The sequence below is a fragment of the Hordeum vulgare genome, chromosome 1H (assembly GCF_904849725.1).
Source record: "Hordeum vulgare subsp. vulgare chromosome 1H, MorexV3_pseudomolecules_assembly, whole genome shotgun sequence".
NCBI classification, from domain to species: Eukaryota; Viridiplantae; Streptophyta; class Magnoliopsida; order Poales; family Poaceae; genus Hordeum; species Hordeum vulgare.
The window spans coordinates 221,966,464-222,038,552 of record NC_058518.1 but is presented as its reverse complement, the minus strand read 5'-3'; positions in this window follow the sequence as shown (position 1 = coordinate 222,038,552).

Genomic DNA, 72,089 nt, shown 5'->3' with positions numbered 1-72,089 from the left:
GATGTAGAGGTAGCGTGCCGACGGCGATCACATCGACCTTGGAGCCATTCCCGACGCGCATGGTCACCTCGTCCTTGGCCAGTCTCGGCTTATTCTGCAGTTCCTGCTTTGAGTTGCAAATGTGAGCAACAACACCGGTATAAAATACCAAGGAGCTACTACGAGTGCTGGTAAGGGACACATCAATAACATGTATATCACATATACCTTTAACATTGCCGGCCTTCTTGTCCGCTAAGTATTTGGGGCAGTTCCGCTTCCAGTGACCCTTTCCCTTGCAATAGAAGCACTCAGTCTCAGGCTTGGGTCCATTCTTTTTCTTCTTCCCGGCATCTGGCTTACCGGGCACGGCAACGGCTTTGCCGTCTTTCTTGAAGTTCTTCTTACACTTGCCCTTCTTGAAACTAGTGGTCTTGTTGACCATCAACACTTGATGCTCTTTCTTGATTTCTACTTCTGCAGACTTGAGCATCGAGTACAACTCGGGAATGGTCTTCTCCATCCCTTGCATGTTGTAGTTCAACACAAAACCTTTGTAGCTTGGTGGGAGAGACTGGAGGATTCTGTCAATTATACCATCATCCGGAAGTTCGACTCCAAGTGAAGTCAGATGACCGTGTAACCCAAACATTTTGAGTATGTGCTCACTGACAGAATTGTTCTCCTCCATCTTACAGCTAAAGAACTTGTCGGAGACTTCATATCTCTCGACACGGGCATGATCTTGAAAAACTAGGTTCAGCTCTTGGAACATCTCATATGCATCGTGTTGCTCAAAACTCCTTTGGAGCAACGTTTCTAAACTGTATAGCATGCCACACCTAACCAGAGAGTAGTCATCACTCCATGTTTGCCAGACGTTCAGAATGTCCTGGGCTACTGAGGGAGCGGGAGGGTCACCTAGCGGTGCGTCAAGGACATAAGCCTTTTTAGCTGCTTCAAGGATGAGCTTCAAGTTGCGAACCCAGTCCGCATAGTTGCTACCATCATCTTTCAGCTTGTTTTTCTCTAGGAATGCGTTGAAATTGAGGTTGACGTTGGCCATCTACAATATTTATAAATACAACTTTTAGACTAAGTTCATGACAATTAAGTTCATTTAATAAAATTAAGTATGAACTCCCACTTAAATCGACATCCCTCTAGTCATCTAAGTGATACATGATCCATGTTGACTAACCCGTGTCCGATCATCACGTGAGACGGCCTAGTCACCATGGTGAGCAACTTCATGCTGATCGTATTCAACCATACGACTCATGTTCGACCTTTCGGTCTCTTGTATTCGAGGTGATGTCTGTACATGCTAAGCTCGTCGAGTCAACCTAGGTGTTTCGCGTGTGTAAATCTGGCTTACACCCGTTGTATGCGAACGTTAGAATCTATCACACCCGATCATCACGTGGTGCTTCGAGACAACGATCCTTCCCAACGGTGCACACTTAGGGGAATACATTCTCGAAATTTTAAGAGGGATCATCTTATTATGCTACCGTCGTTCTAAGCAATAAGATGAAACACATGATAAACATCACAATGCAATCATATAGTGACATGATATGGCCATTATCATCTTTGCTCTTTCGATCTGCATCTTCAGGCATCGCATGATCATCATCGTCACCGGCGTGACACCATGATCTCCATCATCATGATCTCCATCATCGTGTCTCCGTTAAGTCTTCACGCCAACTACTACTATCACTACTACTATAGCTAACTGTTAGCAATGAAGTAAAAGTAGTAAGCACATGGCGTTGCATCTCATACAATAAATTAAGACAACTCCTATGGCTCCTGCCGGTTGTCATACTCATCGACATGCAAGTCGTGAAACCTATTACAATAACATGATCATCTCATACATCATACATGCAACATCACAACTTTGGCCATATCACATCACATGTCAAACCCTGCAAAAACAAGTTAGACGTCCTCTAATTGTTGTTGCAAGTTTTACGTGGCTGATTTGGGTTTCTAGCAAGAATGCCTTCTTACCTACGTGACATCCACAATGATGACATGCCAAAGCTATTTACCCTTCGTAAGGACCCTTTTCATCAAATCCAATCCGAGTAGTGTGGGAGAGACAAACACCCGCTAGCCACCTTTATGCACGGTGTGCATGTCTGTCGGTGGAACCAGTCTCACGTAAGCGTACGTGTAATGTCGTTCCGGGCCGCTTCATCCCACAATACCGCCGGAAAATAATAAGACTAGTAGCAGCAAGCAATTGACAAATCATCGCCCACAACCTTTTGTGTTCTACTCGTGCATAGAATCTACGCATACAAAACCTGGCTCGGATGCCACTGTTGGGTAACGTAGCATAAATTCAAAAAATTTCCTACGCATATTCAGATCTTCCTATGGAGAGACAAGCAACGACAGAGGGGGTGAGTGCATCTTCATACCTTTGAAGATCGCTAAGCGGAAGCGTTGCAAGAACGCGGTTGTTGGAGTCGTACTCGCGGCGATTCAGATCGCGATGTGATTCCGATCTAGTGCCGAACCACGGCACCTCCACGTTCAACACACGTGCAACCCGGTGACGTCTCCCGCACCTTGATCCAACAAGGAGGAGGGAGAGTTTGGGGAAGATCTTCGGCAGCACGACGGTGTGGTGTCCATGGACAGACAAGGTCTCCCGGCAGGGCTTCGCCAAGCACCGGCAGAGAGGAGGAGAAAGAAGAGCAGGGTTGCGCCGAGGGAGATGGAAAACTATGTCTCCAAAAGGCCAAAAGTGCCCACTATATATAGGAGGAGGGGAGGGGGGTTCCACCCCTAGGGTTCCCACCCTAGGTGGTGCGGAAGCCCCCCCAGATGGGAGGTGCGGCGGCCAGGGCAAGGGGGAGGGGTGGCACACCCCTAGGTGGGCCTTAGGCCCACCTGCGCCTAGGGTTTCCCCCCCTCTCCACCTCCTGCACCTTGCGCTGAGTGTGGCGGGCGGACCAGCCCACCTAGGGGCTGGTTCCCTCCCGCACATGGCCCATCTAGCCTCCCGGGGTCGTTGCCACCTTCCGGTGGACCCCCGGGGCCACCTCCGGTGGTCCCGGTGGTCCCGGTACCTTACCAGTGACGCCCGAAACACTTCCGGTGTACGAAACCATCCATCCTATATATCAATCTTTACCTCCGGACCATTCCAGAGCTCCTCGTGACGTCCGGGATCTCATCCGGGACTCCGAACAACTTTCTATAACCTCGTATAACAATTCCCTATAACCCTAGCATCATCGAACCTTAAGTGTGTAGACCCTACGGGTTCGGGAGACACGCAGACATGAACGAGACACCTCTCCGGCCAATAACTATCAGCGGGGTCTGGATACCCATGGTGGCTCCCACTAGCTCCAAGATGATCTCATCGGATGAACCACGATGTCAAGGATTCAATCAATACCGTATACAATTCCCTTTGTCTGTCGGTATAGAACTTGCCCGATATTCGATTGTCGGTATACCTATACCTTTTTCAATCTCGTTACCGGTAAGTCTCTTTACTCGTTCCGTAGCACGTCATCGTGTGACTAACTCCTTTAGTCACATTGAGCTCATGATGATGTTCTACCCAGTGGGCCAAGAGATACCTCTCTGTCACACGGAGTGACAAATCCCGATCTCGGTTCGTACCAACCCAACAGACACTTTCAGAGGTAACCGTAGTGCACCTTTATAGTCACCTAGTTACGTTGTGACGTTTGATACACCCAAAGCACTCCTATGGTATCCGGGAGTTGCACAATCTCACGGTCGAAGGAAAAGACACTTGACATTAGAAAAGCTTTAGCATACGAACAATACGATCTAGTGCTACGCTTAGGATTGGGTCTTGTCCATCACATCATTCTCCCAATGACCTGATCCCGTTATCAATGACATCTAATGCCCATGACCAGGAAACCATGATCATCTATTGACTAACGAGCTAGCCAACTAGAGGCTTGCTAGGGACATATTGTGATCTATTTATTCACACATGTATTACTGTTTCCTATTAACACAATTATAGCATGAACAATAGACGATTATCATGAACAAGGAAATATGATAATAACCATTTTATTATTGCCTCTAGGGCATATTTCCAACATGATCCACACCTGAAGCAGTCCTGAGGCCTCTGCACCCCCTTTCCCGGCTTCTCCAGCTCAGCAGGAGTGGGGGGATGATGGTCCTTCTTCTTGCCCTTGCGGCCCCTCTTCTTCTGGAGAGGTTTGCGGACATTGAGGGTGTTCTCCTCCTGACGAGAACTCCTCCCAAGTGGTTGCGCGACAAAGATATTTTTCAGAAACTCGTCATGTGCCTCTGCCACGTGGAGGACGTCGATCAGCTCCGAATACCTCGTGTAGTTCCCCTGGCGGTAGTTCCGTGGGGACTGGACCGCGTCAGGATGGAAAGTGGATAGGGTTTTCTCAATCTTCGACTGCCGGTAACCTCAATACCACACAACTGAAGAGTTGTACAAATCCGGTGTAGCGCCGAATTGTACTCCCAAACCGTCTTGAAGTCCGCGAACCTCAGACGAATCCACTCCGCCTCTGCACGTGGCTTGATAGTGTACTTCAACCTCTCAAACCGCTGTTTAAGAGTGGTCCAAAGGCCAGAAGCACTCCATTCAGCCATATACTCGTCTTTCAGAGTAGGGCAGAGGTGGTGACGGAGGAAATGTAGAGCCTCGGCATTTTCTGGTGCGAACTTGGGGTCAGTGGGGGGCCAACAGGGTCCCCTTACCAATCACTCTCAGAAGGCCCTTGCCCTCGAACCAGATCTCGCAGTCGGAAGACCAACTCAGGTAGTCCAACCCTGTCTGGGCCAACTCAGGAAACTCCGTGTTGACGATTTCGTCCATCTGCAATTTATGCTAAAATAATAAGATTACAAAAGGTAATCTTTTGCATAAATGCGATGTAGAAAAACTTATTCAATAAGAAATGACGTTTCATTATTTAATAGATTTTTTATTATATGATTTACCTAATGATTAAAAGTGAGAAACAATTAATCTATACCAGTAAAAACATATAATAAAATCATGTTAAATAAGATAGTATATTACGCGTATTTAATACATAAAAAATAGCCCAAAAAACAAATTACCGAGCTCTTGTAAAGCTCGAATATACGTTATGTTACGAAAAACTAGGCAGTCGGCCCAATTGCTATTCTGCTAGCCGGCCCATGCACATTTTTTTTCGTGGGCAGCTGGCCCAATGAATCTTCTACCGGCCCGAGTCTGGTCGTGCTTTCTCTGTATTTTTTTGCAAACCTGACAGCTGACAGCAACGGCCCAGCTCATGATGGACCATCAGGCCGGCCTGGCCAGCCACCCACCGGGACGCTAGGTTTTCCTAGCACCCGAGTGCGGTAACGACGGCGGTAGCTGGCCTCATGGCTGGCATAGCCGATGGAGGCGCGAGCGTGGTAGGAACGGCGTTGGCGGCGGCGAGCGCGGCCATGGCGGGAACGACCAAGGTGAGCGGAGGGTGCAGCGGGCGCGGCCGGCGCGTCGGTCTGCAAGGAGCACGAGGCTCGCGGCCGACGACTGGGGCAAAAACCGGCCGGAGGCAAGGGCAAACAGCGGCTGCCGAGGAACTGCAGCCACAGTCTCGGCCTCCTCGACGACTGAAGCCAAAGCTAGCGGCCACGAAGCGCGGCGCGGCCGTGCAGGCACGGGGCGCGGATAGCAGGGCCCGATGCCAGTAGGGGGTAGCGCGGCCGGGGCCAGCCGACGGCCGAGGCCAGCAAGGCGCGGAGCGGCGAGCGTGGCCGGTGCAGCTGCGGATGTACGACGATGGCTACTGTAGCGTTCGAAGGAAAAAAGAAAAACCTAAATGTGCGTGAGACGGACATCACGGTGCGCGTACATCCGGTACATCGCGGCGGTGTCGTGCTCATCTGGAGTACTTTTCATCACCGTGTCCCAAATTGTAGTCAACAAATCTCTCATAATTCATGAACAGCAACATTGGTCGGCGACGTGTTCATCAACCAGTTTATGGGAGAGAAATCCACACTCTAGGTAGATTAAATCCGAAAAAGTAAACTAATCGCAAAAACGGAACCGTGATAACGATGGGAATCCATTTTTGCAAAGAGGGGGATCAGATTTATACCTCTGTGCGATCGATGATATCCTGCTTGGTGCAGGCTTGATGCAGGATCGGTGGAGAATTGGTGGAGCGAAGCATGCTGATAACGTGTTTTGCAACTCCCGCCGATGAGTCTGTACTAAGGTTGGGGAGCTAGAGCGGGCGTCGTAGATGAAATAGTCGAAGTAGTCGAACACACAGAGTCACAGAACACCGGAAAGTAGAGAGGGGAACAAAGCTTTATTAATCATGAAGTCTATGTTACAATGATGGCCTCTCCTCTGTTTATATAGGGGTATGGGGGGTCAGGGGATAAGAACTCACTTAACGGAAAGAGGGGAAGCGATAGGGACTGGCTTCGTGCCTCGCACGTAAGCCAGCCGTCGCTAGCGCAACCGAGGCCCAGGGCCCATCGGTGTCCCAACACGGACCACCTAGCGATCTGAATCCTGATGCATGCTTCAATGGTTCTGTTAACTACTTATATAGTAAGTTATGATAGAAAATCCTCCTCCTCTTCAAATACAACCACCATTATACATACCCGAATCTATTCCTCATCCACTAACACCTAAACCTGAGAATGGTTTCATACTTGAACCATACTTGAAATATACCCGTTAATTTATCCCTCAAAACCATACTTGAACCATACCCATTTAATGCCATTTTTAGTCCAATCAAAACCGAACCCACTATTTTTTTCACCCAAATCAATTTAAACCCGATACATAACCATGTGTTTAAACCCAGTACATAACTGTGGGTGTGATTTAATGTACAATAGATTGCACAAATTGACATGTTAAGAAGCAAATGAGATAGAAAAGGCATAAGTGCATCTACAACAATTTGGAAACAAAGTTATCGCTGAGATACAATCAGCACACAGCAAGAGGCAAAAAGAACATGCCCATGGCTGAAAACCTCACTAACAAGTGTATTAAAACCAAATTTCTTAGGGAAAGCACGAACAAACACTTCCGATTTTCATGTGGTGTTTCCCCATAATACATAATTACATAGTGCATTACAACATGCACGCGGATCAAAGATACTCGTTCTCGTACATCGTTGATTATTGCATGTAACCATTGCCTAGAAACCACTTTGTGCCCATTGTTTATAACCGCTACTAACCAAACCGTTTAAACCCATAACCAACTATACCCAAATTGGTTTCTTCACATACCCAAATCAAAACCAAACTAAAAAAATCTCAGCCCAATAAAACATGAACCAATCAAACCCAAAGTAAGAAACAAACTGTTACACTCGGTTTTTTAATAACCATTCTCAGGTTTACCAACACCCCTAAATCAGTTCCCAACCCGATGCCGACGCCAATGACCAAGCCCCTGGCATCATCGCCATCTCCAACTCCACACCGCCACCGTCTCCACCGCCGTTGTCTCCCTTTCGACCTCCACACCATCAGTCGTTGTCTCTGTGCCTCCACCTCCACTGTTAAGCACCCGTCAGCCCTGTCGCCTCCATCGTCGTCGTCATCTACGTTTCCATAATTTCTGCCACCTCCCCCTCGTCGTGGTCTTCGCCTCCACTTCAGTGCCTTTGCTGTGATCTCCGCCTCCATCGCCACCATCAAGGACCCACTAGCCTCGTCGTCTTCATCGTCGGTGAGTAATTGTAGTGTAGAATTTGTTAGTGTAAATATAGCATAAAATTATAGTGTAAATGTAGTGAGATTATTGTATATAAGATGTTATTCTAGTTGAAGTGTAGAATTTAGTGTACTTGTAATGTAAGATTGTAGTGTAGTTGTGTAGTGCAAGATCGTAGTTTGAATTTGTAGGGTAAATGTAGTGTGATATTTTAGTGTAGTTGTGTAGTGTTGATTTTTTTGGGTAATTATTGTTTAAGATTTTAGTGAGATTTATAGAGCATAATTTCTATTGTAATTCTAGATTCAGATCTTATTGATATTTGTAGTGTAATTGTAGTTACAAATAGTGTAGAAACTTTTATTCTAGTTGTAGTGTATATTTTCTAATATGATTTGTAGTGTAGTTGTAATGTGATATTTAATTAGTTTAGTTTGTAATGTAGTTGCAATGTAAGAATGTAGTGTAGTTGTAGTGCGAGATGCTAGCGTAAGTTTAATTAGATTGTCTAGATTGTATATGTGTGTGTGTGTGTGTTCTAGGTATAGATGGCTCCGAAGTTTTGTGCTATGCGACAGAAGGGGACTAAGTACTGTGCAACCATCAGGAAGGAGAATGTCGTCCACGAGCTTGCCCACTAGGACACCCTAGGGTTGGCTGTGCACGCCTACGATGCAAAGGCGATTGAGTATCATAAGAAAAAAAGTGATTCTATACTTCCGTGATTGCTGTGAGTACGCGTAGTTCCTTGGGGCGGAAAACATAAGGATATGCACTAGGGCTGAGGATAAGGAGAACCTCGAGGCTGAGCAAGTGTGGTTTGACCCATTAGTGATGGAGCTTGCATGAAATGACAATCTCTAAGAGACCAACAAGATAATGCTCCTTTGGTATGCAGCGAGGATGGGTGCTGAGGAGGATCCCGTAGATTGGGATAAGCTCGCAGCATAGGAGGTGGAGAAGGAGGAGGAGGAGGTTCATCCGCTGCAACATCGTCGTATGTCCTCCAGGTACGACCACTAGGCCGGCCACTCTCCCTAGTAGCTTGCGAGATGGACATAGCACTAGCTATTTCATATATGAATGACTGCTTAACTTTATGCATGTTATTATATGTTTGAATCATGCACCACTTGTAGAATTCACTAATTACTAGTATATGTTATATTTTTATGTGTTATTTATTTAGTTTAATAATATATGCTTACTTTGGTCAACGATATTGACAGGAGTAAATGGATGCCCCGTGTGAGAACTGTGGTAATTTGAGATGCTAGCAGAATATGAAGTTCTTCATCGATCTTCCAAAAGTCTTCATCACCAAGACGGTATATATATATGATTTACTTCAACATGATGTGATCGAGTTTCATATGGTACGGTTGTGGTTGAACTTTCTAACTACTTTTTTCTTCAATTTTGCTCAGGTCATCCCTTCCGGGGCAAGGCGTGACTTCTTAGAGAAATATCGAGTTCTTCTTGATGCAACCATCACATTCCAATCCAAACCTCATGAAGATGCTGATGGCCCAACGCTTCAATTTTCTTGTCACCAATGAGTCAAACCACACCTATTTTGGTTGCCCTAGTTCGATAGCTCTTGCAACTGCTTAGGAGATCATAGCTGGAGAGAGAGAGCCATATTCTACATTGACTATGATCGTGACGAGATCATGGTCTACTAGAGGCCTGCTAGCAGCGATGATGATGGTCCACTTACTCCAGACAATGATCCTAACGTCGCCCGCCGAAATGTCGAATTAGCTAGCTAGTAGGCATGCATGCATGGCATGTCTCATGTTGTTACCACCTTCTATTTAGTTGAACTTGTGTAGTTGTGTGATTTGCATATTTTTGGTTCTTTTTTGAATAAATAGATATTGTTGAACTTAGATTCTGGTATTTTCATTGTACTATTTAATTATTGTTCTAAAATTTGATTATGCTATCATTTTGGTTGGATCGCAATGCTGTAGATATTTGGTTTAAATGTGAAATGAAATTGCTGGCATTGCACTAACATGCAATGCCAATACTAAGGTATATTACTGCTCGCGTTGGCCACGTGGCCCGCCATAAACATGTCAAATACTTCTGGCGTCGTCTCCAACACCAACAATATTTTTTTAACAGTGTTCCCATATTGGTGGCATCGTGTGTCTATGCCAACAAGGCAATTTTTGACACACCATAGCTAGGCTTTTCTGTACTAGTGATCGTCACGCGGACTATTAGTTTTTGTTTAGAGCAATGCATGGTCTTTTGTTAGAGTAATGTTTTAGGTCAACCAGCTATGTTTAATAGCTCGACTAAGTAGGTGTTGGTTGTGCTATATGCTCTTTTGTATAGTACCCAAATTAGCAATTGATGGTAAATTATACAATGATGTCGATGACCACTATAACCAGGGGAATTTGGAGCTAAATTTGCCTCCGTATCCCCATTCCGTCTTCCAAATGAAAATTGAAATTGAAGTACATCACACACAATTAGTTGGCACAAACCTTGTGGAATGTAGAATCCAATATCTTACGTCGGAAGCTTGGAGACCAAAATTTGCACATTCAGCTCAACAAAGACAGTTCTGAATAAGGAACTGTATCCGATGACACTTTCCCCGCTAGTTTTTCGCTGCACCAAAAGAAAATTTTGGGATACCACGGAATATCTACCTCCCTCACCCATGATACCAACCAAAAGCCACATTTTCTTTGTTCCCTCGTTCTTTCCTAGTTCAAACCTTGACTACTTTCTTGCAGCGCCGCCTCCTTACCAACGACGCTCCTTCCGGCTACTGGGCCTCGTCCATCTAGTTAGGTAATCCGTAACTCCCCCATGCCCCCTCTCCCCACCCCCTCCTCATCCATTCCACATGCCCCAACCACCAACATGATACCTTATACCAAACTCTCCGCTCCATCCTCCAAATAGCCTGGCGCGAAAGCCATGGTGCATGCATTATAGCTAGGATCCCATGGAGCATTTGGCAGCGGATTAACAAATCACGACTCCACGTGCGGATGAGGATTGATGGCTTCCATGCATATCGACCCCCAGATCTTGGAGGGGCACCTCACCATCGAGGTCACTGCCAGAGCCTTGCGCGCGGTCGTCGCCACACAGTTGGCTGCTTTATATGACAACTCGTGGTCTTTTCTCGAGTTCACATCCGATGCCTTCAAGAAAGACTACGAGGTGTTTTCTCAACTTGCCCATGCTTACCTCAGCTCTAGTGTCGGCGGGTGATGATGTGTTGATGGATATACTTCTCGTACCTCGTTGGTTACCCCAAGTGGAAGGTGGAGATGTAGTCAGTAGCAGATTTCCCTTACACGGGGACGGTAAGGATTATCGAACCAGGAGGACTCCGAGGATCAATAAGTAGGTGTGTGCTGCTCTGGCACTAGCAGAAGACGTGGACATGCACACACAACAAATAACTTTGCTCCCAATGAGTACAGAGAGATTGTCAATCTCTCCGGCCTTGTAGTTTGCAAAGGATCAAAACACAAGCGGGAATAGTGATAGTGATTGCAATGGGAAAGTAAATGAAAGCAGTAAATGCTGGAGGTGTAAGCAATGGTGGTAATATGGACCTGAGTCACATGATGTTCACTAGTGATGTATCTCTCCCAAAAGACGATAAACGACTATGCATGGGTAAACAAATTATAGCTGGGCAATTAACATAATTATAAACACACTGCAATGCTAATTATGCTGCTTGAAAGTTAGAGGCTCAATAAGAATGGGCAGTACGCCAAGACAAGTAAACCGTTTATTCATTAGCATCTACTTACTAATCATCCACCTTGAGATATCTATCCAGAACATCTTGCTGGTATTAAGTTGCGAGCCCCACCCAAAGTTTAAACTCCAAGCAACAGACAACTGCATTAATGAACTTTGCATAAGGTAAACAATACTTGCAACCGTGGTCACAAGCATCGTTGTTTTCTCCCTGGTGGCAACAGCACATCCCCTAGTCTCATGTTTCTGTCAGTCAAGCTAGACATCAGGGGGCATGAACCCACAATCATGCATAACGCTCCCTCTTGGAGTTACAATCTACTACTCGGCCAAAGCAATAAAGAGCAACGGAGAACATGCATGAATCACTAAAGAAAATAATATAAAAGGATAATAAAATATATAACTCATCACAATCTGAACATAATCTCATAATCCATCAGATCCCAACAAACCAAGCATATTAATGGCAGGAAAATTACATAGGTGCCTTGATCATGTAGGGCAGCTCACAAGGGCAAATCATTGAAGCACAAGATTGGAGAGAAGACATCACATAGCTACTGGTCATGGACTCATGATCCAAGGAGGACTACTCACGGCACATTCGGGAAGAGTCCATGGCGGTGGAGAAGCTCCCGGAGGTCAATCCTCCCTCTGGCAGGGTGCCTAGAAGAGGTCTCTTGACGCTCCCGATCTCGGAAGCGCTGCGGCGGCGGAACGATGGGGAAATTTGCGATTCTGGATATGCTGGAAGGGTTTCCGATCAGAGGGGTAAATATAGGCCAAAGGAGGGCGTCAGAGGATGTGGGGCCCAACCAGGCGACCTGTGGGCGCGACCAGGGGCTAGGCCGCGCAGGGAGGCCGCCTAGGCAACGCATGGCTCCCCTCTGGCCAATCTTCGGTGTTCCGGAAGCTTCCGTCATGCTGATTTTTATATATTTTTCTCGGGATTTTTTGGGCTCTGGAAATTTGGGTAAAAGTCCCTGCAAAAAAGACATCAGCAGACATAAACTGGCACTGCGTGCACTGAGTTAGTAGGTTAGTCGAAATATGTGTAAAAAGATATGAAAGTGTATCCAAACATATAACAATATCACCCAAAAGATCATGGAACAAGCAGAAATTATAGATACGTTTAGGACGTATCAGCGGGTCGGTGCCAAGACAGGTTCAGGCCACTCACCACTACGAGGAGGTCACCCACAATGTAGAGGCCTTGCGCCCTTCCAATTTAAGAAGCCCATCATCATGATATCTCCGACAATGTGGAATAGCTTGTGTTTGTTAGCATTATTACTAACGACCTATGTTCAACTAGCTATGTCGGTTAAGCATGTTTGGTTTACCTGTTGCATGTACTGCTCCTGCCTTTCAAATAAAATTGTAGTGAAATGTCCAATGGAATGCTACTATGCAATCTTACCTTCTAGTATGTTCTATTGTGCAATGTGGTGCTTAGTTAACTGTTTGGTCCATTTGTGGTGGTAATCATTTTGGTTCAGTTCTGCAATGTGATATTCGATTGTTGTTGGTACAATTATATATTGTTATGCATGCAAGAAATAAATAAAATTTTGATGTAGAAAATACATTTTAAACATATACAATTGATATATTTCCTAGTTCTTAGCATGCTTGGTTTCGATAGCTGGCTTTTCCATTTGGCTAGAATTAATTTGTTGGATCTACAATGTGTTTGTTGTCCATTAACATATTTTACTAACAGTATGCCAAATCTCACTTATAAAATGATAAATATCTATCTTATATATGTTGCAGGTGGAAACAATAGGAAACACTAAAGTTTACCATTGAGGTTTGCACATCCATAGTCCTTTGGCTAATAGCACATTATTGTGCAATTGCAGGAACCATTCTAATATTTAGGTTTCTAATAATCTGTTCTTCCACATGTAGATCCTGCTGTAAGAGGTTTAGACCCACAGTTCGACCCATTTTGCACGTGGGGAAATAAGGTGTCCATGAATATCACTCAAATCAAGAAACTCAGAAATATTGTTAATATATAGAAACTAGTACCGAAAAACAACAAGATGTTTGAGTGCAAAGTGAAGAAGACATCTATCAACTATAGGATGATACTATATCTTTTACCCTGTCTTTTTCCCTTTGCGCCATTTCATTTTTTAGAAACAAAATTTATGCATATCTTTGTTCCAGTCCTTTCCGAAGTAGTTCATCAATAACTATGTCTCAAACCACCTGCATGGTTAATAGGCGAGGAAGGTGTTCATACAACATCCATAGTATAATCTTGAAGTCTTCCTCAAGAGGATGAAGGATGGGCAGGCAACCATCCACACGCACTGACCTAAAGTTGCAAGGGCCTTCAACATCAATGAAGGCTCAATATTTGCCTTCTCCTTCAACAGTTTTCTAGACAAGATTCATCTATGGTGCTACTTTCCAAAGGTTTTTTATGTTGCATGTGAAACTTGGTCCAGCTGTGTAATTGGGTAGTTAGATAGCATATGCCTATATGATGTTGTACCCTAATGTATTTCAATTATCAAGTCTTGCTTGCCTTCATACATATATGAAATATATTGTGTGTTTGATATGGAAATGTCATTTTGATTACGAAATAGATTATGAATAATAGGATAATTACGTTGCTTATTCTTGGGGTTTCCTATTGCAAACAGTTTCTTAGACAACACCATGGGAGATGACCTCAACAAACTAACAAAGTTTCTAGAGAGTTGGTGTGATGGATCAATGAACAATCACACACGACTTGCGGCTGACAACTGTGTGCGTTATTCCACCAATCACAAACATTTCGACATAAAAGTGTGTGTCATGGATAACCGTACACCAAAGAGTTTATTGTATGCACTATGCATGATGTATTTAAGAATGCAATGGAATTACAACTGTCGTGTGTGATGGCCACCCCTATCACACACGATGACATGCAGAAAATTATGTGTGATGTACAATATGAACGAAAATGTATCTTTGGGATTCATTGTGTGGGATGCCAAGAACATATCACACGAGTCGTACAATATTTGTGTTCATGATGGTCGTTCCAATCGCACATGATCAATTTTTGTGTGGCGTGTGTGATCATATGAGGAATCACGAACGGTTTATCTATGTCGAGTGGGATATATCCCCCATCTCCCACACGAGCAAGGTGATGGTTTTTAACTAGGTCGCTGAAAGGGGGTAACAACCGTTTTTATAAGGTCCGCCTGCACTAGTGTGCGCTCACACAATGCAGGTGTCATGAATCCACTAAGGTACGCTTGAGGATAGCCACCGAACCCGTAACTTGGGAGACCCTTGAGGGTGGTCACCAAACCCATAAAATTTCCTGAGGCAATTTCCACAACTTACTTGGAGGCTCGAGATCTTTCCTCATGTTTACACCACCATTATTGAGCTTGGCAACAACACCAATCGTCTAGAACACCAAAGCACCCATGAGGAACAAGCTATAGGGTATCAAGCACCCAAGAGTAATAAGCTTCTCAATTTTCACTTCCATGGATCCACGAAAAAACTCAAAAATGTGCACCAAATGCAATGGAAAGAGCACATGGAGTACTCAGGTCCTTCTCTCCAAAATCCCACCACAAGAACTAATGTCATGGATGATATTAAGAGGAATGTAAAAAGAGGGGAACACTAAGAGGCTTAGAGACCGAGATCCAAAATGTTCCCTAACTTAGAAGAGAGACAGTAGACATAGATCTCCTTTATATTGTTGTTTAAATAGAGGCAAGAATCATCGATTGAATAGAGACAAATCAAGCTTGAAAAGGTGAGCAATGGTAGGGGTAAACTTGCTCAATAGCCATGTCGACCATTGGGGAAGAAGACCCCCTTAAATAGGACTAGCAAATCTAAATACTATTGTGTAGGAAAAAACTCGAGCGGTACAACTGATACAATAGTAAACTATGAGTATTGTAGCCTGGCTACAGGTGGCCACAACATACAAAGAAGTAGAGTCGCTCTGTTACCCAATTGTACCCGTTATTATGATAATTACTGGAATAACCGCTAGGACACCACTCAAGCACTTCTGACAAACCCAAGGGAATCAACCCTTAGGCGATAGTTCGACAAGTACTTGGTCTGCTAGTACCGCTCGATGATGGAGCCTTAAAACCACCAAAGTAAGAGCTATGGCCGCCTGTTCATAGAAAGCTTGGTCACTCAACAAAGGAGCAATATAGATGATAACATGTGTGGTACATTTGATGACGGGGCCCTATACGAGGAGTTGCTAAGGACAAGGAACCCGACCTCATGAATAGAAAGGGGCCTGCCAGACCCAAGACAAAGGAACAAACTCTAGGGGCGGGCGACGACCTTCATGGACTCGAAGACTGGAGGGAGACAACACCCAGATCGCATCCGCTGCAATATAAAACCCTATACCTCCTCTACCTATATAAAGGGATTTCTAGGGTTGTGATGATGATCGACACACAAATAGGAAATTCTCGGTAGCAATCTCATACACCATTGAAACCCCTCATGCAAGGTGTCCCCCATCGTGAATAACAAAAACCAGCTGGACATAGGGTATTACTCTCTGGAGCATGAATCTCGATAAACCCCTCATGTGACCTCCGATTTAAGACTTCTATCTACGCTTTGAATCCTACTACAAGATCGGACCATATTTTGCATGACCAGTTGGCGTGCCATGTACGGGCAAAGCCAGCTGGAGACCCACCTTGGATCAGATGTTTTGCTAGTCCCAGCGGCCTCCCACGAGGAGAAAGGCTAACTTTGGCTCCATCATGTTGGTCGCTAACAAGGAAAACTGGATCGACATCCAACCACCATCTCGCCTTGCATGAACCATCTACGTTAGCAATGTAAGTTTTGTCACCAATGATTGTAGTGATCTCCAGTTGTGCTTACCATAGGTTAGGCACGAAGAGAAGAATGAGGCTCGCTCCACAACGACCTCCTTGTCCAGCCTAAATGGCCTCCTTCCATGCATATCAAGGAACATGAGGGCTATGTACCAACATGCGATTCATCAAACAAATATAGAAAAACTTACAATGGTATGGTCTTCAACAACTACCATGTTGACCATGCACCAGAGGACTGTTTCCTTGATAAAAGAGTCTTGGGCCACAACGTGGGCATGGGGAACTGCTGTCGCTATCTGACCACGAGGACATTGACAGATGACTGAACTCACTAAGAAAGTCCAAATCCGACACTGACTTCATCAAATCATTTAACGGCGAGTTCTCGAAATGCAAAGCGACGACAAATGATAGACGAATAATACAGAGCCCCACACCTCATGAAGGATAGAGGGTGCGATCGAAGAATATGTCTGATTAACAATCTCACTACACAAGGTAATGTTCACGAAAGAAGAATCCACGACTAGGAACAGAGTGCCACGCTCCACCACAACAACAATGGCCCGAGAAAAGGACGAGAACTTTTGACCCCATCCGCCCCTAGGAACTGCCCGCCCGCACCACATACTTAAGAGGGCAAGCCCAACAAAATTTTCATAATGGGGTGATACGTCTCCAACGTATCTACTTTTCCAAATGCTTATGCTCTTTTTTGGACTCTAATTTGCATGATTCTAGTGAAACTAATCCGGCGTGACGTTATTTAGAGCAGAACTACCATGGTGTTGCTTTTGTGCATAAACAGAAGTTCTTGGAATTGGATGAAACTATTTGGAGTTTTTTCTGGAATATATACAAAATACTGGAGTGAAGATCCATCAGAGGGAGGTCAATAGATACTGCCAAGGGAATAGGGCGCTCCCACCCCCCTAGGGCGCGCCCTGTTACCTTGGAAAGCCCATGTGGCTCCGCCGACCCTAATTCCAGGCCTATAAATTCCTATTTCTGTAGAAAAATTAGGAGAGATGATATCATCATGTTCTACGACTCGAAGCTGCCCCACCTCATGTTCTTCCTCAGGAAGGCTGATCTGGAGTCCATTTGGGACTGTAGAGAGCGGGATTCGTCGTTGTCGTTATCACCAACCCTTCTCCGTCATCACCCCCATGATGCTCACCACCGGGAGTGAGTAATTCCTTTGTAGTCCTGGTGGGCGGTGATGGAATTTGATGAGATTTATAATGTAATCGAGTTTTTTGATAGGGCTTGATCCCTAGTATCCATTATGTTCTGAGATGATGTTGCTATCACCTTGCTATACTTAATACTTGTCACTAGGGCCCAAGTGCCATGATTTCAGATCTGAACCTATTATGTTTTCATTAATCAGAGAGTGTTTTGGATCCTACCTTGCAAGGTATGTGCACCTATTATGTGTCACGATCCACATACCTCAAGGTGACAATAATTGGGATTTTTTCCGGTGATTACCGTAGTTTGAGGAGTTCATGTATTCATTATGTGTCAATGCGTTGTTCTGGTTCTCGATTTAAAGGATGCCCTTGTATACCTTAGTTTCCATATGGACTCCACTTCCATGGGAGGGTAGGAAAAAGGATGTCATGCAAGTTCTTATTATAAGCACGTATGACTATATACGAATACATGCCTACATTACATTGATGAATCGGAACTAGTTCTGTGTCTCTCTAGTGTGTAATTGTTACATGATGAATGTTATCCAATATACTTATCCATCACCGATCCACATGCCTATGCTTTTCACATACTGATTCTTGCTAAGTTACTATTGTTGCTACTACTATTACAATCCCAACAAACTACTATTACTGTTACTACTACAATCTTGTCGTGCTACTAAAAATTTTACTGCAAAAGGAAATCCCAGGTGTGGTTGAATTGACAACTCAACAGGTAAGACCATTAAATATTATTTGGCTCCCCTTGTGTCGAATCAACAAATTAGCGTGTAATACTACTCGTGAAGACTGTTCGATCCTCTGCACTTGTGGGTTATCAAGACTATTTTCTCGCACCGTTGCTAGGGAGCATAGCTCTATTTATTGTGTTCACTTGAGAATATTCAGTTGTCATTATGAAGAATGTGAAAGATAGTAGAACCATGATCATACCCTCTAAGATGTGGGGATGTAAGGAACTGCCATCTAGCTCTGCTTTCAATTCACCTACTGTTTTGAATCGGGTTATGCATGACACCTCCACCTGTTATTCAATTTGATAATGCTTCCACTATAGAGGATGTTAATGATGATGCTACTACTATGCTTGATAAAAATGAAACTATGCCACTTAGCGAATTGATTGATACTCATGTTGCTAGATCTATATAAATTCAAAATGTTGAAACTAATGAAAACTATGATTCACCTATTATACCTAGATGTCTTATTAGATCTGATATGCCTGATGTACCTAAGAGGTATGTTATGTATGCGGATATAGCTAGATAATTTCTTGCTTTTAATTCTAGAGACGATTTAATTAAATTGCTATGCGAACTAACAGAAAAATATATGATGAATAAAATGAAACATGATCCTCAATTTGCTACTTTTCTCATATATGTTACTGATAAGGATTGAATTTTGTGCTGATACTGAATTGTTTACCATGGTACAATCTGATCCTTTTCATGGTTATGAAACTGAAGACTTGTAGCAGACCTTACTAAGTTGCATGATATTTCTACCATGTTTTCTCATTAGGAAAATATGCACTATTACTATATACTAAAGCCTTTTTTGCTTTCTCACTAAAAGATGGTGCTAATAAATAGTTTCGTACTCTTGCTCGCGGTTGTGTGCGTAGCCCACAGGATATGATTCGTTACTTCTCTGAAAAATATTTTCCTTCTCATAAGTAGCAAGCTGCTTTATAGGAAATATTTAACATTGTCCAAATTGAAGAACAGAATCTCCCTCAAGCTTGGGGGAGGCTTCTCCAGCTACTTAAAGCTTTACGTGATCATCCTCTTAAGAAAAATGAAATACTTGGTATCTTTTATAATGGACTAACAGATGCTTCTAGGGACCACCTAGATAGTTGTGTTGGTTTTATTCTCATGGCACAAATTGCTGGACAAGCTAAAGAATAATTGAATAATATATTAAGAAATGCTAATGATTGGACACGTCGTGAACCACCACCATAACCTATTCAAAAGAAGAGAGGTATTCTATTTCCTAGTATAGAAGATATGAAAGAAGCCAAGAGATCTGTGAAAGAAAAAGGTATTAAATCTAAAAATGTTAAGAATTTACCACCTACACTACAAGAAATATGTCAACTAACGACCTTCTCTCAGTGACACTCGCAGAATTGGTCGTAAATCTACGACCATTTGAGATCAATTGGTCGTAAGCTATCCGGAGGGGTCCTAACCCCAAAAATTAACGACTATTTTCATCAGAAAGGTCGTAACTTCCTTACTAAAAATGGTCGTAAAGCAGATAGCATGTTCCTCTGCCTAATTTGTAGTTAATTACGACCAATATAGATGGTCATAGCGACGACTAGTTGCCACATGACCAGTTTTGCCTACGTGTCATGTCCATGTGTGTATTGTTGCCTAGTTTGTGAAGCAACCTACTTTCCTTTCATTCCAAGAATTCTTGAATTTTTTTCATAAATACTTTGGATCATACATTCCTCAAATATGTGAAAACCCTTCCTTCCATAGTTCGAAAATAATTCAGCAATATTCATTTTCCTATTCTGTTCAGAATAGCAATTTGTGAAGTAAGTGTTATTTCTGTTTATTTGATTACTCTCAAATTTTTTGGGCACTCTTTCCTATCCAAATCATTGCCTCATGAAAACTTTCGTAACCATTTGCCTAGTAAATCTTTCTCAGCAAACTTCCAAAGTTTGTGTTCAGCTAACAACTTTGTGAAGGAAGTACCAGATAGGAATATCCTGATGAGTTGAATTTTTTCCACATCTTCTATGTGCCCAAAACAGAGCTCTGCACAAAATTTTAGCCCCATCTAACAATCCATGTTAGATCATCATCCAATCTTTGTTTCTGGTAATATTTTCAGTTTGTGAAGCAACTACATTTTATATTGCTTTATAGTTGATGCAAATTTACCATGTAATAAAACTGGCCATATAACCTCACTCCACCAAATTTTAGCTCATTTAGTTCAGCTAGTTTCCCTCAATATTTTCCCAATATTCTGTTCACTAGAGAGCATTGTGAAGGAAGTACAATTTTTGCTTATCCAAATTTTATGAAATTTTTACAGTGCCTTAATGTGCCCAAATTATCATCCTCCTCCAAATTTCATCTCAATCCAATCATCTATGTGAGCCCAGTTTCAATTACCATTTTCCTGTCCAGATTGACACATTGTGAAGGAAGTGTCACTTTGGCATGTCCAAATGGTATAAATTTTTTACACTGCCTTCATATGCTCAAATTAACTTCATACACCAAATTTCAGCTCAATCCATTTATTCATTTGATCCCAGCTTCAACATCCATATTTCTGCACAGTATGGTACTTTGCAAAGCAAGTGTCACCTAGGTTCATACATTTGAGCTAAAATTTTGGCAAGAGAGTCTCCTTAGTAGATTATCATCCTCAACCAAAATTTAGGCCCGTTTTCTATGTGCATTACCCGCACCGCTAATCAAACACTTGGTTGCTAATTCATGTTCAAGCTTAGTTCGGTCTCCTCATGAGATTCTTCTATTGTATTCTTCTTCCTGACACCTACCGAGGGAGTGTCCAACCCACTAGACATGCCTATTCCACCCAGAATGCGTGGCAACGCAACGGTAGCACGGTGACCACGCGGCTTGCATGCAAGTTCACGCGCTCTGGAGTTAGGGCCGTCGACCACCATCCAAACCTCGGCGTCAAGCCACCACACCATTAAATTCTTATTAAATAGATACTTATGTACCTATAAATGATTTTTGGGAAAAACAAAGAGCAAAGTATAATGCAGCTGCAATTCAAATATAACCCGCTTCCAGCTGAATTGACATAAATTGGTCTTTTTCACGAGAGGTGGATAAAAGCTTTTAACACCCAACCATTTTGTCAATTATACATTAAATATGGCCTAGTATTTTAGAAAAATGATTTGGTCCAATTTTGAAACAAATATATGGTAGGTCCTTCACAAAAAAACTCATTTTGGGCACTTGAAAAATAGAAAATGAATTTTTCATACAAGAAAAATGAAAACTGCCTTAATAAACATTGTTTGCCATTCCAATATGAACCCTTGGCACAATATGGGATCATTTGAAAAAACTATGCCATGGATGTGGCCATAAGATTGATCATTTGTCTTGAAAACCATGAATCTTCACACATGATAGCCCATTTCTAAGAACACTTCTTAAAAACAATTGCCGTATTACAAGTTTATTATTTTTCCTGGTAACTTTGTCAAATATAATGACACAATGCAAAGGTTTTCCATTTTTTTGAATTTTTCATGGCCATTTCAAAATGCGGTCAAAACAACGGGTATGATCGTTCCTACCTAATGGTTGAATCTTGGAAAACTTTTGGTGTTTCTATGATTAAATGGATACCTATCTACCTATAAATAGTTTTTGAGAAAAACAAAGAGCAAATTATGAGGGAGCTGCAGTTCAAATTTAACCCGCTTCGAGCTGAATCGGTAGAAATTTGTCTTTTTCACGAGAGGTGGATAACAGCTTTTAACACCCAAACATTTTGTCAATTGTACATTAAATATGGCCTAGTGTTTTAGAAAAAATGATTTGGTCCAATTTTGAAACAAATATATGGTAGGTCCTTCACAATAAACTCATTTTGGGCACTTGAAAAATGGAAAATGATTTTTTTCATACAAGGAAAATGAAACCTTCCTTAATCAACATTGTCTGCCATTCCAATATGAACCCTTGTTCACAATATGGGATCATTTGAAAAAACTATGCCATGGATGTGGCCATAAGATTGATCATTTGGCTGGAAAACCATAAATCTTCACACATGATAGCCAATTTCTAAGAACACTTTTTAAAATAATTGCCGTATTAGAAGTTTATTATTTTTCCTCATAACTTTGTCACATATAATGGCACAATGCAAAGGTTTCCATTTTTTGTTTTTTTTGAATTTTTCATGGCCATTTCAAAATGCGGTTAAAACACTGGGTATGACCGTTCCTACCTAGAGGTTCAATCTTGGAAAACTTTTGGTGTTTTCTGATTAAATAGATACCTATCTACCTATAAATATTTTTTGAGAAAAATAAAGAGAAAACTATGAGGGAGCTGCAGTTCAAATTTAACCCGCTTCCAACTGAATCAGTAGAAATTTGTCTTTTTCACGAGTGGTGGATAAAAGCATTTAACACCCAACCATTTTTTCTATTGTACATTAAACATGGCCTAGTATTTTAGAAAAAATATTTGGTCCAATTTGGCAACAAATATATGGTAGGTCCTTCACAAAAAAACACATTTTGGGTACTCGAAAAATGGAAAATGAATTTTCTGTCCAAAGAAAATGAAAACTTCCTTAGGGAACATTGTTTTCCATTCCAATGCACACCCTTATGCAAAATATGAGATCGTTTGAACAAACTATGTCATGAATGTGGCCATAAGATTGATCATTTGGCTTGAAAGCCATGAATCTTCACACATGATAGCTCATTTTTCAGAACATTTTTTAAAATAATTGTCGTATTACAAGTTTGTTATTATTCCTGGTAACTTGCTCACATATAATGACATAATGCGAAGGTTTTCCATTTTTTGATTTTTTTGAATTTTTCATGCCCATTTAAAAATGCGGTCAAAACGACACATATGACCATTCATATTATTTGAAAATGTAAACAAGCTCTCATGTTTATGAAATTTGGTGTGGTATTAGTTTATAGTCTCGAGAAGGCGTGGAAAAAAATTGAAATTTTTTACTAAATTTTAACATGTGTATTTTGGCAAAATTAATAGTATAAATAAACATAAATTATTTGAAGCTTTCCTATTGGGTGGAGCCAAATTCTCCTGGATTGATGACGTGGCAGACAGCCCCACGTTGCACACCACCGCACATTCTAGCCCGGTACCACATGTCATTGTGCCCAAACTAGCTGGGCACATTGATCAACGAGCATCGCAGGGGTCAACCCAACCCCTCACTCTCCCTCCCCACGAAGCCCTCCCCGTCTCGTCCGATGGAGAGAGACGCCACAGCGAGAGCTCTTCTCCTCCCTTCCAGATCACCGCCGCCACCTCTATTCTGAGGAGCTCGCCATCGTCCTCCTTCTCTCGCCCGCAGCCTCCCCCACGCCATCCTCATCTCGCCGCTCCCCTTCCCTTCGAGACAAGGAGCAGGAGCGCCCTCCCTCTCCCCCACCAAGGTGAGCCTCCCCTGATTCGCATCGATCCCTTCCAGACCAGGAGCAGGAGCGCCCTCCCTCTCCGTCATCAAGGTGGGCCTCCCTCGATTCACATCGATCCGCCGCCGTTTCGCCCGATTTCCAGCGGCTTTCACTTCCCCTCGCGCGGATCTGACCGGATTTTGCGTTTTCACCGCAGGAAACCAGCCATGAAGGGGTTTGCGGTGGCTTTGTCCCATGCTGGCCACAGCTCTCCGGCAACCAGGACGACGATGGCGTCGAAGGGATCCGACGGGCGCGCCCCACCTCGCCGGACACCTCCACCCACAAGGTAGCGCAGATCGATCTATACCTTGGTTCTGCCTGTTGCGCTGCTGCTGCTGTTACCCCCTCGATGCGGCGCGGCTTGTAGTTAAAACGGAAACCCCTCGTGGTCTGCTTGCCCGGATCTGGCCGCGCATCCACTGCCGCCTTCTGATCGAATCCAAGGATTCTACCATCTGGAACTAAGTTTCCAGGGTTGAATCGGCTCTTCTTACTTCGTCGTGCATCGCGTACTATTGGTCAAAGATGTTTAGGCCGTTACAGTTTGAGAAATTGACTACATCAGTGCCAGTCCTATTCGAGGTAGAGATAGTTGTGTTATTTGGGAGATCCAGAGCCCGTGCGCACCAGATGCCTGTGTTCGACAAACCTGCTATTCATGATGCACGCCACAATTTTAACCTGGCAAAACTGGACCTTACTAGTGCTTGCAATTTGATTGATTTGGGAGTCACCCTTATCTGATTTGTATCTATAAGGTCATTTCATTTGTTATGCTTGACAACTAGTAATTTTTTGTTTGTTGCTGCTGGTTATAGATGTGAATGTTTCTGATGGATGCATGGTGGCGCATCTCTTGTTGTTCTCTGGTTGATTGGAACATTGGTCCATTGTTGTTGGTATTCAAAGCACATTGCGTGGGTAGATGCAATGTAATTGGACAACAGAAGTTTTCAAGGCTTTTGGTTACATTTCATTGTTTTTGTTTTCAAATGCTGCTTGCCTCGTTATCTGTTCAGGCTATGCTTCGCATCTGTTATTTGTATGCACATGTGATAGCTGTATTGCATGTTGATCTTGGTATGGACCTTAAAGATTGTAGTCTGCGTCGAGTGAGGATTCTTTGTGACATAATGAATACCGTGTTTTAAATTAAAATTGCTTTTTGTGTCCTTGTACTTTCCTGTGGTTGTGATTGTTCTGATGATTTAAACTTGATCTGTTGTGCAGACCGAGAAGTCTTTCCGCAAGCAGCCAAATGTTCTCCTTAGGTGAGGAGTTCGATTAACCTTCCCGTTGTGCTGGCATTGTTTTGCAATGCACATGTATTATATTGATCCAATGTAATGCCCATACCCTAATATAACATCCTGATTGTTCTTATATGTGTTTAGGACTGACGAGGCTAGTGTGGAGTTTCTTGATTGATGACAAGGCTGGTGTCTCGGCCTGATTATTTCTTGTAGAATAGTTTTGCTTGGCACTTGCTGGTTCTTGAAATGTAAAGATATGCACTCCTGGAATGAATGGTTGTAATGTTATGTTTTGGGCTCTTATAAATTTTCATGTTGTTTTGGAAATGTATCGAAGCCGAAGATAGATTGTGGTATGATGTATAGTAATGCCAACGGCCTAAAAAATCAGACTGGATCAATTATTTTAGCGTAGCTTGAATTATATTAGACAATTATTTATGAGGAAAAACGTGAGAAGGCCTTGGCCTAGCAAAGAAACAACCCAGAAATATACTACACTAGAAAGAAATCTGCTATTACAAGGCCATTACACACAAAAAAACATAAATTGAAAAGGCCAAATTGTTGGGCGAGGCCCATGTAGCTGATGTAAATCAATGGGGAAAAAAAATAAAAGGCTGAATTAATGGGCTCGGCCCATCTAAAACAACAAACTAGACCGGGCTGATTCTAATCTACGACTAATTCATTTGGTCAAAATTTTGCCACGTTAGCTTGCCACGTTGGATCCGATGTGGCTTGGGCAGACAACCAACGACCAAAATAATTTCAATGCTTTCGTTTGGTCATAAAATTCTACTACGATTTCAGTAGAAAGGCCGTTATAGTTCATTAGAGACCCTCAGCTTTTGACCTTCTGTTTTTGGTCGTAAAAAGGTCGCAAATGGAAACCAACGACCATTTGGTGACAAATATTGAAGGTCGTAAGTTAGCATATTTCTTGTAGTGCTATTGAAGCAGTACATGGACTCGATATCCCTACACAGGTAGTAGAGGTAAATTCCCTCTGTAGATTTGATGGAAGTGATATACATTACACTAAAACTCCTAGTACATGCATGGGTGAATTTGATAACTACATTGTGAAGGAAGAACATTTTAACAATTTTGTTAAGGATAAACTACAACATAATGCTATGATGATTCATCGCTTGAGTGACTTATTGTTTAGAACTTATAGTGATTTTAAAGTTCTAGGTAACCATGCTTCCATGGTTCATACTCAACTAGAAAAGTAGCTATGTGACAAAATGATTTGCTTGTTGAAACGAATGATAACGTGAATGATCATGTTGTAAGAGTAATGACTAGAGGGGTAGAATAACCGAGGAACATTTCTCTCTTGATGGTCAACCTAAAAGAACTTAACAAGATTCTCAGAGAATTAGTGATGATCTACCTAGTACATCGTAAAAGAAAAAGTAAAATAAAAATGTTACAACCTTGCATGCTTCTAGTGAACCCATTAAAGAAAAATCTACGGAGAATCATACTGATGTTTCTTTTTTGCATGCCAAGACACAACCTAGTATTGACCATTCACCTAGTGATAATGATAATGATAACAATAATGTTCACATAGAGGCTCAATCAAATAATTATAAAGAACCAGATAATGATGTGGAAATAGAACCTGCTAAAGATCTTGATAACCCACATCCTAAGAATTAACATTATGATAAGAGAGACTTTGTTGCTAGAAAACTTGATAGGGAAAGAGAACCATGGGTTTAGAAACCCTTGACATTACCTTGTAAGACTTCCAAGAATAAGGACGAGGAGGATTTTGAGCGCTTTGCAGAAATGCTTAGACCTTCTTTTTGCGCACCCGCTTGACTAATTTTTTGAAGATGCCTCCATATGCTAAGTATATGAAAGATATATCACCAATTAAAGAAATATCCCTCAAACTAAAATTTACATCATGCTTTCTAAGCATTCTTTTGATTGTGGAGTGCCTAATAGGTTGGGCACAACACCTTGCTCCATTAAACGAAGTTATGTTAAAACTACTTTAGGTGATCTAGGAGCTGGTATTAGTGTTATATCTTTATCTTTATATAAAAGACTTGATTTAAACAAGCTCACACATAGTTAAATATCTTTGCAAATGGTTGATAAAACTAGTGCTCTACCAATTGGAATTTGTGATGACGTCCCTGTTGTGGTTGCAAATGTTACTATCTTAATGAACTTTGTTATTCTTGATATGCCCGAGGACAACAACTTGTCGATTATTCTTGGTAGACCTTTTGTAAATACTGCAGGGGCTATTATTGATTGTAACAAAATCAATGTTACTTTTTGTGTCATTGGGAAATAACATACAATGCACTTTTTGAAGAAACAAGATTTGGTAAACAGTATTAATACCATTGAGCAAGTGGTCACAATTACTATTGGAGGGTTGAAATTTCCTCTTCGTAATGCCAAGAAGAAATATGATATTCTTAGTGTTGTGGAGATGCAAATACCCATTGAGATAACCTAGTGTTTTTTGAAAATTCTTCAGTTTCATGTCAACTAGAAACTAATACTTGATCAACCTTATTAATGGATTCTTATTGAAAGACATGTGGTTGATAAATATAGTAGGCACAACTATCTATACTCATAGTTTACTCTCTGATATTTATAGTTTCATAAAATAAAATGCCATGTTTATCCTATTTTCTGAATTATCTGTGCAATACAAAATGGCCCAAAAAATAAAAGTGTTGAGAATCTCGCCATATATCTACATAATGTTTTCTGTATTATTTACGAATTTCTACAGATGAAAACACCTAGGGGTGCATCAGTTACTTCCAAGGCAATAGGGCCTGGCCACCCCCTAGGTCACACCAAGATGCCTTGGGGGTCCCACACAGACCTCCTCACTTATCCATTCGCCCCACTTCATCTCTTACAACTAGCAAAAAATTATGGTTGCTCTCTCCCTCATGTTCTTGCTCCGAAACCTAAGATTTCTGATCTCTTTGCTGGGACTCCATTTTAGAAACTATTTTGAGGGACTTCTCCTTGGTATGTGACTCTCCAATTGCTACAATCAATTTTTGCTTTTGTGGATTATATTTTTCATAGTTTTGTACTCTTGGTGGTACTGAAAAATGAGCTTGAATATTAAATTATTTGAGTTCCAAGTAGTTTCAATGCTTGACATGGCTCCTCTGCATCTATATGTGTAAGTGCATCTAGTGCCCCTTAGTGTTTTTGGTGTATTGAAAACTTATATGTTAAGATACTGATATGTTTCTGAGCTCTAGAAGTCGCGAAGGAGTTTGAGTTATTCAAAGAATATTGACCCCTTAAAATGTATGTCTTCAGCTGAAGACTTTGGTATTTCCTCGAAGACTTTGAAAGTGAGGAAATTCGTGTGTCCATGAAGAAATTGATACGAGGACTTTGAAGCCTAAAGACTTTTGTTTTCATAGTTTCATTTCCTATATTTTTTGTCATAGGACCACCGTACTGTTGAAGGGGGTCGAGGTAAAACTAAGGAAAAGTGTCCAAGTGATGCTCATCTCAAAGCCTACACATACAAACCCTTCAAGTGAAGCCTTTGGAAATCTTCAAAAGTTTAGTCAAATTCTTTAGTGACAGAGATGAAGATCTTCTGGTCTGTGAGGAATTTGCTCTAACCGAGGAGTTAGATTCTCGCGAGTGTGAATTATCTACCAGTGAGGAACATGAATGACATGAGGACTTTCATAGTTGAAACGTTCCGACCGTTGTTGCACCATGCGCCAGCTGTCCCTAACCTTATCCACATAACGGTCATATCATTGGGAATTTATGCCAAATCATGTAGAGATTGCTCCCCGGCTATAAATAGCCGCCCCCCATAACCACTAGTTGGTTGGCTGCTCCGCGAGAAAAACTGACACTTGTCATTTGAGAGCAACCCATTCCCCGAAGACTTTGAGAGAAATCATCTGTGAGGAAAAACCCTAAACACCCAAACCAGAACCCAAAACCCCCAAATGATTGAGCATCAATGAATAGATTATTCGTGTGTGGAACCGAGGCTTGTTACCTTCGAGGATTGTGCATCCTCCATACGGTTAGGCGTCATGGTCTAGAACATCCAACATTAAATTGTGGATCACCGGGTGTCCGAGTTTGTGAGGGTTTGGAAGTCTGCCCCGAAGACTTAACATGAGTGTTGGGCAAGGACTGTGTGTCCATAGCTCAAGGAGAATACGGTAAGGACTTTGTGTCCTGGGACTATGTGTCCTTTGGTTTGAATACCTAGCTCCTCCAAACCATACATAGAACTGTCACAACAATTGGAACTCAATCATCACACCATTGTCTTCATCGAGCACGTGGTTCTATTTCCTCAACCCTTTCATTTCCTTAGTTGTATATTGATGACTTTGATTGTTGCTTTTTGAAGAATTTGACTGAATATTTTCTCATTTTCCCCATCCCAAATTCTTCACTTAACTTGTTCTTCACCTGCATATCCTAAACACGCTACTTGTGCAAACCGATTGTTACATTTCACTCTAAAGACTGCTATTGCTGTTTTGCACACTTGCATGAGTACTTATCCCGCTGCACGTAGTTTGTGACTGAGCACTTTCCTCACAAGGAATTTCATCATTGAAATATTTATAAAAATCGCCTATTCACCCCCTAGTCGATATAACACACTTTCAGTTGGTATCCAAGCAAGGTACTCCTTGTTCTGTGTGATTTTGGTTTAACCACGTGGAGTTTTAATTATGTCAACCGCGGGTATGATCAAGGTCACTGCGGGTTGTCCTACCTTCGAAGGGATTAACTTCCCCTACTGGAAGAACAAGATGCGCATGCACCTTGAAGCAGTTGACAACGATCTCTGCTATATTGTGGAGAGAGGTGTTCCCGCTGTGTCTAAAACTATCACTGCTGCTGATGTGAAGAAATTCAAGCAACTCGACTCTCAAGCGAAGAATATTATCTGTGGCCATCTGAGAAAATGTCAGTATGGAAGAGTGACTACTTTTGGATCTGCAAAGGAGATCTAGGAAAGGCTATCCAAGGTCAATGAAGGAGTGTCCACTCAAAATGACTCTCGAGGTGATGTTGTTTGCAATCTCTTCAACCGCTTCCAGAGACTTGATAATGAAAGCTGTCAAGAAACCTTCAATCGCCTCACTGATATCTCAAATGAGCTATAGGCTCTTGGAGCCAGAGACATCACTGACCACGAGGTGGTGAAGAAACCGTCGAGATCTCTAGATTGTTCATTTGATACACTGGTTCTGATGATTCAAGAACGAAGAGACTACAAGGCACTAGATCATGTTGATATTGTTGAGATCCTATTGAATACCAACAAGCTCAGAAAAGAGACCTTTATGGATCAAGCTTTGTAAGACCTTGTGCGCTGAAGGCAAAGATTGTTTCCTCATATGAAGAAGATGACTCTGATTGCATCCTTGGTGATCCCGAAGAACTTGGTCAGGAACTTGCTATGCTCGTGAGGAAATTCCATAATTTCTCAAGACGAGGCCAGTTCGGAAACTCTTCAAGAAGTGATATGAGGAAATCAGAATCATCATCTGAGGACTACAAGAAGAGAACCTACCATAAATGCAAGAAACCTGGTCACTATGTTGCTGATTGTCCTTGCTAGGTGAAGGAATCAAAGAAGAATAAATACAAGGATGACAGTTCTAATTACTCGAAGAGAAATAAGAAATCTTGAAAGTCCTCATCCTCAAAGTCCTCATCGCACAAGAAGAAAAGCTTAAGAGAGGCTCGGGTTCTTGTTGGCAAGAAATGGATTTTCAAGAAGAATTCAAAGAATGTGATGAAGATGAAGGTTCTGAAGAGGAGTTAGAGTCTGGTGTGGCAAGCTTAACTCTTGCTACGACATTCATCAACAAGTCTATCTTCGACCTCGAAAAAAATGACGACGTCAACAACACTAACGACTGGGATGACGACTTTGCTCCCACCTATTGTTTCATGGAAAAAGGTTCCAAGGTACCCAACCACTCTTCCTCTTCTGCATCTAGTGATTGTGAACCTGATGACTATCAAAAACCCAGTTACTACAAGCTTGCTAATATTGCCACTGAGGAACAAACTACTCTTGAAATGCTTCATAAATTGATAGACAAAAGCGATGACCTGTTGAATGAGGAAATGAATCAGACTCAAATCTTGACTCATGAAGTCAAAAGTCTTCAATCTAGGTTTGATAGTCTTCAAGAGCGTCATGTCACCCTCTTGGCTGATCATGATAAGCTTTCTTATGACTTCTTCAAAGAAAGCAAGATCTTGAGAAACTAAGGGCGTCTCATGATGATCTTTGAAGTGAAAATGATTCTTTGCTTGTTCAACAAATCAGTACCACTCAGGAAGAATTAATTCCACCATGTTTAAAATGCATCCAACGCAAATCTGCTAATTCTTCACCTGAAAGTTCAAATGCTTTTGTTGCTACAAATTCTTCAACTCTATATGTGGTTACAAATTCCTCACTTGAGGAAACCACAAATGGCACTGATGAGAATGGAGGTTTGAAGGCATTGTATGTGACACGCATTTACAAAGGCCTCAAAGGTATCAAACCCTTTGTGATGTGCTCGAAAAGCAGATTCAAACAGAAACCCTAGCAAAGGGGGTATTGCATTTGAGAGGAAATTGAATCTTGATGGATCATACTGGAAACGTGAGCAGTATCCCAAAACCTCATGGGTTGCTGCAAAAGGATCTCCTCTTGATCCATCTACACTATCTGGGTTTGCATGTGAAACTTCATATTCCTCTGATGAGTCACTTGACTCCAATTATAAGCTATTCAAAAATCAGAATGGTGAAGTATTTGCTAGATATGTTCGAACTAACTGCAGGTATGGACCACCCTTGAGGAAAATCTGGGTTCCCAAGAGCATATTGGAAAGTATTCAGGTGAGTGTCCTCATGACACCACGAGTGAAGAAAAGGAACCCTAGATCAAATTCCTTAAGGGGACCAAAGTATTCACGAGGGTCAACTTCCTCATATGGTCAAAACTATCCTCATACTCGCACTAATCCTTCCGAATTTCTGATATGGAGGGAAACTACAAGAGACATGAATATGTGGACTATTCCTCAAATCACTATGTTCATAAGTCCTCGAAGAATTTCTCTGCTTATTCATTTGAGTACTCTAACCCCCTCCTATGAAACAAAGTGCATTAGCTTCAATGTCTCAATTCTCTTATGGTCCATGCAGGATGATGGAATCTTTGCCACCCTTCACATGTTGGTGGTGAAGAAATTGAACTAATCACTTCTGCAGGTGTGGTCTCCAGATGAATATCATGATCTGAAGAATTTGTTGGAGGCATGAGGAATTGCTTGAAAGGACGCAAGCTAATTGACACGTCTCCAACGTATCTATAATTTTTGATGGTTTCATGCTATTATCTTGTCAAACTTTGGATGTTTTGCATGCTTTTTATTTATTTTCTGGGACTAACTTATTAACTCAATGCCAAGTGCCAGTTCCTATTTTTTCCATGTTTTTGACCCCTTTTAGAGGATATTTTGAAACAAAGTCCAAACGGAAGAATCCCCGAAAAGATTGTTTTTGGAACGGAAGAAGATCGGAGAACTTGGGAGCCAAGCCAGAGGAGCGCCAGGGGCCCCACAAGCCCCCACCCCGCGGCCAGGGGGCGCCATCCAGGCTTGTGGGCCCCCTGGAGGTCCCCTGACCTAGATCTTGCACCTATATATTCCCAAATATTCCCAAAAAAATCAAGAGACGATCGCAATCGCTATTCCGCCGCCGCAAGCTTCTGTCTCCAGAAGATCCCATGCTATTCCGCCGCCGCAAGCTTCTGTCTCCAGAAGATCCCATCTGGGGCACGTCCTGGTGCCCTCCCGGAGGGGGGATTCAGACATGGAGGGCTTCTTCATCAACACCATGACCTCTTCGATGATGCGTGAGTAGTTCACCATAGACCTACGGGTGCATAGCTAGTAACTAGATGGCTTCTTCTCTCTCTTGGATCTTCAATACAAAGTTCTCCATGATCTTCATGGAGATCTATCCGATGCACTCTTCTTTTGCGGTGTGTTTGTCGAGATCCGATGAATTGTGGATTTATGATCAGATTATCTATGAATCTTATTTGAGTTTCTTATGATCTCTCTTATGCATGATTTCATATCCTTGTAATTCTCTTCGAGTTGTGGTTTTGTCTGGCCAACTAGATCTATGATTCTTGCAATGGGAGAAGTGCTTGATTTTGGGTTCATATCATGCGGTGACCTCACCCATGACAGAAGGGTTAGCGAGGCACGCATCATGTTGTTGCCATCAAGGGTAAAAAGATGGGGTTTTCATCATTGGTTTGAGATTATCCCTCTACATCATGTCATCTTGCTTAAAGCGTTACTCTGTTCGTCATGAACACAATACACAAGATGCATGCTGGATAGCGGTCGTTGTGTGGAGTAATAGTAGTAGATGCAGAAAGTATCGGTCTACTTGTCTCGGACGTGATGCCTATATGCATGATCATTGCCTTAGATATCGTCATGACTTTGTGCGGTTCTATCAATTGCTTGACAGTAATTTGTTCACCCACCGCGATATTTGCTATTATGAGAGAAGCCTCTAGTGAACACTATGCCCCCCAGGGTCTACTCCACACCATATTTTCAGCCTTACACTTTTTACTTTGTTGCACTTTCCGCCTTCAGATCTCACTTTGCAAACAATCTTGAAGGGATTGACAACCCCTTTGAAGCATTGGGTGCAAGCTTGTTTGTGTTTGCGCAGGTACTTTGGACTTGACGATGCCCTCCTTCTGGATCGATACCTTGGTTCTCAAACTGAGGGAAATACTTACTGCTCTTGTGTTGCATCACCCTTTCCTCTTCAAGGGGAAACCGACGCAAACCAGAGAAGTAACAAGAAGAATTCCTAAGCGCCAGGGAAGGACTTTTGTTGCCATACTAGAAAAATTTCTGGCGCCGTTGCCGGGGAGGAAGATCAAGTCAAGAACTCATCCAAGTAGGTGTCGCAAACTCATCTCTTGCATTTACTTTGTTTGCCAGTTGCCTCTCGTTTTCCTCTCCCCCACTTCACCAATTTGCCTTTTTCTTCGTTTGCATCTTTCGTTTGCCTTTTCTGTTCGCCTTTTTGTTGCTTTGGTTGCTTGTGTTACCATGTGCCTTCAAAATGCTTGCATCTTCGCTTGCTGAAAATCTAGTCATATGGATCCTCACCCACTTGCTAATATCTTTAAGAGATCCACTTATGAGGAACCAATTGCTAGTGAATTGAGTGCACTTGACTTTCTCTATGGAGTTTTGCTTGAGATGCGTGAATCTGAAAATCGTGATGAAGAAATTTATGAAATGATTCACGAGGGCTCCTTGAATGAAAAGCATGATTGCAATGATTTCATTATAAATTCTATTAATGACAATCATGCTAAAAATATGCAAAACCCTAAGCTTGGGAATGCTAGTTTTTCTATGTCCACTACTTGTTGCAATGATATTTGCAATAATATTGAAAGTTGGTTAGGAGAAGTCATGACTTTAGTTGATGATAATCCCACTATTTTTGAAGAGCGTCAACTTTGCATCCATGTGGATCATGAAAAAGAATATCCTCTGTGAGATCTATTTTGTTGAATTTGATTATGATCCCACAAGTAATTGCTATGAGAGAGGAAAATATTGTGGTAGAAACTTTCATGTTACCAAATTACCTCTCGTTATGTGGAGATTGCTTTTGTCTCTTTCTTTTTCCTTGCATATGGAAACTATTGGTTGTCTTGACAATCTGTTTTCCTATAAAATGCCTATGCATAGGAAGTATGTTAGACTTAGATGTGATTTTCACATGATTCATGATGCTCTCTTCGTGTCCGATTGCTATCTTTTATGTGAGCATCATTGAATTATCAATGCCTAGCTAAGGGCGTTAAAAAATATCGCTTGTTGGGAGGCAACGCAATGAATTTATCTTTTTATTTCTGTTTTGTTGCGTCCACACTTTCACAATTCTGTTGTGATTGTGTTTTTTGTGTTCCCTTTTGTGTTTGAGCCAAGCAAAACCTTTATGACTAGTCTTGGTAATGGTTGTTTGATCCTGCTGGAAAAAGACAGAAAATTTTCGCTCACGAGATGATTTTTCATTTTTTTTCAAAAAGAGATTTTGAGTTGATTCTTTTCGCTGCTGATTTATATGTGTTTTCCCCAGATCGTCGAAATTGTTCAGATGTTTTGAGGTACCATAAGTATACGAATTATACAGATTGCTATAGACTGGTCTATTTTTGACAGATTCTGTTTTTGTTGAGTTGGTTGCTTGTTTTGATGAAACTATGGTTAGTATCGGGGGGTACTAGCCCTGGAATAGTGAGAATACAGTATCCCATCATCAATATAGATGGAATTCAAGTTTGCCACAGTACCAAAAGAAGTGGTAGTTTGTTTTCTTGTACTAATGTTATCACAAGTTTCTGTTTAAGTTTTGTATTGTGAAGTTTTCAAGTTTTGGGTGACGTTCTCATAGACAAAGAGATAAGGAGTGGAAAGAGCTCAACCTTGGGGATGCCCAAGGCATCCCAAGCCAAATTCAAGGACACCAAAAAGCCTAAGCTTGGGGATGCCCCGGGAAGGCACCCCCTCTTTCGTCTTCAATCCATCGGTAACATTACATGGAACTATATTTTTATTCACCACATGATATGTGTTTTGCTTGGAGCGTCTTGTATTTTAGGAGTCTTTTCTTTTTGTTGTGTCACAATCATCCTTCCTGCACACCCTTCTGAGAGAGAGAGAGACATGCACTCATTGTGATTTTACTAGAATGCTCATAGTGCTTCACTAATATCTTTTGAGCTAGATACTTTTGCTCTAGTGCTACACTTATATCTTTTGAGCTAGATACTTTTGCTCTAGTGCTTCACTTATATCTTTTGAGCTAGATACTTTTGGTCTTGTGCTTCACTTATATCTTTAGAGCACGGCGGTGCGTCATTTTGTAGTTCGCTTATGCTATGAAAGTAGTCCCAAATGTGCTAGGTACCCAAAGAGGATGCAAAAACGTCCATCTCTATGTGCATTGAATAGAAAGAGAAGTTTTGATTCCTCTCAGTTAGTTTTGAGACGTGAATTCGGTAATATTGGGAGTTATGTTAGTAGGGTGTTGTGAATCTAGAGATACTTGTGTTGGAGTTAGTGATTCCCGTAGCATGCACGTATGGTGAACCGCTATGTTAGGAAATCGGAGTATAATTGATCTATTGATTGTCATCCTTTGTGTTGAGGTCGGGATCGCGCGATGGTCTACACCTACCAACCCTTCCCCTCGGAGTATGCGTTTAGCACTTTGTTTCGATTACTAATAAAAACCTTCGCAATAAGTATGTGAGTTCTTCATGACTAATGTGAGCCCATGGTATAAACGCACTTTAACCTTCCACCATTGCTAGCCTCTCTAGTGCCGCACAATTCTCGCCGGTGCACAAACCCACCAGATTCCTTCCTCAAAACAGCCACCATACCTACCTACTATGGCATTTTCATAGCCATTCCGAGATATATTGCCATGCAACTCCCACCGTTCCGCCTCACGACTTGTGCCGTCACTCTCATATTGCCATTGCATGATCGTACTAGATCGTTGCACATCCTGTTACACTGCCGGAGGCATTTCCTATGGAGTCATCATCATTGTGATCTTTGAGCTGTGAGTAAATAAAAGTTTGATGATCATCATTTTTAGAGCATTTTCCCATGTGAGGAAATAAAAAAAAGAGGCCAAAGAGCCCAAAAACAAAAAAAGGGAGAAAAGAAAAAAGAGAGGCCTAAGAGCGCAAATAAAAAAAGGAAATGAGAGAAAAAGAGATAAGGGACAATGCTACTATCTTTTTCCACACTTGTGCTTCATGTTAGCACCATGTTCTTCATGATTGAGAGCTTCTTGCTTTCTCACTACCATATGCTAGTGGGAATCTTCGTTTTATAACTTGGCTTGTATATTCCAATAATGGGCTTCCTCAAAATTGCCCTAGGTCTTCGTGAGCAAGCAAGTTGGATGCACACCCACTAGTTTCCCTCTTGAGCTTTCACATACTTATAGCTCTAGTGCATCTCTTGTATGGCAATCCCTACTCATTCACATTGATATCTATTAATGGGCATCTTCATAGCGTATTGATACGCCGAGTCAGTGTGACCATCTCCTCCTTTTTGTCTCACAACCACCACCACACTCTATTCCACCTATAGTGCTATATCCATGGCTCGCGCTCATGTATTACTTGGCCAATTCCGGGGTTGTGCATGATTTACATTAGTTGTGTGACGATGATGGAGCATAGGGAGACTATATGATTTTGTAGGGATAACTTTCTTTGGCCTTGTTATTTTGAAAGTTCATGATTACTTTGCTAGTTGGCTTGAAGTATTACTGTTTTCATGTCAATAGCAAACTATTGTTTCGCATCTTACGGATCTGAAAATTCATGCCACGTGAAAGAAGTTGCAAAGGACAACTATGCTAGGTAGCATTCCACATCAAAAATTCATTCTTTATCACTTCCCTACTCGAGGAAGAGCAGGAATTAAGCTTGGGGATGCTTGATACGTCTCCAACGTATCTATAACTTTTGATGGTTTCATGCTATTATCTTTTCAAACTTTGGATGTTTTGCATGCTTTTTATTTATTTTCTCGGACTAACTTATTAACTCAGTGCCAAGTGCCAGTTCCTGTTTTTCCATGTTTTTGACCCATTTCAGAGGAGATTTTGAAACGGAGTCCAACTGGAAGAAAATCCCCGAAAAGATTTTTTTGGAACGGAAGAAGATCGGAGAACTTGGGAGCCAAGCCAGAGGAGCGCTAGGGCCCCCCCAAGCCCCCAGTCCGCGGCTAGAGGGCGCCATCCAGGCTTGTGGGCCCCCTGGAGGTCCCCTGACCTAGATCTTGCGCCTATATATTCCCAAATATTCCCCAAAAAATCAAGAGACGATCGCAATCGCTTTTCTGCCGCCGCAAGCTTCTGTCTCCGCAAGATCCCATCTGGGGAACGTCCTGGTGCCCTGCCAGAGGGGGGATTCGGACACGGAGGGCTTCTTCATCAACACCATGACCTCTCCGATGATGCGTGAGTAGTTCACCATGGACCTATGGGTCCATAGCTAGTAACTAGATGGCTTCTTCTCTCTCTTGGATCTTCAATACAAAGTTCTCTTCATGGAGATCTAACCGATGTAATCTTCTTTTGCGGTGTGTTTGTCGAGATCCGATGAATTGTGGATTTATGACCAGATTATCTATGAATATTATTTGAGTTTCTTCCGATCTCTCATGCATGATTTCATATCCTTGTAATTCTCTTCGAGTTGTGGGTTTTGTTTGGCCAACTAGATCTATGATTCTTGCAATGGGAGAAGTGCTTGGTTTCGGGTTCATACCGTGCGGTAACCTCACCCAGTGATAGAAGGGGTAGAGAGGAACGCATTGTGTTGTTGCCATCAAGGATAAAAAGAAGGGGTTTTCATCATTGGTTTGAGATTATCCCTCTACATCATGTCATCTTGCTTAAAGCGTTACTCTGTTCGTCATGAATTCAATACACTAGATGCATGCTGGATAGCGGTCGATGTGTGGTGTAATAGTAGTAGATGCAGAAAGAATCAGTCTACTTGTCTCGGACGTGATGCCTATATGCATGATCATTGCCTTAGATATCGTCATGACTTTGCGCGGTTCTATCAATTGCTCGACAGTAATTTGTTCACCCACCGTGATATTTGCTATTATGAGAGAAGCCTCTAGTGAACACTATGGCCCCCGGGGTCTACTCCACACCATATTTTCAGCCTTACACTTTTTACTTCATTGCACTTTCCGCCTTCAGATCTCACTTTGCAAACAATCTTGAAGGGATTGACAACCCCTTTGAACCGTTGGGTGCAAGCTTGTTTGTGTTTGCGCAGGTACTTTGGACTTGATGAGGCCCTCCTTTTGGATTGATACCTTGGTTCTCAAACCGAGGGAAATACTTACTGCTCCTGTGTTGCATCACCCTTTCCTCTTCAAGGGAAAAACTGACGCAAACGAGAGAAGTAACAAGAAGAATTCCTAAGCGCCAGGGAAGGACTTTTGTTGCCGTAGCACTAATCATGATGAAATGTTTATCATTTCACATGTCCTCATTATCTCTTAGTCCTACTTTATGTGATGAAATTCGAGTGTGATGGATTTGATATCATATTCTTCACTCTGAAGCATATGAGATGGTAAGCAACATTAATTCATTTGTAGGATAAAAAACCCAAAACCACGGAGTGGGTCTTGACAGTGGGTGTACAAATCACATGAAGGGTGACAAGAGGTTATTGACGAATATCCCACTAACACCATCACCATTGAAGCATATCACCGACGAAGACCATGGTAAAAGCAAGGTATCGGGCCTCAGCAAGGTGGTTATTTCTAAGGACCGACACATGGGCAAAATCATGCTTGTCGAATCCCTTGGGTTTAACCTCATACCAGTCTCAATGCATTGTGATCCTTATATGATTGTCATCTTTAGCAAATATTGACGCATAGTCATGATGGAATCTAATAAATCCTAAGTCTTTGAAGGCTTTAGGAGAGGAGACTTGTACATTGTTGATTTCTCTACAATACCACAGTCGGCCACGTTTCTACTTGCAAAAGAATCAGAGGGATGGCTATGACATCGTCGACTTGGTCATGCCGGCATGTGGAATCTGCACACGCTAGCAAACAAGAAGAATGTCATTGGCATCGAAAGTGTCCAATTCCTCAAGGATCATCTCTGCGGGGCTTGTGAGTCTGGAAAGATGAACAAATCCAAGCACCCCTCAAATACTATCATGACCACCACTCGTCCTTTTGAATTGCTTCACATGGACCTCTTTGGACCTACTCATTATGCTACTCTAACCAATGCATCGTCTCTATATGGCTTTGTCATCGTTGATGACTATTCTCGTTATACTTGGGTGCATATTATCCTTTACAAAGCTGATGTGCAGGAAGTCTTGAAACAATTTTCCCCAAGGGCCTCGACAAACTTCGGTATCAAGATCAAGCACATCAAGAGTGACAATAGGACAGAGTTCAAGAATACTGGTCTTGATGACTATTTTGATGAAATTGGTATTACTCATGAGTTCTCTGCCCCTTATACACCTCAACATAATGCTATCGTGGAGCGCAAGAACATGACTCTGGTTGAGATGGATCAGACTATGCTTGAAGAATATTAGACTCCTCATCGCTTCTAGCGTGAGGAAATCAATACATCCCGCCACATCATCAACATGGTATATCTTCACAAATTCCTCAAGAAAACTCCATACGAACACCTCACTAACAAGAAGCCCAATGTAAGTTATTTCAGAGTCTTCGGTGCAAGAAGCGGGATTACACATCCTCACCACAGTTCAAAGTTTGCACGAAAAAGCACATGAGGGTTTTATGCTTGGTTACAGAAAGGAGTTGCACACCTACAGGGTCTTCAACAACTACCACAACAAGGTTGTTGAAACTGTAGATGTGCGGTTCGATGAAACTAATGGCTCGCAAAGAGGGCACCTGCCTCCAGTGCTAGATAAAATGCCTCCTGAGGACGCTATTAAGCTCAAGGCTACTGAAGATACCATTCCAACTCAAGAGAAACCGTCAATTGAAGAAGTCATCCCAAACAATGAAAAATTCGGGCTGGTGCACCTGAGGAAATTGCTCCAGATCAAATTCCTCAATCTAGTCAAAGTCTTCAACCCGCACATCCAAGGATTGCAAATGAAGTGAAAATTGACAAATCCTCGATGACATCAATGTGTCAGGTCCCTCACTCACTGAAAAGCTTCACATTTGTTTAAGTTTTGTGGGCATTCTTCCTTTGTGTCTATCACAAAACTGTCAAAAGTTGAAGAAGCCTTCATGGAACCCGAGTGGATTCAAGCCATGCAAGAAGAACTTCATGAATTCAAGCTTAACAATGTGTGGGAATTTGTCAAGCGACCTGATCCTCGCAATCACAATGTCTTCGGTACCAAGTGGATCTACCGAAACAAGCAAGAGGAAGATGGTCACTTAGTGAGGAACAAGGTACGACTTGTAGCCCAAAGCTATTCACAGGTTGAAGGAATTGACTTTGATAAAACTTTTGCACATGTTGCTAGACTTGAATCTATTCGTATATTGCTTGCTGATTATAACCATCTGTGGGGACCTCGACTTGTAAGTCATGATCACTGAATGCACGTGTATATTGATCCCATAGATCAATGCTCACTAAAAACACAGAAGCTTAATAAAACGAGTCTTACATCCATACATACCGTCTAATACAAATAAGGACCATTAAGGCCAAGTCAGTACATAGATAGGGCCTCGAGGGTCGGCACAACAAACACAAACTAACAACGGATAACTTGGTTTAAAGTGTGAACCCATGCTATTTTCCTTAACCTAAAGTCATTCTGACTGGGAAGCGTCCTAGTTCGCATGGTCATCACCGATGAACTGTTCTGTGAACTCCTATTCTTCCATGCCTAGAGAATTAAATAACCAGTAGCAAGCCAATGAGTACTTTGAATGTACTCGCAAGCAACCTATGATAGGGAACAAGGCAAAAATGGAGTATGACATAACACTAGCATACTATTTTGCGGAAAGCAGAATTTTCCCTAGTGCAGTAACATGGTCAAATTCTCGTTTGGCATGCATCATAAGGTAGACTACAACCAAGTGAGCAGGTTATAGATATAAATATCAACTAAGGGTTGGGCAGCTCTTGTCCACCCATCATGCCAAGTCACTTGACTTAGCTCATTATTCGTACTGCTACCATTCCCATGCACAAACACACTTGGTTTATACAAAACGCTCCTAGACATAGTTTAAGCACCACCACCCAACTATTGTTGACTGTGGACATGAATATTCGAATAGTTTTACATTCTGCACAGGTTGCACACTTCACACACAAGACTCGGGAAACTTCCATCTCAGAACAAGACTCGCGGTATATATCATACCCGAGGTAAGTACCCGGACATCACCTTTCGCACAACGATACTAGCAAAAAGTCCACTTGTTGGTGACAGTCGCTCATGATGTACATCACACGTGTCATCCACGAGGGCATGCAACGGTGTGCCTGGTGTCTATAAAAACAACCCATGGTCGCCCTTTATCCTGTCACGACCCTGTCTCGAGAGTGACCACGACACTCCCGCCACTAGTAAGGCAGGATCTCCACTAGCACCGACCATAGTAATCAGCAAAGCCCCGTCCCATAAGGGGTACTATGGTTGTACATGTAAGGTTGGGACGGTCGACAAATCTTAAATCTAATCCGGTTTTTCGAAAACCACTCAACAACTAGCCTCGGTATACCACTCCCTCATCAATTGGTTATCTAGATCAACACATCACCCTCGAGCATTAATGGCACCCGACAGGGTTTTCGTAACACATTTGAAATCACCTCCTTTTACTGTATCCATGCATGTACCCAATCCCATTTGTAGCACTACCAGAAACCTAACTGCTTCTCACCCACACAACCCTCATAGGAAGGTAGGGTCATGCCCAAGTGCAAGTATGAATGAGGACTTACCAGAGACAACCACTAAGGACTTCACTGATTCAACATGATCCAATGCATTGGAACAAAGTCCTATTTGACATACATAAATATAGTTTCTCATACATGGCCAAAGGTCTAATTTCCTTACTCAAACAGGTCTCCGGGGTCTTTGAGGTCTTCTGGTCCAAGTCGCTCGTCAGCAACGCAATCTATCACCATAATATAAACAGGGAAAAATAAGCACTCAACCAAAAATAGGGAAAATATTCTACTCAGAAAAATGTCACACTATTTTTCAAAATACGAGGGTGAGTATAGCTTCTGTAAAATCATTGGGTTTTATTTTTGGAGTGCAAAAAGTTACATAAACTATTTTAATAGAGTGTTAAAATGTCTAAAACAAGGTTTTAAAATAATACAATGAATGCAACCCCTGTAAAAATTGCACAAGTGGCACCCTAAAATACTACATAATATTACAAGATTTGTGGTGGAGGAATAATTGAATTTGGACAATTATTTAATCTTGTGGAATTTTCCGAAACCAAATCTAAAAGGAAAAAAGAAAAGGGGCCACACCTCCTTGGCTAGGAGCTACTGCCCGAATTGGCCTAGCCAGCGAACCAACCTAGGTGGAACAAGTGCACGCACCAGCCAGGGTTTAAACCCGATAGGCGGGGCCCCATCACTAGTGGAAGAGATGGGTGGTGAGGGAGAGGTGAGGATGACAGGTGGCCCCCACCTGTCATCTTCAACCTCGGAACAAAGAGGGCGGCAAGCTCATCGACGAAAATAGAGGGCACGACAAGTGGGGCTAGGGATGGAAATGGATTCGAGGACGAGCCGCCGTTCGACTCGTGGAGAAGAGAAGAGCAAGGGTGCAGGGAGTCGTCGGTGATGAGGTCCCGTGGTGGAGGAGCTTCAGGAGGGTGGTCGTTGGGGCCGAATCTTGCAACAAAAGAGCAGGGGAGAGAGGGGAAGCCTCCTGAAGTTGTTGCGGTCGGATTGGATATGAAATGAAAGCCGGGGCAGCCTTGTACCTGAGGATTGCCCGAATCCTGATGCGACCGATCCGGAGCTTGATCTCGAGCTCGGGGGCTCCTAGAGACAAATGGGTAGCTCAGGGGTGCGATTAGGTGTGGCAAGAGGTCAAAGGGACAAAGAGGGAAGCTCAGGGTGGCGTTATCCATAGGGGGCACGGTTCGCCGAATGTTTGTGCGCCGGCGAGACTACGGCGATGGCCAGGGCAAGAGAAATGGCTTGGGAGCACGTCTGCGGTTTCATGGATGCTGTGTGGGGTTGGAACAAGCTCGAGGAGGAGTGGGAGCTGGCTCCTGGCATGTCGCGGTGGCGGGCTCCATCTGAACAGATTGGCCTCCGGGGGCACGTGTCGCAGGGGAGAAGGGGGGAGATGAGGGGCACGACGTGGCGCTCGTCTCCTGCCATTGAGGGGCACGGGGGACATTTGGAGGGGTCCAAAGCTGGCTCGGGCTGGCCTGCCAACGTCCGGATGACCACTGTAGCGCGACCAGAGCATAGTTTTGGCATGCCACGACATGGTGGTGCGCTCTGGCATGTCCCACCTTGTCCTCTAGCAACTGGCGTATGTGAGGATGCTTCTGGGTTGCCTTGGAGCCGAGCGGGAAGACTGTGGTCAAAGGGAGAGGGGTGAAAAGCTTTTGCGAGGGTGGACCAGAGGGGTAATTCTGGATTTTGTCTGAATCAATGGTTGAAATAGAGCTTGATCTTTCTACTGCATGTGAAGAGTGGCCCTCTGGGCTTGTGGTAAAAATTTGGAGTGAAGGAGAATAACGTAGGGGGTGAAAGTGGAAGTTTTACCAAATCACAAAAAGGACCATTAGGAGATTTGGTAAAACTGGTTTGGGCAAGATAAACCTCACCACTTTTAGTGATATTAAAAAGTATTAAATTGTGAGCAAAATAAATAGGATTCACCAAGTTTGAGCTCATTTGAGCAAAGTTGACAATGTAGACATGAACAACCCTAGAAATGGATAGAATCACATTTCTATTGACCAAGGTGGTCAATTCAACTCCCACAAATGCACAACTTGGTGTGGCAACCTTATTTGGGGGATGGATCACTTCTGTAAAGTTTGAGATCAATTATTTAAACTTGGAAATATAGAGTTTCACAAATTTTGTTTTGGACAGGAAGGGTTTTGGGATTAATAGGTGGATTAAATCAACTTGGATTGAGATGAAACTTTGCAGGATCACCACATTTATCATGTGTGACTTCCTAGAATTTTCCTGGGATTTATTGAGAATATTTCCTTTATAAATATTTCAAAAGCTTGAAATAGGAAGAAAGGGTTTTGAGGTATTGTTTCCAATATTTTGACCATGCCATGTGTTGAATCTCTTATGTATGAAAGTTATATGTCCACTGTGTTTCCCTAAATTTTCTCAAATGTATTTGAAGCAAGAAAATAAATTTTCCCTATGAAATACCATTTCTGGCCTCAAAAAAAGGTATTAAAATAAAATAGGGAAATAATTTTCAAAATAATTATGTTGTGGTTTTGCGAAGTGTATTGAATAATAGGATTCAAATAAAATCTTTGGTGCAAAACATCCCTCCTTATTTAGGGACTTGCAATGCAAATCTCAAATCAGGGGTTTTGGAGAATTTAAAATGATAAAAAGCCTTTTGTTAAAATGGTAGTTTATAAAAATGGTTTCCTGGTCCTATTCACATGGCATGATCATTGGGCAAGGGCTTGGGGTCAAGGAGGTAGGTTTTAGAGAGGATAACAACTATTGTGATTCAAAAACTCAATCAGTCGCACAAGGAAGCTGCAACTGAAATCAATCATCACAAACATGCAAAAAGTTTTAATTGGTTCCAATTTTTTATAAAACAACACGTGGTAAAAGTGTTACAAATAGAGGGTGTGACAGTCATATCCCCCTTACAAGATAGGTGCTAAAAAGAGAAGGAAACTCGAATCTGAGGTAGTCTTCACGCTCCCATGTTGCTTCGGCTTTAGTGTGGTTGCTCCACTTGAGCTGGAAATACTTGATTTTGTGGCTTCTTGAGCAACTCTCGGCTTTGTCCAACATCCGGATAGGTCTCTCGTGATAAGTGAGGTATGGCTGAAGATCGATGTCTCGATGATCAATATCCTTGTAGAGCTCATGGTTGTTGGGAACTTGGCGGCACATCCGGAGTTGCAACACGTGGAAAACGTTGTGCACCTTCGAATGTTCTGACGGTAGCTCCAGCTGGTAGGCGACTTCTCACCATCTTGTGGTGACCTTGAAGGGGGAAATGTACCTTGGTGCAAGATTACCCTTGAAGTGGAAGCGCTTTGTTCCCTTGAGAGGCATGACTCGAAGATAGACATAGTTCCCAACATGGAAACTCATGTCTCCGTGATGGGTATCGATGTAGCTCTTCTATCTTAATTTGGCTGCCTCTCAGTGTTCCATGATGAGTTAAACTTGATCTTCTGCTTGAAGGAGGACATTTGGACCGAAGACCAACCCTTCTCCAGTTTATGACGAGTTGAAGGGAGTGCGACACTTGCGACCATACAACACCTTAAATAGTGCCATCTGAAGGTTGGACTGATAGCTATTTTTGTAGGAGTACTCGACAAAGGACAAACAATCTTTCCACTTGGCTCAACATGCCAAGACACACGCACGGAGAATGTCCTTGAGTATCTGATTAACATGTTTTGTCTGCCACCGGTCTGAGGGTGAAAAGCGGTGCTGAAGGATAGCTTGGTTCCCTTAGCTTCGTGAAACTTCTTACAGAACCTCGAGGTGAACGGGGTGCCACGACCTGACACTATCTCCTTAGGAACTACATGAAGGCTCACAATGCGATTGATGTAGAGGTTGGCTAGCTCGCTCCCACCATAGGTGGTACTAATGGGAATGAAGTGGGCTACCTTGGTGAGGTGGTCGATGATGACTCAAATGGAATCATGTCCTTTAATTTGCTGGATCTGGGCAGACCAGCGATTAAGTCCATCCCGACTTTTTCCCACTTCCATTCACGCACTTGGAGGGGTTGTATTAGTCTATCGAGTTGCTAATGCTCAGCCTTGACGCTCTAGCATAGGTCACATTTGGTGACTTAGGAGGGTATCTCCCTCTTCATGACATGCCACCAGAACCTTGCCTTGTGGTCTTGGTACATTTTGGTTCCTCCAAGGTGGATGGAATACGAAGTGTCGTGTGATTCTTGCAATATCATGTTCTAGAGCTTGGATTTGTCGGGCATGCAGATGCGGTCCCCAAACCAAACAACTCCTTGTTCATCCATGGAGAATCCTGGGGTCGTGCCATCATTGATTTTTCTTCTTGATTCTTTGATGCTCTCGTGTCCATTTTGAGCTTCCTTGATATCGTCCATCAAGGTAGGATTTACTTAGAGGTTAGCCAGAAACCCTGGTGTGACTAGCTCCAACCCGAAGTTCTCAAGTTCCTCATACAAGGCGGGTAGCCTTTCCTTGACCGTAGCAATCAAGGAACAAGCTTTTCTGGTCAAGGCATCAGCTACCACATTGGCCTTTCTGGGTGGTATTTAATAGTGAGGTCATAATCTTTAATCAACTCCAACCATCTCTGTTGCTTCATGTTCAATTCCTCCTAAGTGAAAATATACTTCAAACTCTTGTGATCCATGTATATGTCACATCGCTTCCCCAGAAGGTAATGTCACCACGTCTTCGAAGAATGAACTACTGCTGCTAGCTCAAGATCGTGAGTGGTGTAGTTATCTTCACAAGGACGCCACTGTCGGGACGGATATGCCATGACTCTACCTTCTTGCATGAGGATTGCTTGCCTTCCCCGGCAATGTCGCCAGAAAAGAGATGTTTCCAGTTGCTCAACAATTAGCAATTGTCTTGCAATGGCCCACCAGCGTGTGGGATCGCGGTAGTTTCGAGGGTAGAGTATTCAACTCAAATTTGTTGGTTCGACACGATGGGAGTGAAAGAATATTCTCCAGTATTAGCAGTTGAGTTGTCGGCTCAACCACACCTGAAAGATTAGTATCTCCAAGCAGGATAGAAGAAGCAAAAGTAGTATGATAGCAACGGTGCTAGGAAAGAATCTGTTGATGCCAGATTATTCCTAACTCAAGTATCAATGGCGCTAGAAAAGTATTGTAGCAGGTAGTAGTAGTGTAACGAATAACAGCACTGGCAAGGAACAACAGTAGTGACAGTAGTAGCAAGTAGCAACAGTAGCAAGTAACCGCAACAACAAGTAACAGTAGCAGCAATAGTAGTGGCAGCAGCAGCAGGACAAAGCAAGTAACAGTAGCAGCAAGTAACAGTAGCAGCAAGTAACAGTAGCAGCAATAGTAGTAACAGTAGCAGAGCAAAGCAAGTAACAATAGCAGCAAGTAACAGTAGCAGCAATAGTAGTAACAGCAGCAGAGCAAAGCAAGTAACAATAGCAGCGGGACAAACTCTTAGGCAATGGATCGGTGATTTGTTGGATGACATTCATCATGCAACAGTTATAACACGGAGAGATATGTGGCTAGCTCCCGTTCGTCAATGTGATGTAGGCATGCATTCCGTGTGTAGTCATACGTGCTTAGGGAAAAGAACTTGCATGACATATATTGTCCATCCCTCCCGTGGCAGCGGGGTCCAAATGCATACTACGGGATATTAAGGTTCTCCTTTTAATAAAGAACCGGACCAACGCATTAGCACTAGGTGAACACATGAACTCTTCAAACTATGGTCAACACCGGGAGTGGTTCCGGTTACTCTCACTCCAGGGTTGCCGGATCATAACACATAGTAGGTAACTACAACTTGCAAGATCGGATCTAAAACACACATATATTGGTGACAACATAATAATTTCAGATCTGAAATCATGGCACTCGGGCCCTAGTGACAAGCATTAAGCATGGCAAAGTAGTAGCAACATCAATCTCAGAACATAGTGGATACTAGGGATCAATCCTCGTCAAAACTAACTCGATTACATGATAGATCTCATCCTACTCATCACCACCCAGCGAGCCTACAAATAGATTACTCACGAACGATGAAGAGCTTCATGGAATTGGAGAGGGAAGAGGGTTGATGATGACGATGGCAACGATCTCCTTGATCCGGAGCCCAAAACAGACTCCAGATCTACCCTCCAGGGCAAGAACGGGATGTGGCGGCGCCTCTGGATCTTGAAACGCGATGAAATCTTCTCTCCTGATTTTTTCCGGGACGAAAAGGAAAAAATAGCCCTGGAATTGGGGGTGGCCGAGCCACGTGGGCCCCACAAGCCCTGACGGCGCGGCCTGGGGCGGTGGCCGCGGCCAGTGGGCTTGTGGCCCACTGGTTCACCCCCTCTGCTGGATCTTTGCGTAGGTATTTTTCTTATTTTCCAGAAATATTCTCCGTAAATTTTCAGGACGTTCCGAGAACTTCCATTTCTACACAGAAACAACACCATGGCAATTCTGCTGAAAACAGCGTCAGTCCGTGTTAGTTCCATTCAATTCATGCAAATTAGAGTCCAAAACAAGGGCAAAAGAGTTTGGAAAAGTAGATACGATGGAGACGTATCAAGGACACCACCAAGCCCAGTCCTTGATTCACATCTATATATCACAAACTCCTTGTGAATATTAGTAGTGGCCAGAATTGGGGCGGTCGTCGACCTCTTGTTGAGCTCTTGGAAAATTTCCTCGCACTTGGGTGTCCATTCGAACTTGTTGTTCTTCTTCAAGAGTTGAGTCATAGGTCGAGCGATGCTCGATAATCCTTCAACGAACTTCCGGTAGTACCTCGCTAGTCTGAGGAAGCTTCTAACTTCCTTCACATTGATCGGTGATTTCCACTTTCTCATTGCTTCAATCTTAGCAGGGTCAACTAACAATCCATCTGTTGTCATCACATGGCCTAGAAATCCAACTTCATGCACCCAGAATTCACACTTTCTGAACCTGGCATAAAGTTGGTTTTCTAAAAGCTTTTCTAGCACCATCCTCAATTGTTTCTCATGATATTCTTCACACTTGGAGAAGATGTGTATGTCATCGATAAAGACAACAACAAACTTGTCCACAAAATCCATGAAGACCTTGTTCATGAGGTACATTGTGACATCCCCGGATTAGGCTACACTAATCTTGGTAATTGAACTACAGTAAACCTATGCAAAGGATGCCACGTCATCGTGATTCTATTGTTGATCTCGTGTTAGTCGAAAACCAAGTCGAGTTTGAAATTTAAAAATAAAGTCGAACGAGAAACGTTTTGTGATGTTAAGTAAAAATGTCGGAAGAGTTACTGAAATTCCCTAATAAGTTATAAAAGTGAATCAGACATTTTTAATAATATTAAAAGTCCTATGTAATTAGAAAAGAAAGTATTTAAAAATAATAATAAACGAAAAGGAATATGTAAAAAAAGAGATTAAAATAAATAAATATATTAGAAAAGAAACGAAAAAGGGAAAAGTCCCTGGCCCAACTCGGCCAAGTTGGCCCAGCCGGCCAGGCTCCCAGCAAAACCTAGCGCGCCCCTCTCTCCTCTCAACTCCCACCCCGCCGCCAAGGAACCGAGCCCCTCGCTCGATCCCCACCAACTCCACCACACCTTCCCCCCCCCCCCCCCCACGAGCGCCAGAGGCTGCTCCCACCTACCCCCGCGAGCCCTAGATCTCCCACTCCCTCGATCTGGTCCCTCCCCCACGAACCCTCCCTCTCCCGCACCCACGCCCCATGATTCCCATGTCCGCTCGATCCCCAACTCTCTCTGTCCCATCGCTCCCGAGCCCCACCCCCTCTCTCTCGGTCTCCCTCCTTCTCACATCTCGGCTTCCCAACCCGAGGGTTGCAGATCCCATCTCTCCGCCCCCTCCCCGGCGAGCCCTTCCACACTCCGGCGCCCCCCCTTCACCTCACCCCCACGGGCCACCGCGCCTCTCCAGCCCCGTCGCCCACCGTGAGGGCCTCCCCTCGCTGGCCCTTTAGGCCTTCCTCCGCCGGCCTCCCCTCGCTGGCCCTTCAGGCCTTCCTCCACTGGCCTCCATCGGCCTCTCCCCGATGCCCACCTCCAACATGCCGGAACCGCCGGCCGCCGCCATGCCGGCGACGCCTCCGCTCCCCCTCGCGCTGGAACCGCGCCGGCCCCGTGCCAGATCCCCACCGACCGCCTCCGTCACCGAAACTTCACCACCGCCGGATCCGACTCACCAGACTGCAGCACCACATCGGCCGTCGCCCTCCCTCGAGCCCATTTTGCACCTCTACGGGCTCGATGAGAACTCCCCTCTTCTCCTCTCTCCCCTCCGGATCCGTTCCGACGAACGCCGCCGTATTCTGACGCGTTAGGTTCATGAAGGTAGAGATGGGGTTGTCACCTTCCTCTCTTTGTTGAGACTGGAGTAGTGAGAGTTGTACAGGGAGTTGTTAGAAAAGAGAGATGAGATATGTATGTATTAGATGCATGTATGTATTATGTATGTATGTATATGTATGAATGGATGTATGTATTATGTATGTATATGGTATATGTGTGTGTATAAAACGTGTGTACAAGAGTTGTGTGTGTGTGTGGCCATTGGGCCATTGCCATGTGGGGCCACCCCCCCCCCCACTCCCACTAACAGGGAGGCCCGACCACTAGTAGAAAAAGGACCTATTGTCCCGGTTCGTGAGGGCCATTTGTCCCGGTTTTTGAACCGGGACTAAAGTGTCGGTACTAATGCCCTAACTTTAGTCCCGGTTCTTGCATAAAATGGGAAACATGGGCCTCCACGTGGCCGGTGCGGCAAGCCCAGGCAGGAGGCACTTTGGTCCCGGTTGGTGGCACCAACCGGGACCAATAGGCATCCACGCGTCAGCATCTCACGTGCTGGGGTTTTTGTTTTTTTTGTAAGGGGGGGAGGGTTTGGGAGTTTTGTCGGGTTAATTTAGGTGTTTCATATATTGTGTTAGCATGCTAATTAATAGAGAGAAGTGTCCATTCTTATCTCCGTGCTTGGTCGATGCTACGTACTATACGTATAGAGAGGACTAGACACGCTAGCTAGTTAAGCAAATGAAGGAAATAGAAGATCGTCATGAACAGATGCATACAAAGATAAGTGATATCGACCACTCTCCTTCTTTGAGAGATTGTTCGAACAACAAGTTCTCGTATATCTATCCGACGCTACTGGCTACATATATACAATATAAGTATCTTTTACAATATAATCTCCTAATTAGAATTGAACCCTGCAGGGTCCACATAGTATTCTCCGTCTTTAGCGATCACGTGGTCAAGAAAGAATGCCGCCAATTCCTCTTGAATTCCTCGCATACGATCTGGTGCTAGGAGTTCATCTCGCATCCGAAATATCTAATTTGAAGAAGCGGGTCAATACATATATATATGAATAAATGAAACTGAACACAAATGATGGTAATAAAATAAAATTGTGAATATAATTATTTACGCACTTCATATTGTTTCTCGGAGTAGCCCCGCTCACAGCTCGTGTGTCGGATGGACTCGCAAATGTAGTATCCACAGTAATTAGTCCCTTCTTCGTGCCACAACCACTTTACAAGAAATAGAGGTCAATCAAACTGATAATTAGCAAGCATGCTAAATGGTATTGATGAAACTAGCGCTTGAATCACTAGGAGATGCGTGGAACATATATGCTACTATAGTACTTACTTTCGGGTGTCTAAACTGCAGCTTCTTTGGCAGTCCCGGAGTTTTTGAGGTGAATTTACTCCAAACCCTGCCAGACAAAGAAAACAATTACTTGATATCAGGAAATGAACAAATTTAAGTTGCCGATATGGTGCGATAATGATAGATTTAACTCAGTTCTCTAGAATTTCAGTCATGTCCGCATACTTCTTGGGATCTTTTCGTCTCGAGTCTAAGACGGTTACTAGTCCATGCTCAAGCTCAATCTCTAGGAGAATATAGTGGAACCTGCACACGCATGCATAACTCATCAATTACATTACTATAACCTGGACTAATAAGGGAAACCGAATATGCACAAGCAGTAACACTCACTCGAAGTTGTAAGGGAAGAGTATTATAGTTTTGTTTTGATTTAATATAAACGATTGTAGCAGCTTGGCCTCGGTATCTTTGGCCTGAAATTTAACCATATATGCATCTATGAGATTTGTGTTAATGAACCCAATATCACCGATTTGTCTTTTCTTCAATTCGGCGATCTTCAATCTGCATAATATAGTAAGAATAACTAAAGATACTTGCAATGAAAGAGCTGACCTATATATAGAGACTTAATGACAGAAGTAGTACTACTTACAGGCAGTAGCAAGTGATCATTAACTTATCGAGGGCCTTTAGATTGAAAAACTCGAAGAACTCCTCAAATGGAACATTCAACAGATCAATTCCAACGAGGTCATGCTCCTCTTTAACTCCGAGCATGAAAATATTCCTCCCCTCAGACTCTCTGCAGGTTTTCATATACCAATCATGGAATGTTCGCATCATCGTTGTTAGAGATTTTTCATCTTTGACGAGAGGCTTCCCGTACACGTATCTGTGTTCGTCCACCTCCAAGAAATCAAAATGTCCATCGTGGGGCAGGTAATCTCCAAGATCGCTATAACCGGGCACCATCCCGCCCGGATGATTCGCGATGACGCTAGACACGTGGAGCGGGGGCAACGATTGGTTCGCTTGTTCGCCGAGCTGGGCAACTTTTTTCCCAGCTCGTCGTTCTGCTAACCTTTGAGCACTGACAGTACTTACCGACCGCTCCGCTTCGATAAATGACTTTGTAAGAATGCGCTCATAGTTGTCTTTCACCGAAGACTTCATGGTTTCATAAGGGTAGCCAGAGTACGCTTCGCTTTTACCGGATCTATCTTCTCCTCCGGAGGTGGATTTTTCTTTGCTTTGACCCCTTCAAAGAAGTTTGTCACTTCGGCTTGCACGATCTTTGCGTTTTCCTCCTGGCTCCTCTCGTATGGTAACTTCTGTGGAGTCTTCAGAGAAGAACCGTATCTGTATTGCCTGCCTCTGGCTGTATTGCTAGACGCTGAAGCAGACGGAGCGGCTGCGGCTGTCTTTCCTTCCTTACGAGGCGGAGGAGAAGGACGACGTGCCGGAGGAGCCGGAGCGGCGGCTGGTCTCTTCCGCCCTTGTTGATGAGGCGGAGAAGGAGGAGGCAGCTGGCGGCTCGGGCGCGCCGGCGCAGGCGGAGAAGGAGGCGGACTGCCGCCACGCGGCGGAGAAGGAGGTTGAGTGCCCTGATCACTTGCCGGAGGAGGCGGAGGAGGAGGCGGAGTGCCCTGACTCGCCAGAGGAGGAGGAGGAGGTGGAGGCGTCCAGTTCAGAAGGTTGATGAGCTCCTTCCGCCATAGGCATGGAGTCTTCAGAGAAGAACCCAGCCGAATCTCCCCTTCACCCGTAGGGTGGTCAAGCTGAAGGTCCTCAAATCCATCGGTTATTTGATCCACCATCACCCTAGCATATCCTTCTGGATTCGGCTGGCCGTGGTAGGTTGAGCCAGGTTCATTTGGTATAACAGAGACAACAGCCGCCTTGACTTTCAATGTCATCCATCGCGTCATAAGGTGGCAATGTTGAGACTCTGTGATAGCATCCATGGGGTAGCCCGTGAAGACAGGCTCCAGTTGCTGAGTCTGCTCGGTGGAAGCCATTCTGCTTCTCCGCTGAGATGGCGGGGTAGCTTCAGGGGAAGCTTCGCCAGGTCGTTTGCTGCGATCTGCTTCTCGTTCCTCTAGCCCTTGTACCCTTTCGTGCAGCGCTTGTAGTTGGCTATGCTCCACTTTCTTCCTCCTTTCCTGGGTTTTGTAACCCCCTACGTCCGGAAACCCAGCGTTCCACGGAAGGGAGCCTGGCGTGCCTCGTGTCCGTCCAGGGTGCTCAGGATTCCCGAGGGCCATTGTGAGCTCGTCCTTCTCTCTGTCTGGAACGAACGTCCCTTCCTGTGCTGCGGCGATATAGTGCCGAAGCTTCCTGACGGGTAGTCCCAGTTGCTCTTCCATCCAAATGCACTTCTCTGATACAGGGTCCAAGGTTCCGCCAACCCCGAAGAACCAAGTCCGGCAACAGTGTGGCCATCTCAATGTCTCTGGTTTGACCCCTTTAGCAATCAGGTCATTCTCAGCCTTGTCCCACAAAGGTTGGGCCTTGAGGTAACCACCTGACCCCGTGCGATAGTGATGCTTCTTCTTCACAACATTTTTCTTGTTTGTCATTGACATCTTCTTACTCTTTTCCAATGTCTTGTGGGCCACAAATGCGGGCCATTGATCTGTGATCTTCTCAAACCGGTCGGTGAATTCTAGTGTCTCTTCTTTGTCGACAAACGTTTTCAACTCATTCTTCCACCTCCTGAATAGTTCTTCCATCTTCTTAAGAGCATGAGACTTGATCAATTCCTCTTTAACTGGCTTCTCTGGATCCTCCTCTGGCGGTAGGGTGAAATTTGCCTTAAGCGTTGTCCAAAGATATTCTTTCTGCACATCGGAGACATAAGACGTCGGCACCTCAGGGTCTTCCTTCTTTGGCTTTAACCATTGTTGGATACTGGTCGGGATCTTGTCCCTAACAAGAACCCCACACTAAGCACGAAATGCATCCCTTGTCCGGATGGGTTCAACCGACTTGCCATCGCGCGCGATTGCTGTGATCTCAAACCTTTCATCTGAGCGCAACTTTTCTTCGGGCCTCGTTTCTTTACCGAAGTTGAGCTCGATCCGGAGGTCTAGAGAAAAAAGAAGAAAGATGAGAGTTAATTAATATGTGTACATATGAAAACAATGAATGCATCAATTAAATAGTCAGCACGGGCTTAACTAATATATATATACCTGACCGGACTCGGTTCGGTCACCGGAGCCGTCATCACGGTCTCCTTCTTGTACCTCCATTGGGTCACCGGAGCCATCATGAACATAGCCCTCTTCTTGTACCAGCATTAATGGGTCACCGGAGCCATCATGAACATAGCCCTCTTCTTCACCCGGTCCTTCTTGACCATCGGTGTCGTAGAGAAACGACGCAACGACATCACTTCCTTGTGCGATTATCTCCCCCAACATCGCTTCTGTTGCTTCGTCTCGGGAGTGATCCATAGTTTCTGCAAATATTTACAACATGTCAAGTATTATTCAAACATGGTACAGATGGATATATATTAGTGGCAAATGTAGAACTAGCTAGCTAATCACAATAAGGAATCATGTTAGTGGCCTCGATGCTGCTTCTCTAGGGTTTGGGGTGGCCTAGACAACGCTTCAAGGGTTTGGGGTGGCCTCGACACAGCGCTACAAGGGTTTGGGGTGGCCTCGATGACAACGCTCTTTTAACTTGGTAAATTTGGGTGGCCTCGAGAGAGTTTGTTGGGTAGGGGCGCGGCGGGAGGGGGTAGGAGACCAACATCATTTTTTCTCTAGGGTTTGGGTGTCCTCGAGAGTTTTGGTTGAGCGACAGGGCCGGGGGGGGGGGGTGCTCCCATGGTATAAGTTATCACGGTCGAGAGTGGGTATATATATCGACCGCCCCTCATGCCGAAGTTATCCGGGAGGGGGTTATATCGACAACGACGCGACATACATATACATGGGAAAATAATGTTATCGGGGAGGGGGTATATCGGTACCCCCCCTCGTGTTGAAGTTCGATCGGGAGGGAGTATATCGACAATGACATACCCGATAAAAATAAGAAGACAAAAGAAGAAATAAAAAGAGAAGAAGAAGAAAGGAATAGAAGAGAAGCAATCGAAGAAAAAAAAAGAAGAAAAACAAGGAGAAGAAGAAAGGAATAGAGGAGAAAGAAGAAAAAAAATACTCCTCTATTCCTTTCTTCTTCTCCTCTTCTTTTTCTTCCTTTTTCCTCTTCTTATTTATTTCCCCTCTTCTTCCTCTCCTCTTCTTCTCCTTTCTTCCTCTTCTTATTTTCCTTTTTCTCCTCTCATTCTTTTTTCTTCTTCTTCCTTTCCTAGCTAGATATTTAAAAAATTTCTAAAAATTAAACTAACCTAAAATGTACTAAATCTAACTTTTGCATATATGAACATATATACACAAAGAACATACAAACATATATACATTTTTATAAAAAAGCAAAAACATGATATTCTATAAAAACTCATATACATATAATCTGAAAAAACATCATATTCTATAAAAAATCATCATATATATGAACAAAAACAATTACCACATATATTAAAAAAACAGGGGAGAGCGCCGCCGGACCAAGGTGAGGAGGGGCAGGGGGGCGGGGTGGGGGCAGGGCGGCGAGCGGCGACGGCGACGACGTCAGGGCAGGGCCGGGGCAGCGCGCGTCGGGGCAGGGCCGGAGCGGCGCGCGTCGGGGCATGGCGGCGAGCGGCGCGACGGCGACGGTGTCGGGGCAGGGCGGCGAGCGGCGACGACGTCGGGCGAGGGCGCGGGCGACTGCGTCGGGGCTGGGCGACAAGCGGCGACGGTGTCAGGCGAGGGCGCGGGCGACGGCATCGGGGTAGGGCTCAGCGGCGACAGTGACGAGGAGCAGCGTGGGGGCATCGGGGCGGAGAAGAAGTGATTTTTGCAGAAACTGCTAACTGTTTCTTATATACCCAAGGCATTGGTACCGGTTCGTGGCACCAACCGGTACCAATGCCCCCACGCTGCAGAGGAGCTGGAGACAGCAGGCAGTTGCTTCACAATTCGCTTCTGTTCAGGCTTTGAAGCCTTTGGTGGTGCTGAGGGTTTTGGTGCTGATGATGGTGTAGTTTTCTGAGGCATTTTCTCTTGAGGCTTTGAAGCCTTTGGTTTTAATGGCACATACTTTATTTGAGGAAAGGTCGTACCAGAAGTCTCAGCTGCAGAGGAAGTGGCGGCAGTTGCAGTACCAGCAGATTCTTCATTGAACTTCCTCATAGCAGCTTTTGCTTGCTTCCGAAGCTTTGACAAGTGTTTTGACTTTTCATCACGATAGTCATCAATTGTCTTGAGACTTGAGGGGTGTGCTTCATGATAATCCTCAAGTGGAGGCCTTTTGCCAGGAGGATTCAGAGCGAATTTCTTCGCATATTTTGGAGTGACGAATCTGTACTCTTTCCACTCCTTAGCCCATTGGCGTTCTATCATTTGAAGCCTGATCTTTCTCTTGGGCATAGATTCTTGTTCATTGGGAGTGCAGTATTCCAGGTATATATCCTCAGGGATATCTATGGAGTGTTCTGCTTGAGTTTCTTACCACCCTTTTGCTTCCTTTTATCCTCCATTTTCTTCAGCTGGGCTTTTGCTAAGGGAATTGAACTCTTGAGGATTCTGATGAAACTTGCAGATTTTCTTCAAGAAATGCTGCAAATGACTTAAGTTGTTGAGAACCTAGAGATTCATCAGCTGACATATTTGTACCTGTGAACATAGTATAGTCGCAAGGAATTTGGAGAGGTCATATGCGTTCTCAGATTTGATGAAATTAAATTTTTCGACAGTTGAGGAATTTGACCAGTGGTTGAGGAATTCGTCTAAGCATACTCTTCTTGGGTTCCAGAGTTGTACAGATCCAAAAATTCGCACAACTCAAGAATCTCGTGAAAATCTTAGATACTTAGTGAAGTTCATCAATAGTTGGGTGATAGGCAGTGTTTGTAGAAAAAGAAACTGATGGATACTTGAGGGAAAATAGATTTCAGATCTCTAAGGTAAAATAGTAGATCAAACGAGCTATAAAAATAGGGTTTTTATTTACCCTAGATGGCGCGCACAAAGAACAGAGAAGGAGTAGCAGTTGATGCTCTTTCGGTGCGAGTCCAATGCGCCCTAACTCGGCAACAGAGGACAGCTAGGGCGGCGGCGGAGGAAAATTGTCCGGTTTCGGCGTGGTTTCGGCGACGGAGAGGTCGAGGCAGTCAAGCTCTTCTTCGCCGGCGTCGAGACTTCTAGTGGTGGCGCTAGGGCTTTTGAGCTTTGCTGTAGCACGAGGGCGACGGGAAAAAGATTTTACCGAAGGGAGATGGGGACATATTTATAGCCACGCGGTAACTATTGGACCAAATATAGGACCAAATAGCCCCTGTCTCTATGTCTCCGCAGGACACGTGTAGCCCACGACCGAAGCGGTGGAGATCATGGAGATCGTGGTTATCCGAACAGGGAAAGTGGGGTTTAGTTAAAAAAATGTTTTTGAAGATTTGAGGATGTTGTTACAAAATCATGAGCTGACAAGCACGCAGTGAGGATTTTGAACAAAGTTTCAAGTAGAACGCATATGTAGAATTGAATAGACTGGGTGAGAGTAGCATAGAGGGAAAGTAGGGTCCGATCACATTCACTTAGATGAAATATCAAATTGAAGAAATATCTATAAGTGAACGTTGTTCAGGACTTTGAAATCACAGTCTGTCTAGGTAAACGAAAATCATCAAGTGTTTTGAAGATTTTGATTAACTTGAGGATTTTGTGACAAAACGTCATGACGATGAATTTCAATTTTGAAGAAAAACACGTTTGAAGAACAACTATCTTGAAGAAAATCAACTTTTCAAGAAATTCAGCTTTGAAGAAATTCAACTTGAGGAATTTCAAGTTGGGTGGTGGCGTGACCCACCATATAAGAATGTTGATTACGGACGCCGTGTACAATTGTCGCAGGGCCGTGAGAATCAATTTCTTCGTTGATTTCTTCACACTCAGAGTGATACTCTTCATTGGTTGAAGAACATTGATTCATCATGTGTTGCACATCTAAGTCATCAATTTTGCATAAGTGTTATGATGTGTGCATGTTTTTACAAAACATTTGAAGATTCTAAGATATTTAGCTCACACCGCAACTTGCAAAACCTTTTCTCATCCAAGGGCTTAGTGAAGATATCTGCCAGTTGATCGTCAGTCTTCACATGGTCGATGAGGATATTGCCCTTGAGGACATGGTCCTGAAGAAAATGATGACGAATCTGAATGTGCTTGGTCTTCGAGTGTTGTACTGGGTTGTATGCAATCTTGATTGCACTCTCATTGTCGCAGTAGAGAGGCACATTCTTCATGTTGATGCCGTAGTCCTTGAGGGTTTGCTTCATCCATAGCAATTGAGCACAGCATGAACCAGCAGCAATGTACTCAGCTTCGGCACTGGAGAGTGATACGCAGTTCTGCTTCTTTGAGGACCAGCAGACTAGTGATCTTCTAAGGAAATGACATGTGCCAGAGGTTGACTTGCGATCCACACGGTCACCAGCATAGTCAGAATCAGAATATCCCACAAGATGAAGATTTGAGCCCTTGGGGTACCATAATCCTAGTGTTGGTGTTTGAGCTAAGTATCAAAGAATATGCTTCACATCCTTATGGTGTGATTCCTTTGGTTTTGCTTGAAAACGTGCACACATGCAAACAGTACGCATTATATCTGGCCTAGATGCACATAAATACAGTAAAGAGCCAATCATAGAGCGATATACCTGCTGATCGAATTCTTTACCATTTTCGTCAGTGCAGAGGTGGCCGTTGGTAGGCATTGGAGTCTTGGCACCTTTGCATTCATGCATGTCGAATTTCCTCAGAACATCCTTGAGGTATTTTTCCTGTGATATGAAGATTCCATTGTGTTGTTGACGAATTTGAAGACCTAAGAAGAATTTCAGCTCCCCCATCATAGACATCTAATATTCTTCACTCATCATGTAAGCAAATTCATCAGTGTAACGTTTGTCAGTAGAGCCAAATATAATGTCATCGACATATATCTGGCACACAAATAGCTCATTATCATAGGATTTAGTGAAAAGAGTTGGATCGAGTGAACCACGTTTCAAGCCTTTCTTCATGAGGAATTCCTTCAATGTATCATACCATGCCCGAGGGGCTTGCTTGAGACCATATAGCGCCTTTTCAAGTCTGAAGACTTTGTCTTGATTCTTTGGATCCTCAAAACCTGGGGGCTGAGCAACATATACTTCTTCCTCAAGCTTACCATTGAGGAATGCACTTTTCACATCCATTTGATATAAGATGATGTTATGATGATTAGCATAAGCAATTAGTATTCGAATAGCTTCAAGTCTAGCAACAGGTGCAAAAGTTTCATCGAAATATATTCCTTCAACCTGTGTGTAGACTTGGGCTACAAGTCGTGCCTTATTCCTCACCACTTGACCATCCTCATCTTGCTTGTTTCGGAAAATCCACTTGGTTCCGATGATGTTGTGCTTGCGAGGATCTGGTAATTTGACGAGCTCCCATACGTCATTCATCTTGAATTGAAGAAGTTCGTCTTGCATAGCTTGGATCCACTCCGGTTCCAGGAAAGCCTCAGCAACTTTTGAAGGTTCTGTGATAGACACAAAGGAGAAACGCCCACAAAAGTTAACTAAGTGTGAAGCTTTTGAGCGAGTGAGAGGACCTGGCGCGTTGATGTCATTGAGGATTTTGTCAAGTTCCACTTCATTTGCAATCCTCAGATGAGATGGTTGAGGATTTCGTCTGGGCTGAGGAATTGGTTCTGGAACAATTTCCTCAGGAGCATCTTCTTGATTTTCATGAGTGATGGGAATGATTTCTTCATCAATTTCCTGAGTGGGAACAATGTCTTCAGTAGCTTTGAGCTTTATTGCTTCCTCACGAGATAGCTTATCTGGATCAGAAGGCAATTGCTCTCTTTGCGAGCCATTAGTTTCATCGAACCGCACATCTACAGTCTCAACAACCTTTTTGTGATAGTTGTTGAAGACTCTGTAGGTGTACGAGTCCTTTCCATAACCGAGCATAAAACCCTCTTGTGCCTTAGGTGCAAACTTGGAGCTATGGTCAGGATCTCTAATCCAACATTTTGCACCGAAGACTTTGAAATAACTTACATTGGGTTTCTTGTCTGTGAAGAGTTCATATGAGGTTTTATTGAGGAATTTGTGAAGATATACCTTGTTGATGATGTGGCATGCAATGTTGATTGCTTCAGGCCAAAAGGGACGAGGAGTCTGATGTTCTTCAAGCATAGTTCTTGCCATTTCAACGAGAGTCATGTTCTTCCTTTCGACGACACCATTCTTTGAACCTTTTGCCATGAAGCAATAGGTTGGAGTGAAGTCATCAGCATAGTCATCAGTGTGGATGGTGTTATCATTTTCTTCAAGGTTGAAGATTGACTTGCTGACGAATGAGGTTGCAAGTGCAAGACTAGCCTGTCCGAATTCTGAGTCTTCATCAGAACCCTCCTCTTCATCACATTCCTCGGATTCTGCCTCGGAATCCATTTCCTTGCCAATAAGTGCGTGAGCCTTTCTGAAACTAGTCTTCCTGTGCGATGAGGACTTTGAAGATGAGGATTTTGAAGGTTTCTTCTTTTTCTTCGAGTCATCAGAACTTTCATCCTTGTATTTCTTCTTCTTTGATTCCTTTCCCCAACGAGGACAATCAGCAATGTAGTGACTTGATTTCTTGCATTTATGGCAGGTTCGTTTCTTGTAGTCCTTAGATGAAGATTCTGATTTCCTCATATCTCTTCTTCAAGATTTACCGAACTGGCCACGTCGTGTAAACCTCTGGAATTTCCTCACGAGCATTGCAAGCTCCTGTCCAAATACTTCAGGGTTACCAAGACTACCATCTGAGTCTTCTTCTTCAGATGAGGAAATTGCTTTGGCCTTTAGTGCACGTGGTCTAGAATAGCTTGGTCCATATAGATCTCTCTTTTCTTCTTGTTGGAATTCATGAGTATTGAGTCTTTCAAGTATATCAGCTGGATCAAGCATCTTGTAGTCTGGTCTTTCTTGAATCATCAGAACTAAGGTATCAAATGAAGAATCCCAAAATCTTAGCAGTATCTTCACAACTTCGTGATCAGTAATGTCTCAAGCTCCCAGTGCTTGCAGTTCATTTGATATGTCAGTGAGGCGATCAAAGGTATGTTGGCAGCTTTCATTGTCAAACCTCTTGAAGAGATTGAAGAGATTGCGAAGAACATCAACACGAGAATCATGATGGGTTGATACTCCTTCATTAACTTTGGACACCCTTTCCCAGATAAGTTTCGCTGAGCCCAATGCACTCACTCTGCCATACTGGCCCTTGCTCAGATGGCCACAGATGATATTCTTCGCTTGAGAATCATGTTGTCACATCAGCGGCAGAGATAATAGCAGAGATGATAGGGACGCCATGTTCCACAATATACCAGAGATCGTTGTCAATAGCTTGTAGATGCATCTACATCTTGGTCTTCCAGAAGGGAAAGTCCTTTCCTTCGAAAGTAGGACAAGTTGCAGTAACCTTAATCATGCCTGTAGTCGACATAACTAAAACTCCAGGTGGTTAAACCAAAATCACACAGAACAAGGGAGCACCTTGCTCTGATACCAATTGAAAGTGCGTTATATCGACTAGAGGGGGGTGAATAGGGGATTTTTAGAATTTCATCACTAAGGAAATTCCTTTTGAGGAAATTCCTCACTGATGACTAACTTACAACGGAAACAGCAAAGGATTAGGAGTGCAAAGTATCAGTACAGCAGTTTTCCAGGATGATGAATATGAAAACAGTTTGCACAGTACGCAGGCACGCAGAAAACAGATGAGGATTAACTCGCTTGAAGAATTTGGGGTTGAGGAATTTCAGAGAAAGTCTTCAGCAAATTCTTCAAACAATGATAGTGAAAATCATCAACACACAATCTGAGGAATATAAAGAGTTGAGGGAATAGAACCCGTTTCACAGTGAAGAAAGTGGTTGATGACCCAGTTCCAACTACTGTGACAGTTGTACATCTGGTTTGGAGCGTCTTGGTATTGAAACCAAAGGACACACAGTCTCGGGACACACAGTCCCTACCGTATTCTCCTTGGGCTAAGAACACACAGTCCTCGCCGAACACTCTTGGTAAGTCTTCAGGGCAGACTTGCAAACCCTCACAAACTTGGTCACCTGGCGATCCACAATTGACTGCTGGATTGTTCTAGACCATGATGCCTAACCGTCTCGAGGATGCACAGTCCTTAAAGGTAAAAAGCTTCAGTCCCACACAGGAACAACTTCTTCAGTGATTCTCAATCACTTGGTTCTTGGTTTGTGGTTTGGTGTTTGGGGTATTTCCTCATTGATGAATTACTCTCGTAGACTCTGAGGAATTTGGGTTGCTCTTATGACAAGTGTGAGTTTCTAACGGAGCAGCCAACCAGCTAATGGTTGTGGGGGCGGCTATTTATAGCCTGGGAGCATCCCGACATGATTTGACATTAATGCCCTTAAGTAATATGACTGTTGGTGTGGATAAGACCAATGATGTGGCATGGCTATCGATAACGGTCGGGACCCTCAACTGTGAGAGTCCTCGTGTCTCTCATATTCCTCACTTGAGGCTTTTGGAGGATTAGGCTTGGGTTGAGCATCATGAGGGAATTCATTCCAATGTGTTACCTCGACCCCCTTTAACAGTACGGTGTTCCTATTACTCAAATATGAAGAAAATAAAACAAAAAGGATAAATCTTCATGCTTCAAAGTCTTTAGATTGATTTTCTTCAGGACACACCGATTTCCTCAATTTCAATATCTTCATGAGGAGTATCAATTTCATCGCAAATTCTTCGCGATTCAATTCTTCAGCTTCAGACTAATCTCTTCAACCAAAGATATACATTTTTAGGGGTCGATATTCATCGAATATTTCAAACTCCTCAGTGACTTATAGATCCTCTGTACACTCAAGAACACATTAGATACTTAACTTATAAGTCTTCAAACCACCAAAATCACTAAGGGGCACTAGATGCACTTACAAGTTGTAAAATCATGATCTACGCGAAATTCTACACGAGTCACATATTTAGTTTGCCTCGATCCGACGCACGAGTAGAAAGATAAGGATGTTTTAATATCTAGCATTTTTCTGAAATTAATTAATCGTAGGTAAAAATCTATATTCTAAACGGGCCAAAACTGCAGGCGCACAATACCTATAAGACGCTTAGGCATAGGATAGGGCGCGGGAGGGCAGCTCACCGAGGGCCTTCGGGCCGGCGGGAAAGGAGGCGGCCTGGAGGAGGCGCTTGGCCGGGGCGCTGGCGGTTGGAGCGGGCCGTGGCTGGCAAACACAAGCTGGGCCGGCTCCTTGTGCCCACGTGGGCACGAGCGAGCAGCTCGGTCTGCTCGTCGAGCACCTCCCGCTAGCAGAGGAGGTTGACGGCGGCACTTGGGAAAAACCGGCGAGGCGGCACTGGGGAAAAACCGGCGAGGCGGGACGAGGGCACAGGCGAAGAGCAGGAGGTCCGACAGGCAAGGGAACGGTCGGATACAACCGAGATCTCCTAGATCTGGGCGCCGGCGGAGGCAGGCTCAGGTTCGGCGCGACCTCCATGGCCATGGCTTTCCTGGGTCCGTGCGATAAAGAGGGAGAGAGAACCGGGTGAGGGCGAGGGAAGAAGCTGCGGGAAGCCTCCATTGGCGCTCACCGACGGTGAAACAGGGTGCGGCAACCTCCATGGTGGGCATCAGCGCAACGACGGAGCGGCACACGGGCTCCGACACGGCTGCCATGGGAGGAGCGGCAAGGGAGCTTGGGGTCGGGCCCATATGGGCTTCCTAGGGCCCGATCTGGGTCCTAACGGGCCTGTGAATGGAGGAGGAGGTGGGAGAGAAGCTGGGTGCAGGCTAGGGTTAGGGGGCACAGAAAACAAGGCAGGGTTAGGGAGATACTAAAAATGGAAGGGGGCTCTCTATTTATAGACACGGGGCTAGGCTTATCCGAATCTGGCTCCGTTTTCAACCATGGGATCGCAATCGGACGGCCACGAATGCGGGAATGGCTAGGTGGGGCTGTGTAGGGTAGGCTAGCCAGAGATGAGAGGAATAATGGCACCCGGCAACGTGATTTACAAACACCGAAAACGTCTGACAGATAACCGAAGAGGGTGCCGCTACGGTCTACCGTTCGGGTACCAGAAGGACTCTGATTGTGACAAAAATTGGCACGCGGCCTACCTATATCTAAATAAGGCCGCACGCCAAGTTTAATCCCAATCCAAGAATATTTTATACACACTATTAAAAACAAGGTTTTGACAATGTCGCGGGCGTGTGCGTGTGTGGTTGGGCTCAGAACGGGCAACGACGAACACGAAGAGAACCGACAACTAATAACGGATGCAACTTTTGAAAACTAGCGACAACGGGATGCCGACGCAATGCGGATGATGCGAATGATGCGATGATGAGTGCGACACACAAATAAGCCACATGAGAAAAACAGAATAAAAGGGGTATCTTCTGGAGCGTCGCTCTTGGGCTGTCACAACTCTCCTACACTACAAGAGGATCTCGACCCAAGATCCAAGAATGAAAGGGGAAGAGAAAGAGCAAGAGCAATACGTAAAACTTAGCCGCTTCTTAGACAACGAGTGAAACCAACGACCCTTGAAGGTTGCAAAGAGATGAATAATGATATGAGAAAGAAGCAAGAATTAACACGAAATTTCGGCAGCACTTCGGTAGGACAAGGGGACAAAAATTCGATAAGATAGAAAGAACTTGAGAAGATTCACAACAAACTAACTAAATTGAACAAGGGAACAACATGATCTTGATAGAACAAGATGATAGGTTGAAGAAAGCAACATCACAAGGCCTCCGTTAGAAAGAATAGAAACTAGCTCTTGGCAATAAAAGAACGAAGAAGAAATTGAGAACTACTGCCACAAGAATCTCGAAGACACCTTGAGAATGAAGAGATCTTGAACCGCCTAACAGAAAACTGAACAAGGCACCAGAATAAAAGAGAGACGAATGAAGAGACAACAATTGAGAAGAATTTGAGAACGAAAGCTAAAAGCTGAGAACAAAGAAATCTTCTGAAATAATGGCCTTCGGAGGATCAAGAATGAAAACAACTCAGAAATGCACCGGATAGCAAGAAAGAGATTCTCATGATTGGGAACAATTGAGAGGGCAACACGAAGCAGAGAACGATCACGAGAAACGACACCAAGAATAACTGAGACACTCTGGAATAAAGAAGAATGAAAGGTTGAGCCAAAGATGAGAAACAATTCAAATTGATCTTGAAGAAGGAATATGACTGATGAAATTCATACTTAAGTCATAGTTGAAAAGAGTTAGAGAACTCCGGAAAAGAATAGAAGAGACAAATAAGATCCTGGGAAAAACATGTGGGTTATGGGCCCACTGAAAAGAAACACTGCTCAAACAATAGATAGAAAGAGAGATTGCACTGGTACAAATGAAAACTTGATGAGGTGAGAACGTCGAAATAATTGAAAGGATTGAAAACAAGAACTTTCCGAGATATCTTCAACACTCCGGATAGAACATAGATTGATGAATAACAAGATAGGCTTGAATAAAAATTTCCAACATGAGAGAGCACTGAACGAATGAAAAAGGATTTGATTAACACTGAGAGACTGAATTGAATCCACCGGAAAGAAAAACAAGAATGAAGAAATGATGAGCTAGAAACTCCTTAGAATCTTCTCAATCAATCATTGGATACAAAACGGAAGAAGAGAGAGCGGAAGCATTGTTGAAAAGAAAGGCACTTGGATGATAATGAATCATTGAAGAAAAGGGCGGGAGGGTGGGCAAAAACAAAGACAACTTGGGACAGATGAGATGAACTCCGGAAGAAATGAGAGATTGAACTTGCAAAATTCAAAAAGGATAGGATTGACTGGAAGAGAAGCACACCGATTGAAAATGAATTGACATGACAACTTTGGTTAACAAGAATTGATGAGACAACTTGATTGAGCAAATGAATTTGCATTCCCACAAAATATGAGAACACCTCTTAGGAATATATGAAATCACCATTTGACATCGAAGCAACTCGAATTACAATACTCCAACAAAAAAAGGATGAGGCTTGCAAATTATCCAGAACAAACTCATGAGAGATATTCCTCTCGAAATTTTCGTGGATGAGGCTCGCACGGGCTCTATTCTACAGTAGCCATCATGTATAAGGCAGTGCACACGACATACAAAGTGTCCTCGAGTCGTAGCAAGCTACAAGGCTCTTTAAGACAAAACAAGAACCACTCTAAAACGACTATGAACAAACGAATCCACTAGATGTCAAACCCCAACTTAACATCATGCCTTTGTTGGAAGATTGTCCTATAAGTAACTACTTGAATTCCCACGTAAGAATTCCTGAAATTTCTGGTCATGCAATCTGGTCCATGGATACAAGGAGTAATATATCACTCAACTCCTATACTAACCCGTCCAGTGTATCACATCCGTCAACACATAACCAGAATCTCGGAAACTCATCTATCTCATATCCTCGTAATCACAACGATACTAAGTATGGCGTTACATCCGGAACTCTCTGCACCAGTACTAGGGAAGCCAGACTCCTCTCGCCACTACTAGTATTGAAGCAATTTCGAAGACCCTTCATTCTGAGATACTAAGAAATCTGAATGATAGCAATGTGCTCGAGAATCCCCTGGAGCTCAACTCCCCGGAAGAAATCAAGTCAGACAGGAGGCACCAAGACAGAACTCCATCACATCGACATCATATAGATTCCAAAAATATCTGCGTGATCCTAATTTTTTTGGAGTGAGAAGAGGAGTAGAATTAAAATTATTAAGTTGTGAACCTCCTAAGAGCATGGATGAGGAGAAAAAAGAAACCTACTCTCCGATATAACTAAGACTCAATAGTTTTCACTAGACTTGACTCGACCAAGTTCGATCAATCAAGGGGTTCCTAGGTCGGTACTGCTCTGATACCAACTTGTAACGCCCAAGATGCGACCCTATCCTTATTTTTGGCGCGAGGGCCTCGACAGGGATAGAAGCGCATCTCGTCGTTTCGCGAGAATGGATATCGTTACAAGTACATGTACTGAAAAAATGAGATATATGGAATTAGCTTACACTCGCCACAAGCTACATTAGAGTCACATCTGTACAATACATAAACGTCATGAAGAAGAGCAGTGTCCAACTACGGACGAAAAAACGAGAAAAGAACGACGTCCATCCTAGCTGTCCTAGGCTACCGGCCTGGAATCCATCCTAGAAAGATGAAGCAAAGGAAGAAGAACTCCAAATGAACAATCAACTGGCTCACGTCAAATAAGTCTTTGCATGTACCTACAACTGGTGTTGTAGTAATCTGTGAGCCATAGGGGACTCAGCAATCTCATTTCCAAAGGTATCAAGACTAGCAAAGCTTAATGGTGAGGTAGGGTTAAGTGGTGAGGGTACAGCAAGCGACTACGCATATATTTAGTGGCTGACTTACGAGTACAAGAATAAAGAGGGGATGATGTACGCATAGCGGACGTGAACTACTGATGATCAAATGAATGATCCTGAACACCTACTTACGTCAAACATAACCCCACCGTGTCCTCGATCGGAGAAGGAGCTCACGAAAGAGACAGTCACGGTTACGCACTCAGTTAGCAAGTTTTAATTAAGCTTACTTTAAGTTATCTAGAACCGGATGTTAAACAAAGTTTCCACGTTGCCACATAACCGTGGGCATGGCTTTCCGAAAGATTTAACCCTGCAGGGGTGATCCAACTAGTCCATCACAAACTACCACACGCTGCGGCGGAATTACCTCGATCAGGGAAACCCGTGATATCCTCGGATCCCTATTGGAAAACCTCAACCTCGAGTTAGCTCGAAGCATCCTTGGAATCCCTCGCACAAGACGCTCGATAAAGGTAAAACAAGTCTAGCAACGCCGCCCGGCGTGTCGACGATCCCGATAGGAGCCGCATATCACGTTCTCTGGACACGACGGATAAGCGCCGCGTACGATGGCCTGATAGAAATCACCCAAGTTACCTTGTGTTGGCCCCGCACAATGCTTTGTTTTTGGACCAGCACCATCAACACTGGTCCTCCCTGTATTATGTTGAATTACTCCTCGGGTAGCGCTAACTCCCTATGCTTTTCAGTATTAACAGAATTATTATGTTGGCCAAATATAGTACCAATGTTGGTCCTTGCCAGACGAGCTTTATCCTAAAACGAGAATCTAGGGGGTCCCCATAACAACCCCAAGCATGTTAGGAGCGCTCACTTATGGAACATAACACCGGTAGCCGAAACTAAGGGGGCAAAGGTGGAACAAAACACCTGGCTAGAAAGGCCGAGCCTTCCACCTTTTACCAAGTATATAGGTGCATTAATTAAATAGCATTTAATAGGATGATATCACAAGGAACCCATGTTTTCACATGGAAGCAACTGCACCTGCACCTATCAACGCTAACACATGGTTAAGCAAGCGGTAACATAGCCAATCAGTGGTTTGCTAGGTTGTGAACAGGTTGAAGGTTTTCATGGCAATGTGGGAGGCTGACATTTAACAGGTGGTAGGCAGCGAGACATAAGAATATAATTGAAATAACTAGCATGGAAATGATAGTAATGTTATCTAGGGAAATGGTCATCTTGCCTTAGATCCCGCTTGGAAGAAGAATGACTCCGTGAAGCAGACGAACCGATGTAGTCGAACGGGTCCTCACTTTCCGACACGCTTGCGGGACTCTATCGAGACGAAGCAAACCGGAAACAAGAATCAACACACGATATTCAGCACGCAATGCACAACAGAAATTATGCATGAGCGGTTTCATTTATACACACCATGACATGGAAATTCACATAGTCAAACACTACACATTAAGTGAAGTTCAATATGCAACGAGTTGCATATCGACGAAAATCCACCTTTAATTATTTAGTTCACTTACGATTATTTACACGACAATATTAAATGTGGTTAAACATGGCAAGAGGTGAAGCGTTATTAATCTACCTATCTAGGCATTTTAAATGAGGTCAGAAACGACTTATAGAATCTCCGAACTGACCCCATACGTTAAATTTTAATTCTGTCCAGATCTGAACTAAAACGTTTTAATATTTGCTAAAAAGAAAAATAAAGTGGTTCACGTGATTCTACGCGTCGTTCCAATCAATTTACACATAGAAAACATCACCAATGGAGGTACGGTTCAAAAGATACAAACACTTCAAGATATGATGGCATGAATGCAATATGTGTGCAACAACAGTCACAAGCATTTCAAAACATAGAACCAGAAAGAAAATATGAAACTACACGAGATTCTAAGAAAGTTTCATATAGGACGCGATCAAAACGGAGCAACGGGTCAACAAATATAAGCTACACAAGAAATAGTCATAATCTGCCAAAAACAGCAACATGGCATTTTCTACACCCCAAAACAACAAGCTACATAAATCCAAAATGCTCAAACAAGACATGAGGCGGTAGTGGTCAAGATGCACTACAACATACTACTAATAACATCTAGCATGGAATCATGGATCACTAGGAAAAGAATTCACAAAATGGCATCTCACACACGGTTTCAGACTTAGTGAAAATATCAATTTTGGGCAGTGCAGTTTTCGATCTAAAGGCATATCGACAACAACAAAACTATATTCTATAGGGAACCAAATGGCATGAAAGTTTACAGCATGCTATATAATCTTAAGGAATACAACTAACTCCATTGCACCAACCTCAAAAGAGCTACAGATCACTAGCAAAACTCATGGAAAGACAACAACAAAATATAACACATTTCAGACTTAGAAATATTTCAGCATCTCCAAATCAGCACTATTTTCTAGCATGTTGGGAACAAGCAAACAACACCTAAACATGGATTTCTAAGGTAACCAAAATTACTAGGGGCTAGCCTACACATCCAAGAGCATATCTCTTGTTGACAACTCATTAATATCGTGCACAGAATAAATCCCATAAAATAGACAAGAGGGCAACATGGCAGAAATATTATGCACGCTAACTTGCTCAAAAGCTAAAACTAAATGCACAGTTAAATTCTATGGATGTTCTACCCCTAAAACATATATAATATATGGGTTTCGAAAAATAGAACTAGTGCCACACATATATGCGAGATTATGTCCTAAACACATCATAGCAAACAAGCGACGAAACCTACATGCAAAAATGCAAACAGCTACTCTAAAATACATGGCATAGGGCCCCGAAAAACATGAACATTTTATCTATGGGATTATAACTATCAGGACACGGACAAAAATATCTACGGAATATCTAGCATATTAGGACAACACGCAAAACTAGGTAAACAACGGGTCAAACCACTCCAAACATGCATGCAAGTTTTAAAATCATGATCTACGCAAAATTCTACACGAGTTACATATTTAATTCGTCTTGAACCGACACACGAATAAAAAGAAATGGATGTTTTAATATCTAGCATTTTTTGAAACGAATTAATCGCAGGAAAAAATCTATATTCTAAACGGGCCGAAACTGCACGCGCACAATAGCTATAAGAGGCTTAGGCGTAGGATAGGGCTTGGGAGGGAAGCTCACCAAGGGCTTTTGGGCCGGCGGGAGAGGAGGCAGCCTGGAGGAGGCGCTGGGTCGGGCACTGGCGGTTGGAGCGGGCCGCGGCTAGCACGCATGAGCTGGGTCGGCTCCTCGTGCCCACG